General features: G+C 42.2%; 1 protein-coding gene across 4 annotated transcripts; it reads left to right on the top strand.

Annotated features, from left to right (window-relative positions):
* Positions 1-25,069: 25,069 nt before the first annotated feature.
* nmur1a (neuromedin U receptor 1a) lies at positions 25,070-64,063 on the top strand. Of its 4 annotated transcripts, XM_064952591.1 has the most exons (4): positions 25,070-25,242; positions 39,534-39,743; positions 41,139-42,042; positions 59,410-64,063. In XM_064952591.1, the coding sequence occupies exons 3-4, from the start codon at positions 41,157-41,159 to the stop codon at positions 59,769-59,771; spliced, it is 1,248 nt and encodes a 415-aa protein (XP_064808663.1). In that variant the 5' UTR covers positions 25,070-25,242; positions 39,534-39,743; positions 41,139-41,156; the 3' UTR covers positions 59,772-64,063. The 4 variants fall into 4 exon arrangements, 3 of the variants coding, with proteins under 3 accessions (XP_064808663.1, XP_064808662.1, XP_064808664.1); XM_064952590.1 differs by lacking the exon at positions 39,534-39,743 and having other exon boundaries at positions 25,071-25,242; XM_064952592.1 differs by lacking the exons at positions 25,070-25,242; positions 39,534-39,743 and adding an exon at positions 39,795-39,827.
* The last annotated feature ends 8,026 nt before the right edge of the window (positions 64,064-72,089 follow it).

Below are 72,089 nucleotides of genomic sequence, written 5' to 3'. Positions count from 1 at the left end.
TGTAGATGAAGGGGAGCGGAGCGGACAGGTTAAAGATGGATTTTTAAGCCTTGAGACAATTTCTAAGCCATTCAGAGGGTGAATGGGCAAGACCAAAGATTTAAGTGGCTTAGATCGGGGTATGGTTGTAGGTGCCAGGCGCACCAGTTTGAGTGTGTCAAGAACTGAAATGCTGCCAACTTGACACAACTGTTGGAAGCATTGGAGTCCATGCCCCAATGAATTGAGGCTGTTCTGAGGGAAAAAGGTGGTGCAACGCAATATGAGGAAGGTGTTCCTAATGTTTTGTACGCTCAGTGTATGCAGCGTATTGTCATAAAGAGATACATTTTAAGATAACATATTCACTTCGAAAAAGATAACATATTCACTTAAAAACTCACTTGGTGAAGGCCACAGGACTGAAAACCATTCAATGCAACAATAATGTCTCTGTCGCTAACAAGTAACGGGCGGCAGTGTAGCCAAGTGGTTAGAATGTTGGACTAGTAAACAAAAGGTTGCGAGATCGCTTCCCCGAGCTGACAAGGTACAAATCTGTCGTTCTGCCCCACTGTTCCTAGGCCGTCATTGAAAATAAGAATGTGTTCATAACTGATTTGCCTAGTTTAAGATAAAATAAAGAGGTATTCCACTACAATTCACTTGAAAGGCACACTCATCCAAAAATTCAAAGTTGAGTAAACATAAAATTCAACTTGAGAATGTATGTTGGTTCAGCTAAAATGCCAAATGTTGAGCAAACTAGAAATTGTATTGCATCTGGTTTCCTGGATAATGAAAACGTGAAGATTTTCGTAGCTGACCAACAAGATACGATCTCACTAACAGCCTATGTAGGTGTTAATGGTGTGATTCCAACATTTTCAATTCAAAATAAAGTATGTTGTAAATACTTAATTCACCACCAACTGCTGTTTTGTGGAGGAAAACAGAGCGGGTCGAGCGTAACGTCAAATCTGTTACCTCCATAAATAGACAGCCTATAAATGTTTAACCTGCCGTCGTGTTCGTGAAAGTCTCATCTTTCCATAGAGTGGTCATGTCAGTTAGCCCAACCCATTCTTATGCTACAGGCGTTTTCATGAGAAGACCCATTTTGGGGGGTTTGACTACTGGTTTGACAAACACCGCTGTAGCTCTGGCACCTTCCTCATCAGATGAGGATTGAGACAGCAGCCCATGTATAAAAAACAAAAAAGATCTCTAGCTTTAGACAGATTTTTGATAGGGATTTTTATTGATGATCATTTGTTTGACACACAAGTGTGTCAGTTGACTCTAGGGGGTGTCATGGAGTGTCAAGGAGAGAGGCATCAGGTCACATTTTTACAGTCTTTGATATGACTCAACTGGGGATCGAACACCCAACATCCAATCTCACAGCGGACACTCTAACAAGGCCACTGAGTTTGTTTGTAATACTGCTTTCACATAGGATTCATGGCATGTTAGAAAAACAATTGGGCAAAGTTTCTTTCAATATATATATATATATATATAAAAGGCGAATGCTGACAAGAAAGAGGTAAAAATCGGACATGGCTTTTGCTGGGAAGAAGTAAGAGACATTAAACTTTGACCCTGTTGTTGAGACTGTTGTCATGGTAACCCAACAGCTACATATTCGTAATTCCTCAATTTAAATTCAGACCTTCCACTGCTTTAAATTTCTTCACATTCACAACAGTAAGTTAGCAGCTTGCCATAGCCTACTTGTAAATAATTTCCTCAAAACGTTGTCAGATATGTTCTGGTAATTATGAGGTGTCGAGACAAAGACAATTAATTTCTTTATGCAGGTCCTCAGAAACACAAGATGAATAACATGTATTTTCTAAAGAATAGAGTAGCATATGTTGAATGTTACTGGTCTGTGGAGCCAATTAGCTGCAACATGCAATTTAAATCAATAGTTGCTATTTTACTCATTAAACAGACAAGACACAATTAGCCTACATTTCCCTACCCTGATCACAGTCAACACACAAGGCCTATATGTTATAGTAAGATTTAATATAATAGAACATAACAGAATAAAATACAAATAATATTTTTCACATACAAGTTGAACCGCTGTCATATAACCAAAAAGTGGTATTTTGAAAAAGAGCCCATGTCCTCATTTATTTTGCCATTGAAGCTTTATAAATGGCTCTTTCTGGTCACGTAAAAACATAACAAATCTGACCTGGATTAACCTCTGTAGGATTTCAGATAGTTGCTTTAAAAAAAAAATCCATGTTGGATGTGATCACACCATCAAACACCTTCTCTTCTTGACTACAGATAGCCTACTAGTGATTTGTAGGTTAAGTTATAAACATATGCATATGAACTCTTCATTTATCATTTATTAGCTAAATATAAGAGGCTATAAATATTTACCTGTCAAAGTCAAGAAAAAAATATGAAATGGCAGTGTGCATTCTCCCAGGCTAAATTTGACAATATTGTGAGAATAGATAAGAACAGCTCAAGGACAGAACTACATACATTTAAATGGAAAATAATGAATGCGTAAAAAAGCTTTACTGAGAAGCTTTGTGACTGACAAGTATGGACAGCAATAGAATGTTCATGATTTATTGCGAAAACGGCAAGATGAAAGGCAGCATTTATAGTGAGGCGTTGGCGGGACTTTTAAATACATTACCGCAAATCATGACGAGGATCAGTTGGCAGGACTTTTAAATACATTACCGCAATCATGACTATGGTCCGTTGGTGAGACTTTTAAATACAACACCGCAAAACATGACTAGGGTTGGTTGGTGGAAATAAAATAAGCCCTACAGGTTTTGTTGCCAGCCAAGGGGGCAAACAGTTTGGCAGGTAACGTTGGTGTGGAAAAGTTTTGGTTTGAAAGGTATCTAACATCCAAAATCATTATGCAAACAAATGACTTCTTCTTTTTCTCCAACAAGGCAGCAACTACTCTTCATAGGGTCCAGCGAAATGAAGGTGGTTAAAACAATTTTAAAAACATTACAATACATTCACAACAGATTTCACAACACAGGCTTTGTTTGACATACTGATAGGTTTCATACAACCACTTTCAAACACTGCAGCAGACTTCCTTGTTGATTTTGGATCGAGTTCAGGCATAACAGTGACATCTCACAGAAGTCCTCCACCGTCAAATCTCAGAATCTCCTTGCGTCCCCTCTCCTCGTCTCTTTTTCAAAACCCATTGGAGGAGAAGGTTAGTAGCGCGGGACCTCTGGCTTTCTCATCCAATGGGTTTTGAGAAGGAGGCGAGGAGAGCGGACACGAAGACTTGGCAATTGAGATTCTCCTCATGACTGTGCTTCCGTTGTGGGTGTGGTAGCGAAACAACTGTTATTTGTTTGTAATTAACATATATTAATATGCATTTCCATTTCCCCTCTACAGTGGAAGAACTGTTCTGGCACTACTTGAAATAGAAGTGTGCTTCATCACTATCATCAAAAGTCCGCCGAGGCGCATTTAATGGTTTCAGACAGCACTATATCCTCTCTCTTCTGTATTTTTTGTTCGGTGCAGCAATAGAGCAGTGTTTGAACTAGGGCTTATGATACAGGCTGAACATATGATCTAAAGATGCTCAAACCATCAACTATGCAACAACCTTTCAGGGTTATTTAACTTCAGGTTAGATCTACGTGTGGATGAAACATGCAGTCATCAACATTCTACTTTGAACCTCCTGCCATTTTAGATTTACATTTGAAGGTGGAAACGTTGGGGAAAACGTCAACTCAGGAGGGTGTAGCCTGCGGAAGGGGCAGTATCCTGTCAGAAACAATGGATTTCATGTCATCACGACCAGAGCAGGGTGACAGAAGTCACCATCCTGTCATGTCTATGGTGCGGCCAGAGCAGAGACAAGGACACGAGGAAGGACAATTTCACCAGCCCCAATGCCTTTACCAAAATGAAACCAAAACGTTCCGTTTTAGAATACTTCAAAACAAAGGTATTAGACTTTTCCTTATGTATTTGAAATATATCTCAAATACATTGTTTTTGGGGTATACATTTCGCACTTCTTTGTACTATTTGATACATAAGTACATTTTGCATTTTGTTCCACATTTATTTACATAAATGTGGAATATTGTGTCCTTTTGTGTCCTTACATTGCATTATTTTAATAATTAAATTCTCTCACTTACCTGGCAGTATAAAGATTTAACAGTCGCATATTTTTTAAAGAAGTACCAGGGGCCTCATTTATCAATTATGCGTAAATGTTTGACTAAATTCTGGCATACATGGATTTTCAAGAGTTTGCATGCGCCACAAATTATTAGGATTTATCAAACTCAACATATACGCATGTTTTTATTGATAAATCAGAGAACGAACGCTACAACCAGAGAGAATACCATAACGATCGATGTATCAAAATAAACTACAAATACTTGTATTTTGTAATGTATTTAATTTTAAAAAACATGTATTTTTCATTTTAAAATACATTTGCAATTAGCCGACCAAACAGCAACAACACTTGCTTACTTCACTTACTTGCTACGACTGTGATATGTTGTTGTTTATCAAATCAAATTTGTTAATCAAATCAAATTTTATTGGTCACTTACACATGGTTAGCAGATGTTATTGCGAGTGTAGCGAAATGCTTATCTTAGTTGAATGCACTGACTAAGTCACTCTGGATAAAAGTGTCTGCTGAATTACCAGAATGTACAGTGCATTAGGAAAGTATTCAGATCCCTTGATTTCACCCACATTTTGTTCTAAAATGTATTTAATTGTTTTTTTCCCCCTCATCAATCTACACACAATACCCCATTATGACAAAGCAAAAACAGGTTATTAGACATTTTCGCTATCACATTTATCTAAGTATTCAAACCTTCTACTCAGGACTTTGTTGAAGTACCTTTGGCAGCAATTGTAACCTCGAGTCTTCTTGGGTATGACGCTACAAGCTTAGCACACCTTTATTTGGAGAATTTCTTTGATTTTTCTCTGCAGATCCTTTCAAGCTCTGTCAGGTTGGATGGGGAGCGTTGCTGCAGAGCTATTTTCAGGTCTCTCCAGAGATGTTTGTTCGGGTTCAAGTCTGGGCTCTGGCTGGGCCACTCAAGGACATTCAGAGACTTGTCCAGAAGCCACTCCTGCGTTGTCTTGGCTGTGTGCTTTGGGTCATTGTCCTGTTGGAAGGTGAACCGTCGGCCCAGTCTGAGGTCCTGAACCTTCTGGAGAAGGTTTTCATCAAGGATCTGTCTGCACTTTGCTCCGTTCATCTTTGCCTCGATCCTGACTAGTCTTCCAGTCCCTCCGCCTTTTGGCAAACTCCAGGTGGGCTGTCATGTGCCTTTTACTGAGTGGCTTCCGTCTGGCCACTAGTAAAACGGCCTGATTGGTGGAGTGCTGCAAAGATGGTTGTCCTTCTAGAAGATTCTCTCATCTCCACAGGGGAACTGTAGAGCTCTGTCAGAGTGACCATCGGGTTCTTGGTCACCTCCCTTACCAAGGCCGTTTTCCACCGATTGCTTAGTTGGGCCGGGTGGCCAGCACTAGGAAGAGTCTTGGTGGTTCCAAACTTCTTCCATTTAAGAATGATGGAGGTAACTGTGTTCTTGGGGACCATCAATGCTGCAGAAATGTTTTAGTACCCGTCCCCAGATCTGTGCCTCGACACAATCCTGTCTTGGTGCTAAACGGACAATCCCTTCGTCCTCATAGCTTGGTTTTTGCCCTGACATGCACTGTCAACTGTGGGACCTTAATGTGTGTGCCTTTCCAAATCATGTCCAATCAATTGAATTTACCACAGGTGGACTCCAATCAAGTTGTAGAAACATCTCAAAGATGATCAATGGGAACAGGATGCACCTGAGCAGAATTTCGATTCTCATAGCAAAGGGTCTGAATACTTATGTAAATAAGGTGTTACATCGTTGTTTTTGCTTTGTCAGTATGGGGTATTAAATTGCTGAGTATTTTGATTTATTTAACCCAATTTAGAATAAGGCTGTAACGTAACCAAATGAGGAATACTCTCCGAAGGTATAAATGTGTAAATGTAAAATGTAAAAATTAACATAACTACTGTAAATTAACTGCGAAGCACAGTGGATTTTATCATTGGCCTTGTTTCAGGGAAGAGCTCTGTCTTGTCCTTGGCATCATTAAAAGTGAAGACTGTAATTTTATCTAATCAATTCTCTGTAATTATTATTACGTGATTAAACTAATCATGTAAATGTAATTAACTAGGAAGTCGGGGCACCAAGGAAAATCTTCAGATTACAAAGTTATAATTTTCCAAATATAACTCTTCTGATATTTTAATATCTGATCAATTAGTCTTCTTGTTAATGAATTATTCTTTACCTCACATCAGTCTCTTTCCAAAATTGTTGGTTATCTGCACGAACCCATCCTTTAGTATGAATCATCCATACACCAACTGGCTTAATAATTTATTTACTAACTAACTAAATAATCACAGAAATGCATAAACAAAGAACAGGAGATCTGTTACTAACAGTGAATAGGGAAGATTCCCTAGTGGGCTAAGCCGATGTGATGGCTTGGTGGACAAAGGGAAGGGGGTGTGGACTGGGAAGTGGGTGTGGACTGAGAAGGGGGTGTGGACTGGGAAGTGGGTGTGGACAGAGAAAGAGTGGGAAAGACAAAAGGGATCTCTACACACAATTGATAATTACATTAATTGAAATGCTAATCCTTTGCACATGAAAGCTCACTCATTCGGGAAAAATTGCAATCAATATTTATTTACGCCCAATCCGGTCCGTGTCACGACTTCCGCCGAAGTCGGCTCCTCTCTTTGTTCGGGCGGCGTTCAGCGATCGAAGTCACCGGCTTTCTAGCCATCGCCGCTCCATTTTTCATGTATCCATTTGTTTTGTCTTGTTCCATACACACCTGGTTTTCATTCCCCAATCAATCTACATGTATTTAGTCCTCTGTTCCACATCATGTCTTTGTGTGTAATTGTTTATAGTTACGTGGACATTTGTCAGGCGCTGCACTTTTGTTATAGATCGTGTTTTTTGGCATTAGTATGTTTGATGTGCTGTCGTTTGTTGACCGGTATTATACTCCGCTCTCCTGCACTTGACTTCGCCTCCCATATACATGCCTAACAGTCCATCTGCTGGAGAGTTCATCTAAGTCTCTATCTCTCTCTTTCTGTTTATGTGAAGATCAAAGTCTTTCGTGGTTAGAATGGATACTTCAGGGTACCATTCAGAAATGTTTTCATAGGATAGAAGTTTCGGTGGTTGTCGGTAATTGCATCCCAGGTTGACATAATTTCTAGCTGCAGACTAGTAATTAGTATCTAAAATGTACTCTCATTCTGTAGGGATCGAAGGTCTCAGAGTTTAACCATTTCCAGCCGTGTAGCCAACGCGGTACGTGGTATGGTTAGGAATTCAATAACTATTCGCAATCACAGCTGGCGCTGTGGGTTTGCTTAGTCTAAACTCAAACCAGTGCCACCTCAGCTGACACACGAGGTATGTGTGGTCTAAAGAGGATTTCCTCAGGAGGGGGTTTTACATATACTTTTTTAATTTAATTAATTTATTAGACGGCTCTCATTAGATTTTGGTTTCTTAAGAAAAAATGTGGATCAACCAGATAAAATGAGGTCCCCGCTGAAAAAAAGTTTGAATAAAACAGTTTACGGAGAAAAAAAAAAAAAAAAAAACACCCTCATTTGCTGTTTGATTTGGGCCACGTCCTTTTCTACAAGAAAGTGGAACAGCAAATATTCTCACCTTTCTGTAGATGTAGAAGGTTTTAATCTTTCGCATATGCTTTTTTTTTTCAACCAAAAATGCCGCCTACAGCGAATGCCAAACACTGGCCTCGAATTCTGCAAGATTGATTGTCTATTGAACTTTTTAAAAGTAAATGCTGCCTACAGCCCACACTTCTATGCAAAATATTTTGATTGTGTTTCTATCTTCTGGTAAGTTGGCTATTAGGCTATATCACACTACTATCACACAGCGATACTGCAGTAGGCTACCAGTCTATTTACTTGGTTAATGGTTGGCTATTTAATAAGCATTGAATAACTGGTAGCCTAATATTTGTAGTGGATGATAATAAATTGTCATGTTATGAAAGGAGAGACATGTCCTGCAATATGACTATATGCCTATATAATAGAAGTCAAATAAACACACACTACATAACCCAAAAGGATGTGGACACCTGCTCGTCGAACATCTCATTCCAAAACCATGAGCATTAATATGGAGTTGGTCCCCCCCTTTGCTGCTATAACAGCCTCCACTCTTCTGGGAAGGCTTTTCACTAGATGTTGGAACATTGCAGCCGGGACTTGCTTCCATTCAGCCACAAGAGCATTAGTGAGGTCGGGCACTAAGGCTGTTGCCGTGACTGTATTACCGCCACACCGGCGGCCGCGAGTCATGAAGGCAGTCAAATTCCATGTGACCTTTTAGTCATGGTAATTAGGCTTCTCCAAGCTCTGATGCTGCTACTGGCCATTAGTAGCCTACCAAACATGCTAACTGCCTGGTACTCAGCAATCTTTTGTCCCTCTAATCACTCTGACATCAATGCAAATGTATTCAAAATTCTAATCAAACACTTCATAAGCGCCCATGAGCCCATGTTGCGCAACATTTCTATAGGCTATGCAATTGCTTGAGAAAACAGGGGTATGGCCTCTATTAAAAAGAGGAGGAGGAGCCGATCAGTTTTCTATAGGCTAGGCCTACTATATTTATTTAGCAACTTTTTCTAATATTAAGCACATTGCTTATCTTTACAAAAGGAGTATAGTCTACCTGGCTGGCATGAAAATGAAACACGGGAAAATCGTCTTCCATCCACTATGTCAGTGCATAGATGACATGTATTTCCCCCCTTTTGAAACAGGTGATGATAATGGTCCATTCATAATCAAAACAAATTTCACACATATATTATTTAGTGTATGTACAGGGAAAAAAAACAGATTAAATCAAGAATAGTCTGATGGGTGACAATATTAGCCTGTCACTTGTGAATGATATATTATCACTTGTTAATGATCCCAAGCTTAAGGCAAGAAACAATGCATTTTTCTTTTGCGACTGTTTTGAATCAGTCGCACACCTCATGTAGCCTAGCCCATAGGCCTATATGTTTTAATAAGGTTAGTATCACACCTCAGGTAGCCTAGCCCATAGGCCTATATGTTTTAATAAGGTTAGTATCACACCTCATGTGGCCTAGCCCATAGGCCTATATGTTTTGATAAGGTTTGTGTCACAACTAAAGTGGCCAAATAACTTACAATTAAGCACATTAAATCTGCTTTACAAGGGGTGTAGAGTCTAAGTAGCATACATACGTAGCACGTGAGTTTGGGGAAGCTAATTTTCACCATAACAATGCACCTTTATAATAAAAGCATTACATGCATAATTGCATTTACGGCCATTTTTTTCTTCCTCTAATGGAACATTTGCGCTTAAAGCCTACTGCCGTGTGAAGAAATTGCCTAATCGTTTATCAACATTTTAAGATAAATGTTCTGATCTGTTGCGTCAGCCTCATTGCATAAAAACATTTTTATTTATGCTAGTGGTTGTATTAATTTGGGATCTCCTGTCCCAAACTATGTTTGCAATATTTATTTCTGGCTCAGAATAGAATAGGTCAACTTTTGTACTTTAGAGGGTAGTAGATTGACATAGGCTAGTGCTTTTGCTGTTCATCTTGTTGGCTGATGAAATGTAAATGTAACCAGTTAAATCAATATCTTCAATATTCACCTCGGAATTGGATAAGGACACTCGCTGTTGCATCCCAGAAGTGTCTATCTTCAGTTATAGCCTGTGAAAAAGACCTAATCACGTGAAACAGAGCCATGTGAATGAGAGGTGCTTTGGAGCACACTGCATTCATGGAGAAGGGAACAACGGTCGATCTCTGCAAAAGGCATGGATTCTTTAGGGTGCATTACGGCCACAAAGAGCATGGATTCTTTTGGGTGCATTAGGTCCACAAAGAGCATGGATTCTTTAGGGTGTATTACGGCCACAAAGAGCATGGATTCTTTAGGGTGTATTACGGCCACAAAGAGCATGGATTCTTTTGCATTACTGTTCATCTTTTGGGTGCATTAAGCCACAAAGAGCATGGATTCTTTAGGGTTCATTTCACCACAAAGAGCATGGATTCTTTAGGGTGCATTACCCACAAAGAGCATGGATTCTTTAGGGTTATTAGCCGGCCACAAAGAGCATGGATTCTTTAGGGTCACCACAAAGAGCATGGAGGGTGCATTACTGCACAAAGAGCATGGATTCTTTAGGGTGCATTACGGCCACAAAGAGCATGGATTCTTTAGGGTGCATTAGGCCACAAAGAGCATGGATTCATTACAGCCACAAAGAGCATGGATTCTTTAGGGTGGCCACAAAGAGCATGGATTCTTTGGGTGCATTACGGCCACAAAGAGCATGGATTCTTTACGGCCACAAAGAGCATGGCATTACGGCCACAAAGAGCATGGATTCTTTAGGGTGCATTACGGCCACAAAGAGCATGGATTCTTTAGGGTGCATTACGGCCACAAAGAGCATGGATTCTTTAGGGTGCATTACGGCCACAAAGAGCATGGATTCTTTAGGGTTCATTACGGCCACAAAGGTGCATTACGGCCACAAAGAGCATGGATTCTTTAGGGTGCATTACGGCCACAAAGAGCATGGATTCTTTAGGGTGCATTACGGCCACAAAGAGCATGGATTCTTTAGGGTGCATTACGGCCACAAAGAGCATGGATTCTTTAGGGTGCATTACGGCCACAAAGAGCATGGATTCTTTAGGGTGCATTACGGCCACAAAGAGCCGCCAGGAAATTCATGGTATTATCAAGTGTTTGTCAAATTGTGAATGAGAGACTGATGAAGTCAATCAAATTCAAATTCAAATGTATTTATATAGCCCTTCTTACATCAGCTGATATCTCAAAGTGCTGTACAGAAACCCAGCCTAAAAACCCACAAACAGCAGGCAATGCAGATATAGAAGCACAGTGGCTAGGAAAAACTAGTAGGAACCTAGGAAGAAACCTAGAGAGGAACCAGGCTCTGAGGGGTGGTCAGTCCTCTTCTGGCTGGGCCAGCACAAAAAATAAGCTACTTTTTTCAAATCATCTTTAGAGTCGCATGCAATGTATTAAAAATCAAAACGTATAGCCCAACTTTTGTATCACAACTAAAGTTACATAAATAACTCTAAATTAAGCATATAGGAGTACCTAGTACTATGTTAACACTCAACACAGAATAGCCGCATGTGCGAACTCCATCAAATTGTATGGATAAAATATCCTTTCTATTTTCTTAAATGGTATATATTTAATTTAACTCTGCAAGTCAGTTAAGAACAAATTCTTATTTACAATGACGGCCTACCCCGGCCAAACGACACCCTATGGGACTACAGCCTGGAATTGAACCAGGGTCTGTAGTGACACCTCTTGCACAGAGATGCAGTGCCTTAGACTGCTGCACCACTCGGGAACCCACATATATACATAGTATTCTTCATACTATAATATAAAATAATTCCATGGAATTCTAAGCAAATCTTATCTGCTAAATGAACTAGTGTAGCCCACAGCCATATGGCATAGCCCCATCAAGACTATTCTGTTCTTCTGTAATAGACTACATTTTCTTCATATCATCTTTCTTTAGACCGGTCTAAAATAAATAATGGATTTATCGTGAAGGTGTAGGCTACATTACAAGGATTTATTAGACTTTTTAAAATGTAGTTGTTTCCAAAAGTCTGCATCAGTGGCTTGTGGAAGCCAGGAGATGCTAAATGTGTTTATGTTAATTAACGGTCAATTTACCTTCGCTGATATCATGTTACCAAAAGGTGTCCACTCCCCAAAAAAATCCCACTACTAATCGCACGCTCGCATCTAGATCAGTGAAGCTTCTAGTAACCTTGACTGGAGAAAAAAAAGTCTGCAACTCTCTCGGAGGGTTGGCTCTTAATGAATACACAACCATATATATTACAAATGTCAGGAACATGTCAACATACTGTTTCATTCTGTTTCATAGGTTCACCTTACTTGGTTCCAAGTATACGATGTCAGTTGAGACAAATGGAGCCTTAAAGGTCATCGTGACACGTATTAACATTCAGTAGTCCAGGAGGGCTGAGAACACCTGTTGGACATGACCATATTCATCAAGAGGATCTAGACTACAGGACAGCATGCAAGTATCACGAAATGACACCTTCTCCTCTGGCTCCATTGCTACACAAATGAGAGAACTGAGTGGATAAAAGACACCGGCTGCCTTTAAATAACACACAGCGTTTAAACGTTATATAATTGGCATATCCCTGAACAGGTACTCAACATCCCAATTGTCATTTTATGATACAACAATTAGGTGGCTTCTTTGTGGAGCACACTCAGACAGCTGTGAAGGGTGTGATTAGCAACTTATCCATTGTCGTGCTATACCCACATGAAAAAATACTATTGTATACTTCAGGACGCAACACTGAGTGCCAGGACACAGCCATTAGCTGTGGTATATTGACACTATTGTGTGTTATTGTCACTATAAACTGGTTAATTGTATGTAATGTAATTACATACAATTGTAATTAGAAAAGTAAAAAATAAATGTTTTGTCATACCCGTGTCAGCCAATAAGAATTCAGGGCTTGAACCAATCCAGTTTATAATATGGTATGTATACTGTCGTAATACTACTGTATAGGTATATATTATAGTATTCACTGAAGTGTATTTGCTGATTTTTCTGTATTTTCTGTAGTATGTTTGCATGCTGTAGGATTTACAGTTTACTGTAGTAATATTGTGTTTTTGTTCGATTATTTTTTATATAAAAGGGTAGGCTTTCTTCTTGAGTAACCCTACTGGATGCATACCAAAACAGCACATTTTCTATAACCTATAGGGGAGATGGACTGGAGGCTGAACAGTCTGAACAGACCCCACTTGTATAAAATCATTTACAAAAGTTATAACCTTTAGGTTCAGACTTGGCATGTAGGTTTCTCACTCATTGGTGGCACACATTTGGATGTGGGGGAGGGGAATGGGTGGGGTATAGGCAAACTAAATACTGTACTATTACTACACTGTAAACCCCGAGGCATTTTTAACTCAAATACTAATCAAATATTAGTAAATCAAATAGTAAGTTGAACTCAAAGTCAATGAAAAGTCTTTATTACTTAAATATTTATGTGGTACTGACTCAAAACTAAATTAGAAGTCACACCAACTGAAATGTTTTAAGATATGATAGCAAATGCACTTTTTTTCCCAGCATGCTCTACTGCAGGTTGATTTACAAAAATCTGTGTTTTTACATGTACATTGGGTGATTGATTGATTCATCTTATATTACACCAAGATAAATAACATATATTCTTTTCTAAACTAATACAATTATTTAGTTCGATTTTTTTGCACCCGTTATTGAAATGGTTGTTCCGGTTTAAATGGATAAGTAATCCGCCTCACACTCACCCAATCCCGGCAGTTATTATGAATACAGGTTGTGAGTGAATGCAAATTTAAAATGGAGTGTAATTTAACTCTAGTAGGATTCCAACACGACATACACATCACTTTGCAAGCAAGCATTTTATGACTCCACTTGCAGGCCTGAAAGATATGAATAAAACTAGGGATGACAATAAGTCCTTATGCGATATCTAGTGTATTGTCATAAAGACTTTAATTAAAATGACATTTACTCAGGAACTCACTTGATGATGGCCACAGGATTGTAAAGGAAGGAATTCTATTCTGTCTAACAAATACAGCCATGGATGCACAATTCGACAATTCACTCGAAAAGGCAAGACACGCTGGGATATTATATTGGAGGCGTGGCTTAGCGGGGGCATTATTCAAAGCAGTAAAACTGATACAACTCAAATCTGGACCCCCTACATTTCCCAAACCCGGTCCTTGGGACCCCAAAGGGTGCACGTTTTGGTTTTTCCCCTAACACTACGCAGCTATTTCAAATAGTAAATGAATCATTAAGCTGTGTAGTGTTAGGGCAAAAACATGCACCTCTTGGGGTCCCGAGGACTGAATTTGGGGATACCCTGAATGTAAAGATTATCTACACTCAAAAAGCTTATTTCTCTAATATGCACATATTTGTTAATATCCCTGATAGTGAGCATTTATACTTTGCCAAGATAATCCAACCACTTGACAGGTGTGGCAAATCAAGAAGCTGATTTAATAGCATGATTATTACACAGGTGCACCTTCTGCTGGGGACAATAAAAGGCCACTCTAAAATGTGCGGTTTTGTCACACAGCACAATGCCACAAATGTCTCAAGTTTTGAGGGAGCATTAATTCCTCTACCATAAGCCGCCTCCAGTGTTAGTTTAGCTCATTTGGCACTACGTCCAACCTGTCTAAACCGCAGACCACAGGTAACCACGCCAGCCCAGAACCTCCATTTCTGGTCTCTTCACCTCCACTTCATGCCAATATCTAGCAACTTTACAGGATATGTAGGTGTTGCTGTAGGCCCTCCTTGGTTGAGGACAGCATTAACAAAATATCAGGGCAAAATAGTGTTGTGTCTTTGGCTATGCCCAATTAAGTGATATCACATGCTATTCTATAAAATAATTTATCCATAATTAATATTACCTGATCATGTAAATGTAAATAACTAGAGAGTCGGGGCACCACGAAAGAATATTTATAGAGCTGTTATCTTCCGAATAAACTCTTAAAGACCTAGTAATTGTAACGGTTTTCTTCTGGTGAAAGAGAGGCGGACCAAAATGAAGCGTAGTTCGTTTTGTACATCTTTAATAAAGATGAAAATACAACAATCTACAAAACAAGAAACGTGAAAAAAACGAAACAGTCCTATCTGGTGCCACAAACACAAAGACAGGAACAATCACCCACAAAACCCAACACAAAACAGGCTACCTAAATATGGTTCCCAATCAGAGACAATGACTAACACCTGCCTCTGATTGAGAACCATATCAGGCCAAACATAGAAATAGACAAACCAGACACACAACATAGAATGCCCACCCAGCTCACGTCCTGACCAACACTAAAACAAGGAAAACACACACGAACGATGGTCAGAACGTGACAGTAATATTTTACATCAATAGCAGTCAATATTAATCGTCACCTTAATTCAGTCTCATCTGAAAGTTGTAAATTCTTGGTTATCTTCACGAACCCTGGCTAACAAGTTGAATCAGCAATACAAAATTGGGGTAAATTATTTATTTACTAGATACCTAACTAATCACACATAATTACATATACAAAGGTTGAATTATACCTTGATTACAAATTACATCATAAAGGAACATATATGACAGCTGGTTACACAAAAGAAAAGGGCTGGGTTTGAGTGAAAGAGCGGGAAGACTGAGGGACAAAGGAAGAAGCTGTGTTATCGTAAATACAGTATCTTATGCATTCTAAATTACCGCCCATTTGGAAAAGGAAAATGCAATAAATATTTACTCTGAGTCCTTTGACCTTTGAAGAATGTCTCTGGTGGTCAATTTGATATGTTGTAGTAACGTCGTTGTGTGATAGACAGAATACTCTGTCTGCTCCTTCCTCGCCCTCATTTGCAGCTGCTGTTGCTAACTCAACGGCTAGGAGGTATCACTTCTGTAGTGAATAAGAGTTCAAAGTTCATACCTTTCGCAACCAAAGCTCACGCTGATGTTGGCTTCGTTCTGTAGTTATTATCTGAACCGGACCGTCGTCCTCGCATCATCGGAACAGGAGGTTATATTGTCATCAAGGCTTTATATAGTGGAGCGAGAAGGGTGTGTCTGAAACGTTTTATAGCCCATGTCTCTTCACAGGGGCCACTGATTGTGCAGAGCCCTAACCTTATGAAAACCCAAATCTCTCATTAACTTCTTGCGTCGCGCAATCCCGGATCCGGGATTCTATTTATAGCCTCAAGCTCATTAGCATAACGCAACGTTAACTATTCATGAAAATCGCAAATGAAATGAAATAAATATATTTGCTCTCAAGCTTAGACTTTTGTTAACAACACTGTCATCTCAGATTTTCAAAATATGCTTTTCAACCATAGCTAAACAAGCATTTGTGTAAGAGTATTGAGCGCTAACATAGCTATAAGCCTAGAATTCAGCCAGCAACATTTTCACAAAAACAAGAAAATCATTCAAATAAAATCATTTACCTTTGAAGAACTTCAGATGTTTTCAATGAGGAGACTCTCAGTTAGATAGCAAATGTTCAGTTTTTCAAAAAAATATTATTTGTGTAGGACAAATCGCTCCGTTTTGTTCACGTTTGGCTATGAAAAAAACCTGTATCCAGTTATAGCCTCAAGCTCATAACGTCACGTTAACAATTTCTGAAAATCGCAAATAAAATGAAAATAATGCGCCTGCTCTCAAGCTTAGCCTTTTCTTAACAACACTGTCATCTCAGATTTTCAAAATATGCTTTTGAACCATAGCAAATCACTAATTTGTGTAAGAGTATGCTAAGCTAGCTTAGCATTTTGAGTAGCATTTAGCACGCAACATTTTCACAAAAACCAGATAACCAAATAAATAAAATCATTTACCTTTGAAGAGCTTCGGATGTTTTCAATGAGGAGACTCTCAGTTACATAGCAAATGTTCAGTTTTTCCTGAAAGAATCTTTGTGTAGGAGAAATCGCTCCGTTTTGTACATCACATTTGGCTACCGAAACGAACCGAAAATTCAGTCACCAAAACGTCAAACTTTTTCCGAATTAACTCCATAATATCGACCGAAACATGGCAAACATTGTTTAGAATCAATCCTCAAGGTGTTTTTTCACATATCTCTTCATTGATATGCAGTTCGTGGAAGCCTGCTTTCCCCTCAGAATCGCATGGAAAAATACCAGCAGCTGAAAATGACGCACCAATTTCGACGAAGGACACCGGGCGGACACCTGGAAAATGTAGTCTCTTATGGTCAATCTTCCAATGATATGCCTACAAATACGTCACAATGCTGCAGACACCTTGGGGAAATGACAGAAAGGGCAGGCTCATTCCTCTCGCATTCACAGCCATATAAGGAGACAATGGAAAACGGAGCCTCAAAAATCCTGCTGATTTCCTGGTTGCCGTTTCATCTTGGTTTTGCCTGTAGCTCCCGTTCTAGGGCACCCTACAGACAATATTTTGCAGTTCTGGAAAATTCAGAGTGTTTTCTTTCCAACGCTATCAATTATATGCATAGTCGAGCATCTTTCTGTGACAAAATATATTGTTTAAAACGTGAACGTTTTTCATCCAAAAATGAAATAGCGCCCCCAGAGTTTCAAGAGTTAATAAACAGATCGCTGACCATTTCGAATCCCACCGTACCTCTCCGCTGTGCAATCCGGTTTCCGAGCCTGTCACGGGTGCACCACAGCCACTCTCAAGGTACTAAATGATATCATAACCGCCATCGATAAACGACAGTACTGTGCAGCCGTATCCATCGACCTGGCCAAGGCTTTCGACTCTGTCAATCACCGTATTCTTATCGGCAGACTCAATAGCCTTGGTTTTTCTAATGACTGCCTCAACTGGTGCCCCAAGTACTTTGCAGACAGAGTTCAGTGTGTCAAATCGGAGGGCATGTTGCCCGGACCTCTGGCAGTCTCTATGGGGGTACCACAGGGTTCAATTCTTGGGCCGACTCTTTTCTCTGTATATATCAATGAGGTCATTCTTGCTGCGGGCGATTCTCTGATCCACCTCTACGCAGACAACACCATTCTGTATACTTCTGGCCCTTCCTTGGACACTGTGCTAACTAACCTCCAATTGAGCTTCAATACCATACAACACTCCTTCTGTGGCCTTTAACTGCTCTTAAACGCCTGTAAAACCAAATGCATGCTTTTCAACCGTTCGCTGCCCGCGAATATACCTAGATGTCTGATTAGACTGTAAACTCTCCTTCCAGACTCATATTAATAAATCCTCTTAGAGCAAGGTGAGACGTTAGCGTCTCACTTAGCCAACAGGAAATGCAAATGCGCAACACCAAAAGCTAATAGCACTAGATAAAACTCAAACTTTCATTAAAACACACATGCAGGGTACTCAATTAAAGCTACACTCGTTGTGAATCTAGCCAACAAGTCAGATTTTTAAAATGCTTTTTGGCGAAAGCATGAGAAGCTATTATCTGATAGCATGCAACCCCCCAAAATACCTGAAGGGGACGTAAACAAAATAATTAGAGTAGCCGGCGCTACACAAAACGCAGAAATAAAATCTAAATCATTCATTACCTTTGACGAGCTTCTTTGTTTGTCACTCCTATATGTCCCATAAACATCACAATTGGGTCTTTTTTTCGATTAAATCGCTCCATGTATACCCAAAATATCCATTTATGAAGCCCGTCTGATCCAGGAAAAAACACAGTTTCAAAACATAATGTCATTTTTTTAAATTAAAAAAGTTGCCTATAAACTTTGACAAAACACTTCAAATTACTTTTGTAATCCAACTTTAGGTATTAGTAAACGTTAATAATCGATCGAATTGATCACGGGGCGATCTGTATTCAATAGCAGCAGGTCTTGAAATGATGGTCGATATTCTCTCTACCAAAACTTCCTTTGCCTATTCTTCATTTCACCAAGGAATAACCAATTGCCAAGACTGGCGACATCGTGTGGAAGCTGTAGGAATTGTCATCTGGGAGCTATCTATTTTCTCTTGCCATAGACAATACAGGCAACTGGCGTGATATATATATATTTTTTTGTGATCAGTTTTCCTTGGGGTTTTGCCCGCAACACACGTTCTGCTATAGTCACAGCCATGATTTAACCAGTTTTAGAAACTTCAGAGTGTTTTCTATCCACACATACTAATCATTTGCAGATGCTATATTCCTGGCATGAGTAGCAGGACGATGAACTTTTGCACGATTTTTAACAAAAAGTTGAAAAAAGTAACCCGCTGCCCGCGCCCGGTTCCGACCTAGAATATGTGGACAACTATAAATACCTAGATGTCTGATTAGACTGTAAACTCTCCTTCCAGACTCATATTAAACATCTCCAATCCAAAATCAAATCTAGAATCGGCTTTCTATTTCGCAACCAAACCTCCTTCACTCACGCCGCCAAACTTACCCTAGTAAAACTGACTATCCTACCGATCCTCGACATCGGCGATGTCATCTACAAAACAGCTTCCAATACTCTACTCAGCAAAATGGATGTAGTCTATCACAGTGCCATCCGTTTTGTTACCAAATCACCTTATACCACCCACCACTGCGACCTGTATGCTCTAGTCGGCTGGCCCTCGCTACATATTCGTCGCCAGACCCACCAGCTCCAGGTCATCTATAAGTCTATGCTAGGTAAAGCTCCGCCTTACCACAGTTCACTGGTTACGATAACAACACCCATCCGTAGCGCGATCTCCAGCAGGTATATCTCACTGGTCATCCCCAAAGCCAACACCTCTTTGGCTGTCACGCCCTGGCCTTAGAATTCTGTGTTTTCGTTAGTATTTTGGTGAGGCCAGGGTGTGACATGGGGATTTATGTGGTTTGTTTTGTCTGGGGTTGTTTGTAGTTATGGGATTGTGGTTAGAGTAGTACTCCAGGTAAGTCTATGGTTGCCTAGAGTGGTTCTCAATCAGAGGCAGGTGTTTATCGTTGTCTCTGATTGGGAACTATATTTAGGAAGCCACATTCTTTGGGTCTCTTGTGGGTGATTGTTCCTGTCTCTGTGTTTGTTGCACCAGATAGGGCTGTTTCGGTATTTTCACATTTCTTGTTTTGTAGATTGTTCATTGTTCATCTTTATTAAAGATGTTTACAAGTAACCACGCTGCGTTTTGGTCCGCCTCTCTTTCCCCAGAAGAAAACCATTACATTGGCCGCCTTTCCTTCCAGTTCTCTGCTGCCAGTGACTGGAACGAATTGCAAAAATCTGTCACGCCCTGGTCGAAATATATTATGTTTATTCTTCATTTATTCGATCAGGCCAGGGTGTGACATGGGTTATTGTGGTGTGTTTTTGTCTTGGGGTTTTGTGGGATGTCTAGCGTTAGTCTATGGCTGCCTGAGGCGGTTCTCAATCAGAGTGAGGTGATTATCGTTGTCTCTGATTGGGAACCAAATTTAGGCAGCCATATTCTTTGTGTGTTTCGTGGGTGATTGTCCTTAGTGTCCTTGTTCCTGTCTTTGTGTTTGTGGCACCAGATAGGACTGTTTTGGTTTTTGCACGTTTCTTGTTTTGTAGATTGTCGTACTTTCATCTTCATTAAAGATGCACAAAGAAAACAAGAACAAGAAAACCATTACAAAATCGCTGAAGTTGGAGACTTTTATTTCTCTCACCAACTTTAAAAATCAGTTATCTGAGCAGCTAACCGATCGCTGCAGCTGTACATAGGCCATCTGTAAATAGCCCACCTAATCTACCTACCTCATCCCCATACTGTTTTTATTTTATTTACTCTTCTGCTCTTTTACACACCAGTATCTCTACTTGCACATCATCATCTGCTCATTTATCACTCCAGTGTTAATCTCCTATGCAACCCACTGGGGCGGCAGTGTAGCCTAGTGGTTAGCATTGGACTAGTAACCGAAAGGTTGCAAGTTCAAATCCCCAAGCTGACAAGGTACAAAATCTGTCATTCTGCCCCTGAACAGGCAGTTAACCCACTGTTCCTAGGCCATCATTGAAAATAAGAATTTGTTCTTAACTGACTTGCCTAGTAAAATAAAGGTTAAATAAAATGGCATTTCAAATTGCCTACCTCCTCATACCTTTTGCACACACTGTGTATAGACTTTATTTTTTTCTACTGTGTCATTGACTTGTTTATTGTGTTATTGGCTTGTTTGTTGTTTACTCCATGTGTAACTCTGTGTTGTCTGTGTCACACTGCTTTGCTTTATCTTGGCCAGATCGCAGTTGTAAATGAGAATTTGTTCTCAACTTGCCTACCTGGTTAAATAAAGGTGAAATCAAAAATGATAAAATAAAACTGGCTGACATCGTTCTTTTGATGGAAAGTTTTTTCAGGAGAAGAAACTTTTCCCTAGCTCTGTGGAACACTGGGTCTGTACATAGTCAATGGTAGGCTGAGAGGGGACTCTTTAGGTCGGTACACCTACAGCTCTGTGGAACACTGGGTCTGTACATAGTCAATGGTAGGCTGAGAGGGGACTCTTTAGGTCGGTACACCTACAGCTCTGTGGAACACTGGGTCTGTACATAGTCAATGGTAGGCTGAGAGGGGACTCTTTAGGTCGGTACACCTACAGCTCTGTGGAACACTGGGTCTGTACATAGTCAATGGTAGGCTGAGAGGGGACTCTTTTGGTAGGTACACCTACAGCTCATTCCTTGGCAGCAGCACTGTAGACTACTTCCTCACCGACCTAAACCCAGAGTCTCTCAGAGCCTTCACAGTCAGCCCACTAACACCTCTCTCAGAGCCTTCACAGTCAGCCCACTAACACCTCTCTCAGAGCCTTCACAGTCAGCCCACTAACACCTCTCTCAGAGCCTTCACAGTCAGCCCACTAACACCTCTCTCAGAGCCTTCACAGTCAGCCCACTAACACCTCTCTCAGAGCCTTCACAGTCAGCCCACTAACACCTCTCTCAGAGCCTTCACAGTGAGCCCACTAACACCTCTCTCTGAGCCTTCACTGTCAGCCCACTAACACCTCTCTCAGAGCCTTCACAGTCAGCCCACTAACACCTCTCTCAGAGCCTTCACAGTCAGCCCAATAACACCTCTCTCAGACCACAGTAAAATCACAGTGTATCTGAGAAGAGCAGAGCCCAACCATGAAGCATCACGGCCCAATAAATGACATGGTACTAAACAGGCCTATAGATGGAGCGCAAACAGTACAGACATTCATAGCCAAAAAAATACAATCTCTCCTGGACAACTTTTTAGCCTTAACATTCTCCTTCAGCAAAGAAGGTGTGCATTTGGCCGTTTGGAACAGAAACGTTATATTTGACAAATTAGCCTCCTTGGCTAATCTAAAAAAACACAAGAGCAAACCAAAAACAATAGATAATGAAAAATGGTTTGATAGTAATTGAAGAAATCTAAGAAAGTAATTGAGAATATATATCTCATCAAAAACACAGAGAACCAGACAACAAAAAATATAGGCCTTCAATATGGGGAAACACTGAATCAATACAAACACACCCTAAGAACAAAAAGGAAAAGCACATTAGAAATCGGCTGGATGTAATTGAGGAATACATAGAATCAAACCACTTCTGGGAGAATTGGAATAAATTAAACAAACCTCATCAGGAGGAACTGGCTTTCCAAAATGGGGATAGTTGTCACACCCTGACCATAGTTTGCTTTGTATGTTTCTACGTTTTGGTTGGTCAGGGTGTGATCTGAGTGGGCATTCTATGTTGGATGTCTTGTTTGTCTTGTTAGCATCAGATGACCTGATGCTACTGTCTCCCACTAAAGAGGGTCTGCTGTAGACAGATGAGGGATTACAGCAGCAGCAGGGGTTACAGCAGTACCTAAATAATCTGTACAGGTTCTGTCAGACCTGGGCTCTGACCGTTAACCTACAAAAAAAATATATATAATGATATTAAAAAAAAAGGCCCGGAAATCAAGATGACAAATATAAATTCTATTTGGACACAGTTCTATCAGAACACACCAACAACTACACATATCTGGGACTAAATATCAGCAACACAGGTAGCTTTCACATGGCTGTGAAGGAACTGAGAGACAAAGCAAGAAGAGCATTCTATGCCATTAAAAGGAACATTAAAATTGAAATTCCAATTAGAATCTGGCTCAAAATGTTGGTTATAGAATCAGTTGCTCTATATGGTATAGAAGTATGGGGTCCACTCTCTAACAGTGAATTTACCAAATGGGACAAACATCCAAATACTGCATGCAGAGTTTTGCAAGACTGGATTGCAAGTGCAAAGAAAAACTCTAAATAACGCATGTAGAGCAGAATTGGGCCAATACCCCCTCCTCATTCAAATAGAAAAAGAGCCATCAAATTGTACAACCATCTAAAAACAAGTGACCCCAAAACATTCCATCACACAGCTCTACAACGTGAAGAGATGAAACAAGAGAAGAGTCCCCTCAGCCAGCTGGTTCTGAGGCTCAGTTCACCAACCCCATAGAGCCTCAGGACAGCACTCAGATAATCTGGCCCAACCAAATCATCACAAAGTAAAAATTACAATATTTCACCTTTTGGAAAGACCACAAAAATCGAAGTAAACTTCAATGCTATTTGTCTCTAAACAGACTGTGGCAGACTATCTGACCACTGTGACTGATAGAAAACTGAGGATAACACTGACTAGGTACAGACTCAGTGAGCACAGTCTGGCTATAGAGACCGGTCGTCACAGACAAACCTGACTGCCCAGAGAGGACAGGCTGTGCTCACTCTGCTCCAGGGGAGAGGTAGAGACAGAGCTGCATTTCCTATTACACTGTGATAAATACTCAGACCTAAGATAATATTTATTCCCCAAAATTATAATTCAATACAATGAATTTGAAACTATAAAAGATGAAGAAAAAATGTGCAGTTTTGGCAGCCAAATATGTGTCCTCCTGCCACAACCTGAGGGACAGCCAGTGAAAAATGCAACATAATGTCAATAATATTTCCCATTTAGCTTTGTCAGTCATGTTGAGACTGGTCTACTACTATATTATTGATATACTATTGTTAGACTATTATACTATTGTATTGTTATACTCATTAATATTGTTGTTGTAGTTGCTGTTTTTGTAGTTGCTGTTAATTGTTATTACTACTATATATATACATATATATATACATACATATATTTTTTTTTTGTATACTTTGACAATGAAAGTAATGAACTTGCCATGTCAATAAAGCCAATTGAATTGAATTGAAAGGAGAGAAAGAGGAAAGGAGAGGGAGAGGAAGGAGAGAGAGGAGAGAGAGTGGAAGGAGAGAGAGAGAGGAAGGAGCGAGAGGGAGAGATAAAGGAGAGAGGAGAGATAGAGAGGAAGGATGAGGAGAAAAAGAGAGAGAGGAGAAAGGAGAGAGAGGGAGAGGAAGCAGAGTGAGAGAGAGAGAGAGAGAGAGGAAGGAGAGAGAGAGAGAAAGGAGAAAGAGAGAGAGAGGGGAAGGAGATAGAGAGGGAGGTGGTGTGGAAGGAGAGAGGAGAAAGAGAGAGTGGAAGGAGGAAGGAGAGAAGAGAAAGAGAACGAGGAAGGAGAGAGAGATGGAGGGGAAGGAGAGAATGTAAGGAGAGAGAGACCGAGAGAGAGAAAGGACAGAGAGAATAATAGAGAGGAGAAAGGAGAGAGAGAGAGAGAGAGAGAGGAAGGAGAGAGAGAAAGGAGAAAGAGAGAGAGGGGAAGGAGATAGAGAGAGAGGATGGAGAGGGAGAGAGGAAGGAGAGAGGAGAGGGAGATGGTGTTGAAGGAGAGAGGAAAAAGAGAGAGTGGAAGGAGGAAGGAGAGAGAAGAAAGAGGAAGGAGAGAGAGATCGAGGGGAAGGAGAGAGAGTAAGGAGAGAGAGAGAGAACGAGAGAGAGAGGAAAGACAAAGAGGAAGGTGAGAGAGGGAGAGAGGAAGGAGAGAGGAGAACGAGAAAGAGGAAGGAGAGAGAGATAGAGTGCAAGGAGAGAGAGAGAACGAGAGAGAGAGGAAGGACAGAGAGGAAGGAGAGAGAGATGGAGGGGAAGGAGAGAGAGTAAGGAGAGAGAGAGAACAAGAGAGAGAGGAAGGACAGAGAGAAAGGAGAGAGATGGAGGGGAAGGAGAGAAAGTAAGGAGAGAGAGAGAACAAGAGAGAGAGAGAAGGAGAGAGAGAGAACGAGAGAGAGAGGAAGGAGAGAGAGAGAAGGAGAGAGAGAGAGAAGGAGAGAGAGGAAGGACAGAGAGGAAGGAGAGGGAGAGAGGATGGACAGAGAGAGAGAGCGCACAGGGGGAGTATATTCACCGCGTGACCGACTGAAAGAACAGTTACTGAAAGAACGCTCACAAACATGGACTTAAAACCAACTGACCAGCGAGATTTCACTCTGTAGGAAATGACTGAATAAGAGCTGTAGAGCCATTACTTAAGAAGATACTTGTGTGACATCATAGGAATATAAGGTGGGAAAAGCAGAAAAATTAGGAGGTAAGACTATTCTTGCTGAGAAACTTACATAGATGTATTTTCTTAGATTTTTTTCAAATGTATTTAAGAGTTTTTACAGTATGATGTCGGCATGATAACATTTGTAGAGATTTTTTTGTGTGTCAAAAGTATGGTACATTAATACAGTATAAATCGTACATTAATTCAGTATAAATATATCAATGTTTACTGTGATACAAACAATCTATTTCATACATTGTTCATAGCTTTAATTGTATACCACATTATTCATTACATGACACATTCATTACGTTATTTTATCAGAGCTTTAATAAAAACCAGTCATGGCATTACAATTAATACACGATGACATCATATCGAGATCTCATGCCCTTTACAAACTGACAACAGTTTCTTCAAGGATAAAAAATAAAATAAAAAAAACATTGCCTTGCCTTGATTTGAACTCGGAAGCTGAAAGGTTTTGCTGATTTGGTTTGTGAGTGCTCTATCGCCTTCAATTAGTCAACCGTTCACCCCAGGGTACAGTACAGTTAAGTCAAGCTCACTATGACAACTACTCGTTTTATTACTGGTAAATGTGAAATGCTGTTTTCCCAAGCCAAGTCAGCAGTCTGTGAATTCACTTGATCTTTGGCACTCACACAAAGTCTTGAAACGCAATCCAGAATTTGTACTAATGTTACCATGTCACATTTCCCAGCAGCTATTTTAGTCCCGGGATTCAGGGTTTTACTACTCTTAGATAGGGCTGGATTTTCAGCCAAGTTCAATGGTTCTGATGATCAAACCTTTTCAGTGACGTCTCAACTATTCTGTTGGTTTAGGAGCCAAATGTACCTATAGTCCCTCTGAACACTGCACTTTGTAGCACTTGTTGACTATAGTGCTATTTATTGAACTGCATTGTTGGTTTTCAGGGCTTGTAACCAAAGCATTACACGATAAGGTCTACACTTGTTGTATTCGGCACATGTGACAAATAACATTTGATTTGATTTGATTTTTTTTTTTTTTGATTTTTGATTTTGACAGAGATGGCAGAGCTATTCCTATGTTTAAATAGCAGAACAATGTGACGGGGCTGTCACATGAAGTGGCATATGAAAGATTGTCTTCGAATCTCTTTCCTATTGACCCGTAAATAGAAGTGACAGATACAGTAAATAAAAGAGAACATAGTTATGTCCACAAATGCTCTTATTTCACAGGCGTTCCTGATATTGTGGAGTTGATTCCTTGGGCAGTTGTCTCATATCGTGGAGTGGATTCCTTTGGCAGCTGTCTCATATCGTGGAGTGGATTCCTTGGGCAGTTGTCTCATATTGTGGAGAGGATTCTATGGCAGTTGTCTCATATTGTGGAGTGGATTCTATGGCAGTTGTCTCATATTTTGGAGTGGATTCTATGGCAGTTGTCTCATATCGTGGAGAGGATTCTATGGCAGTTGTCTCATATCGTGGAGTGCATTCCTTGGGCAGTTGGCTGATATTTTGGAGAGGATTCATTGGGCAGTTGGCTGATATTTTGGAGAGGATTCATTGGGCAGTTGGCTGATATTTTGGAGAGGATTCATTGGGCAGTTGGCTGATATTTTGGAGAGGATTCCTTTGGCAGTTGTCTGATATTGTGGAGAGGATTCCTTGGGCAGACAATAATATCAGACAACTGCCTAAAATCACATTTCATCCCATCACAAATAATTTCATATTCAAACATTTAAATTGAACAACAATTCCAGGTGAATCCGATAACTCTGATATGTAGTCTTTCCACTGTAGTTTATGTCATCTTATCATTGGTGAGAATGTCTCAGATGACAACCGAACTGACATCATATTCAATAAGAACCATCACATATGTTAAATTGTTCGGATTACCAGAATATAGTTCATTTCCCCGCAACTTCTGATGTTCCCAAAATCTCTATGTTAAAACCAAGGGTTTTGCAAATGTAACATCAGTAGGGTAGAGAGAGGAAAAGGGGGGGAAGAGGTATTTATGACTGTCATAAACCTACCCCCCAGGCCAACATCATGACAGTTTATATTTAAGTCAGAAGTGGTAATATCTTGACCTATTGATGTAAAGTCTAAGAACTCTCATGAATGAAACTAGATTAAAGTAACTGTTCAGTGTTTCCATGTCTATGAAATATGACCTCCAACTCATTACAATATGAGGGAAATAGTTGTCCTTCGAAAAAATGCTTTGACTTTAAAAAGCAGCTTTTCTGTGTTGGAATCAGAGGATGTGAGCAGAGTGGGTTTTAGTGAAAATGTGGAGTGGATTTGGAGAGGGTCATTTTGGGGGGGGGGTTCAGCTTTCTCTCCTGCTCCAACTTCGCTGGCAATGCTCTGCCCACCATCACTGCTCTTTTAATTAGGCCTATTTGCACGTACAGTGCATTCGGGAAAGTATCCAGACCACTTGAATTTTTGTTACAGATTAAATAACAAAAATTCCTCATCAATCTACACACAATACCCCATAATGGCAAAGCAAAAAAAAAAAGGTTTTAGACATTTTTGCAGATTTATGAAAAAAAACAAAAACGGAATACCTTATTTGTTTAAATATTCAGACCCTTTGCTATGAGACACACAATTGAGCTTATGTGCATCCTGTTTCCATTGATCATACTTGAGATGTTTCTACAACTTGATTGGAGTCCATCTGTTGTAAATTCAATTAATTGGATGTGATTTGGAAAAGCACACACCTGTCTATATAAGGTCCCACAGTTGACAGTGCATGTCAGAGCAAAAACCAAGCCATGAGGTCGAAGGGATCGTCCGTATAGCACAAAGACAGGATTGTGTTGAGGCACAGATCTGGGGAAGGGTACCAAAAAATATCTGCAGAATTGATTGTCCCCAAGAACGCAGTTGCCTCCATCATTCTTAAATAGAAGAATTTGGAGGAGTTTGGAATCACCAAGACTTTTCCTAAGGATGGCCGCTAGGCTAAACTGAGCAATCGGGGGAGAACGGCCTTGGTAAGGGAGGTGACCAAGAACCCGATGGTCACACTGAAGGAGCTCCAGAGTTCCTTTGTGGAGATGGGAGAGCCTTCCAGAAGGACAACTATTTCTGCAGCACTCCACCAATCAGGCCTTTATAGTTGAGTGACCGGACAGAAGCTACTCCTCGGTAAAAGGCTCATGACAGCCCACTTGGAGTTTGCCAAAGGCACCTAAAAGATTATCTTTTTACCTCTATTTAACTAGGCAAGTCAGTTAAGAACAAATACTTATTTTCAATGACGGCCTAGGAACAATGGGTTAACTGACTTGTTCATGGGCAGAACAACAGATGCTCACCTTGTCAGCTCAGGGATTCATTCTTGCAACCTTTCGGTTAGTAGTCCAATGCTCTAACCACTAGGCTACCTACAAGACTCTCTGGTCTGATGAAACCAAGATGGAACTCTTTGTCCTGAATGCTCAGTATCACATCTGGAGGAAACCAGGACAATGACCCTAAGCACACAGCCAAGAAAACGCAGGAGTGGCTTCGAGATTTGAACCCGATCTAACATCTCCGGAGAGACCTGAAAATAGCTTGAGAGGATCTGCAGAGAATAATGGGAGAAACTCCCTAAATACAGGTGTGCCAAGCTTGTAGCGTCATACCCAAGAAGAGTTGAGGCTGTAATCGCTGACAAAGTACTGAGGAAAGGGACCAAATACTTCTGTAAATATACTTTAGTAGTTTTTGTTTATAAATTAGAAAAAATTGCTAAACCTGTTTTTGCTTTGTCATTATGCGGTATTGTGTGTAGATGGATGAGAAAAAAATAATTGAATCAATTTTAGAATAATTCTGTAACGTAACAAAATGTGGAAAAAGTGAAGGGGTCTGAATACTTTCTGAATGCACCGTAGATTCCTCTCTGATTGGCTCACTGTATTTAGATTATCCCACCCCTAATGTGCAGAGGTGTTGGTATGTGTCGACCAAGTAATAGGTGACAAAGTCTATGTAATCGATGGCAAGACAACAAATCAAATATAGTTTATTCGCCATTAGTCAGCACCTCTATATAAAATAATTTTCTCTGGGTGTGCGACAGCTCATGTGTTTCGGCTATTTCAGCCACACCCATTTATGACAGGTGTGTAAAGTCTAGCACACAGCCATGCAATCTCCATAGACTAAAACATTGGCAGTAGGCACCGTCATAGGATGCCACCTTTCCAACGAGTCAGTTCGTCAAATGTCTGCCCTGCTAAAGCTGCCCCGGGCAACTAAAAGTGCTGCTATTTTGAAGTGGAAACATCTTGGAGCAACAACGGCTCAGCTGCGAAGTGGTAGGACACAGAAGCTCACAGAACGGAACCGCCGAGTGCTGAAGCACGTAGCATGTAAAAATCATCTGTCCCTGGTTGCAACACTCACTACCGAGTTCCAAACTGTCTCTGGAAGCAAAGTCACTACAAGAACTGTTCGTGCAATGCCAAGCGTCGGCTGGAGTGGTGTAAAGCTCGCCGCCATTGGACTGTGGAGCAGTGGAAACTGGAGTGATTTATAAAACTTGACCATCTGGCAGGCCGACAGACGAATCTGGGTTTGGTGGATGCCAGGAGAATGCTACCTGCCCCAATGCATAGTGCCAACTGTAAAGTTTGGTGGAGGAGGAATATTGGTCTGAGGCTGTTTTTCATGGTTTGGGCTAGGCCACTTAGTTCCAGTGAAGGGAAATCTTAACGCTACAGCAGACAATGACATTCTAGACAAATCTTTGCTTCCAACTTTGTGGCAGACGTTTGGGGAAGGCCCTTTCCTGTTTCAGCATGATAATTTCCCCGTGCACAAAGCGAGGTCCATATGAAAAGGGTTTGTCGAGATCGGTGTGGAAGAACTTGACTGGCCTGCACAGAGCCCTGACCTCAACCCCATCAACAACCTTTGGGATGAATTGAAACTCTGACTGCAAGCCAGGCCTAATCACCCAACATCAGTAACCGACCTCACTAATGCTCTTGTGGCTGAATGGAAGCAAGTCCCCTGCAACCATGTTCCAACGTCGAGTGGAAAGCCTTCCCAGAAGAGTGGATGCTGTTATAGCAGCAAAGGAGGAACCAACTCTGTACTAATGCCCATGATTTTGGAATGAGATGTTTGACGACCAGGTGTCCGCCTACTTTTGGTCATGATTTGTAGGTAGATATTAAAGTGAATGAAAGGCACGAGAAACTTGAATGCAATAATTCATGCGACAGTGTTGGTCAGATTTGTCTTCTCTTATCATCAAAAGCCTATAGGATACAACCCACAGAACATAATGTACATTTTCATGAAAACATGTTATTGCTCAGAATCTTGTTTGCGCTGGAGTTTCGAACGGCTTTGTGTCTGTCCTGAGCTGTTGGAGCCTGCCTCTCTTCTGAGCTTTTTATCTACTAAAGACAGTAATGTCAACGGATTTACAGTATAAAATATGAAACATGAAGATATCACTCTTTTATGATGCAGGATTCTCCGGACACTAAGTGAAACATCTGGTAGCCTGATGGACACTGCTCTGTTGTCTCCTCTGTAGCGCCCAGGCAATCTTGTGTCTGTCAACAGCAGCAGCAAGCAATAAGGGCTTGTTAGAGGCATGATGGAAATGCTGTAATATAATTGAAATGCCAAGGACAATTGACATGGCCATGGTTTGGCTTGATTTGGCAGCCAGCTAAATTTCTTTCTCCAGCCTGGTTCCACACAATGTGCTGCTGATAGAATGCATATGATTCCCTGCAAGAGAGGGGGAAACTCATTAAACTGGCTAATGTATATGTATAGCCTATTACAGTCATCAGACGTTGTCTGTAATAGGCTATAGGAGTCTGTTTTTTTTAAGTAGTTTTCTATTTTCTTCATTTTCTTGCAGATTAAAGAACAGAAACTCATTAATATTAACATAAATTCTGTTCACCTGACTTAGAATTCCTCACAATCAAATGTCGACCGCATTATCGAACAAGAGAATTCTCTTCGATTAGAATCACAGCCGCATATATCCCTCCCATGCAGACACATCGATGGCCCTGAACGAACTTCATTTGTCTCTATGTAAACTGGAAACTCCCTAAATTCTATCAGCATATCGATTGTGCCACCAAGGCTGGTAAAATCCTGGATCATTGTTATTCTAACTTCCACGACACATATAAGTCCCTCCCTCACCCTCCCTTCGGAAAAGCTGACCACGACTCCATTTTGTTGCTTCCAGCCTATAGACAGAAACTAAAAGAGGAAGCTCCTGCGCTCAGGTCTGTTCAACGCTGGTCCGACCAATCTGATTCCATGCTTCAAGATGGCTTCGATCACGTGGCCTGGGATATGTGTCAAACAACAACATTTATGAATACGCTGATTCGGTGAGCGAATTTATTAGCAAGTGCATCGGCGATGTCGTACCCACAGCAACTATTAAAACGTTACCAAACCATGACCGAATACAAACAGTGTATCTATTCCCTCCGCAAGGTAATCAAACAAGCTAAGCATCAGTATAGAGACAAAGTAGAGTCGGAATTCAACGGCTCAGACACAAGCGGTATGTGGCAGGGTCTACAGTCAATCACGGATCCAGGAGGTCTTGCTCCCAGACAGATTAAACAACTTCTTTGCTCGCTTTGAGGACAATACAGTGCCACTGACATGGCCCGCTACCAAAACCTGCGGACTCTCCTTCACTGCAGCCGATGTGAGTAAAACTTTAAACGTGTTAACCCTCGCATGGCTGCAGGCCCAGATGGCATCCCCAGCCGCGCCCTCAGAGCATGCGCAGACCAGCTGGCTGGTGTGTTTACGGAAATATTCAATCAATCCTTATCCCAGTCTGCTGTCCCTACATGCTTCAAGAGGGCCACCATTGTTCCTGTTCACAAGAAAGCTAAGGTAACTGAGCTAAACAACTACCGCCCCTTAGCACTTACTTCCGTCATCATGAAGTGCTTTGAGAGACTAGTCAAGGACCATATCACCTCCACCCTACCTGACACCCTAGACCCACTCCAATTTGCTTACCACACCAATAATTCCACAGATGAAGCAATCGCAGCCACTCTGCACACTGCCCTAACCCATCTGGACAAGAGGAATACCTATGTGAGAATGCTGTTCATCGACTACAGCTCAGCATTTAACACCATAGTACCCTCCAAACTCATCATCAAGCTCGAGACCCAGGGTCTCGACCCCACCCTGTGCAACTAGGTACTGCACTTCCTGACGGGCCGCCCCCAGGTGGTGAGGGTAGGTAACAACATCTCCACTCTGCTGATCCTCAATACTGGGGCCCCACAAGGGTGCGTTCTGAGCCCTCTCCTGTACTCCCTGTTCACCCAAGAGTGCTTGGCCATGCACGCCTCCAACTCAATCATCAAGTTTGCAGACGACACTACAGTGGTAGGCTTGATTACCAACAATGACGAGACGGCCTACAGGGAGGAGGTGAGGGCCCTAGGAGTGTGGTGTAGGGATAATAACCTCACACTCAAAGTGTACAAAACAAAGGAGATGATCATGGACTTCAGGAAACAGTAGAGGGAGCACCCCCCCCTATCCACATCGACGGGACAGGAGTGGAGAGGGTGGAGAGTTCCTCGGCATACACATCGCGGACAAACTGAATTGGTCCACCCACACAGACAGTGTGGCTCAGTCGGTAGAGCATGGCGCTTGCAACGCCATGCGTCGTGGGTTCGATTCCCGCTGGGGCCACCCATATGTAAAAGTAGTGGCCCCAGCCGACTTGTAAGTCGCTTTGGACAAAAGCGTCTGCTAAATGGGATATATTTAAGGCGCAGCACCGCCTCTTCAACCTCAGGAGGCTGAAGAAATTTGGCTTGGCACCAAGAGCACTCACAAACTTTTACACATCCACAATCAAGAGCATCCTGTCCACAACCGTAAGGCTCTCCAGAGGGTAGTGAGGTCTGCACAGCGCATCACCGGGGGCAAACTACCTGCCCTCCAGGATACCTACACTACCCGATGTCACAGGAAGGCCATAAAGATCATCAAGGACAACAACCACCCGAGACACTGCCTGTTCACCCCGCTATCATCCAGAAGGCGAGGTCAGTAGAGGTGCATCAAAGCAGGGACCGAGAGACTGAAAAACAGCTTCTATCTCAAGGCCATCAGACTGTTAAACAGCCACCACTAACATTGAGTGGCTGCTGCCAACATACTGACTCAACTCCAGCCACTTCAACAATGGAAAAATGTATGGAAAAATGTATCACTAGCCACTTTAAACAATGCCACTTCATATAATGTTTACATACCCTACATTACTCATCTCATATGTATATACTGTACTCGATACCATCTACTGCATCTTGCCTATGCCGTTCTGTTCCATCACTCATTCATATATCTTTATGTACATATTCTTCATTCCTTTACACTTGTGTGTGTATAAGGTAGTTGTTGTGGAATTGTTAGGTTAGATTACTCGCTGGTTATTACTGCATTGTCGGAACTAGAGGCACAAGCATTTCGCGACACTTGCATTAACATCTGCTAACCATGTGTATGTGACAAATAACATTTGATTTGATTTGATTTTCATGTTTTGTTTTCAAACACCTAAAACCAAATCATTCATGTCTAATCGGATGTTAATTGATTATTTAATGGGATCGTGGACATGTGGACTCTCTCTTCGACGTCTATTCACCATGTCCTTATCTTCCTCTGTTTATACCCATCTGCTCCCTCTCTTTGATGTCGTCCTCAAACACATTGGATTAACTTCCTTTGGGTTGTCATTTCAAAGGGGCTTGATGATGGACTTTCCTTGATCAGATATGAGTCACTGCAGGGGTATGTTTGTTTTGCTCCTGGCTCTGACTTGTCAATATAGAGCCAACTCCAAACCCCCCCCGCCCCCAGCTATTTACAAGTGCATTATATTGTATTGTATACATTATATACTGTAGATTGGCCGGCTCCTAGATGGAGCAAGTCTCTATGATCCTCTCTAGAATGTTATATGACATCTATTACCTGGCGCTGACCTCAGATGACATTCAGAGACACCCCTGAGTGACGTTAACTTTGGTGGTTTGTGCTCATCTGGCAAGCCATTCAAAACCAATATACCAAGGAAGAGTCGTGGAAAAACCTGGGGTGAGTGTCAGGTGCATGGTGCAGGGATCACAGTCACGCTCCGTTGGGCTTTCATCAAACCCACATGTATTGACACAGATGAGACTTGGATAGCTGTTGTTGTCCAAGCAGTTGATTGTGAGTAGTTGGCCCGACCACCTGAACACTTACAGCTCATTTGTATTCAATGAACTCACATGTAGTAATGTAGTGCAATTACTGACTAATATACTTTAATGCCAGGCCTGGTTTGGATCAAAGCACCCTGTTATCCTTGCAATCTGAAAACATCATGGGTTAAAAACAACCCAGAACTGGGTAAATAGTGGACAGAACAAACGTTGGGTTATATTTGACCCAGCCAGTTGGGTCACTAAGTTGGGTTATTGTGCTATGATCCGTCGGGTCAGATCAGAAGACTAGTGTGGCTTAGTACGGCCGTGGCTTTCAGATAGTTATTTTTGGCCACCCGTGAGAGTTCAATGTGCAGTGTACAAACATAACATGAACAGGAAAGACATTTACTCTCACGGGTGGACAAACATACCTATCTGAAAGCCAAACCCCACATTTTAATAAAAACTTATAATTAAAAAAAAATATTATAACAAAGTGGTTACTATCCCAACATTGTGATATGCATATGCACTTAAGGAACTCATACATGTCAGGATTTGGCCAGGGTTGTTCCGGGTTTTGGTCACTAGATGCCCCCATTGTGCTTTTTGACCTTATGTTTTTTCCCTTCTTCCCCATTATTATTTGCACCTGTGCCTCGTTTGCCCTGATTGTATTTAAACCCTTAGTTTCCCTCAGTTCTGTGCTCTGTGTTTGTATGTTAGCACCCAGCCCTAGTGTTCTGTGTATTCTTGTCGATTCCGGTGGATGCTCTTGTGGAATTCTGTTTTTGTTTTTGAGTATCTCTTGAGGCTTTTTTGTGCTATTCCTACCACCTTTTGGATTTGCCATTTTTGTATTTAAGGACTTCTCCTTTTTACTTTATTAAATACACCGTCTTAAGTACTGCTGTGTCTGCCTCATCTTCTGGGTTCTGCTGACTATTCGTGGCTCAGTTGGTTAAGTGACTGTTTCTCACTCCGGAGACCCAGGTTCGTAACCGGGTCCTGACAGAAACACAGAGCCAAAAATGAACCGAGAAGCAGCCAGTTCCCAGGACCTTTTTGCCATGCTGTCCCACCACCAGGAGACTGTCCAACGCCACGAAGCCGCCCTGGTTCAGCAAGAGGCCTTAATGGCTAGACATTGTCATCTTCTGTCGGAGATGCTGACTTCCATTAAGCAAATATCTGATCGTCTTACCCCGGCAACAGTTCCCGTCCCAGTACCTCAGATTCACGTACCCATGGCAGTTAACCCCCTGGCTGAACCTCGTCTTCCACCTCCCCAACGGTTCTCAGGTGATCCAAGTGCTTGTAAAGGGTTTCTCACCCAATGTTCTCTCTCCTTTGAGCTACAACCCTCGTCGTTTCCCACCGACCGGTCTAAGATCGCTTATATCATCACCCTGCTGTCGGAAAAAGCCCTGGCCTGGGCTACTGCTGTGTGGGATGCCCATAGTTCCTGCTGTGCCAGCTACTCTGCCTTTACTGAGGAATTCAAACGAGTGTTTCAAGGCCCAAGCAGTGGTTCTGACTCAGCCAAACAGCTCCTGACTCTCCACCAAGGTTGGCGCAGCGTGACGGACTATGCCATCCAGTTCCGCACGGTGGCAGCAGCAAGTGGCTGGAACAACGAGGCGCTCACGGTGTGCTTTCTGAAATGCCTTTCCGACACTATCCAAGATGAACTGGCCACTCGGGAACCACCGGACAATCTCGAGTCCCTGATCAAGTTGGCCTCACGCATTGACCAGCGTCTGAGAGAGAGAGAACTCAACCGTAGACCTCTAGCCCCTATCAGTCCCAGCTCCGAGTCCCCACCTTTATCCTCGCTGGCTCCATCGGAACCCATGCAGATTGGACGCATCTCCCAGGCTGAGAGAGACCGCCGGATGAGGGAGCGACGCTGTCTATATTGCGGCAAACCGGGCCATTTCCGTTCCACGTGTCCCGGGCTCCAGGGAAACGCTCTGTCCCGTACAGACCGGGGGGAACTGTAACGGGAAACACAACCTCCTCCCATCCGTCCAACTCCCGTCTGCTCATTCCAGTCACCCTCTCCTGGGACAACCACAAGCTTCACCTTCAAGCCTTGGTAGACTCTGGAGCCGCAGGTAACTTCATGGATGGTGTCTGGGCGAATTAGAATGGCGTTCCCTCTGAACCTCTAAGTGAACCCATGAGGGTCACTACATTGGATGGAAGCCCTTTGGGATCTGGACTCTCACTCTGGACTCTCACTCATGTCACTACCTCCTTGCGACTTTCAGTTTCACAACACCAGGAATTGATGAACTTTCATTTGATCTCCTGTTCCGAGTTCCCTCTCGTCCTTGGATACCCCTGGCTTCACAGCCATAACCCTCACATCGACTGGTCTGTGGGCACTATCAAGCAGTGGGGTCCTACGTGCCAAGCTACTTGTATTTTACAGAATTCCCCGAGTTCTACTCCCGAGTCTTTAGAATCCATCGACCTGACCCGAGTTCCCGAGTGTTACCATGACCTCAAACTGGTGTTTAGCAAACAGAGGGCCACCATGCTACCACCCCATAGACCTTACGATCGCCCCATCGACCTGTTTCCGGGCACTTGCCCCCAGGGGTCGGATCTTTTCCCTATCTCCACCCGAACGAGCTGCTATGGATACCTACATCAAGGACGCTCTGGAAGCAGGCCTCATGCGTCCATCCACCTCCCGGCGGGAGCAGGGTTTTTCTTTGTGGCCAAGAAAGACGGTGGATTACGTCCTTGCATCGACTACCGGGGACTCAATGCCATAACCGTCCGTAACCGTTACCCGCTACCCCTTATGGCCACAGCCTTCGAGCTGCTCCAGGAAGCAGTTGTTTTCACTAAGCTTGACCTGCGGAACGCATACCATCTTGTGCGGATCAGACCTGGTGACGAGTGGAAGACCGCTTTCAACTCGCCTACTGGTCACTATGAATACTTGGTGATGCCCTTCGGCCTGACCAACGCCCCAGCGGTGTTCCAAGCGCTCATAAATTATGTGCTTAGGGATATGCTTAACATATTTGTGTTCGTTTACTTGGATGACATCCTCATCTTTTCGAGCTCCCTTCAAGAACACACTAAGCATGTCAGACAAGTACTCAAACGCCTCCTGGACAGCCATCTGTACGTTAAGCCGGAAAAATGTGAATTCCATTCATCCCGAGTACAATTCCTGGGATTTGTAGTGGAACCCGGTCGAGTCCAAATGGACCCCAGGAATGTAGGGGCGGTAGCGGATTGGCCCACCCCAAAATCCGTTAAGGAAGTTCAGCATTTCCTGGGCTTCACAAACTTCTACTGCAAGTTCATCAAGAACTTCAGCTCGGTGGCAGCCCTCTCTCAGCTTTAACCAAGGGTGGCAATGCAAGGTTTTTGTGGGGAAGAGAAGCTGAGACGGCCTTCCAAGGACTCAAGCAGCGCGTTCTCTCTGCTCCCATCCTGATACTACCGACTACGGATGAACCATTTGTGGTGGAGGTAGACGCATCAGAGGTTGGTGTTGGAGCTGTCCTGTCTCAGAGGGGTGAAGACAAGAAGCTTCATCCGTGCGCTTTCTTCTCACACCGGCTTACCCCGACTGAGAGGAACTACGATGTGGGGGATCGTGAACTCCTAGCGGTTAAGATGGCATTGAAGGAATGGAGACACTGGCTCGAGGGGGCTTCTCACCCGTTTCAAGTGCTTACGGACCACAAAAATCTGGAGTATATCCAGCAGGCGAAGCGGTTGAACTCTAGACAAGCTAGATGGTCTCTTTTCTTCAATCGATTCCAGTTTATCCTCACCTATCGGCCCGGGTCGAAGAATCTCAAACCGGATGCCCTGTCCCGAGTCTACGCTCCTGCCATTCGAGATGACACGGACATGCCTGTCCTTCCTGCTGCTAAGATTGTGGCTCCGATCTCGTTGCAAGTTGAGGATACCGTGAGACGTGCTCAAGCTAGCGAACCGGACCCGAAAGAAGGTCCTGCCAATCGGTTGTTTGTCCCCAAGGCAGTGAGGACTCAGGTCCTTCTGTGGGGGCACTCCTCTCGCCTCACCTGTCATCCGGGCGTAGGTCGCACCTTGGAGTTCATCCAGCGTAAGTTCTGGTGGCCTACTATAAGAGAAGACGTTGCCACTTTCGTCAATGCCTGTCCCGTGTGCTTCCAGGGCAAATCTTCTCACCTCCGCCCTCAAGGACTCCTTCACCCTTTACCTGTTCCCCACAGACCCTGGTCCCATATCTCATTGGACTTTATTACTGGACTTCCTCCATCCCATGGCAATACTACTATCCTAGTCATAATCGACAGGTTTTCAAAGGCGGCCAGGTTCGTCCCTCTGACTAAGTTACCTTCTGCCAAGGAAACGGCTGAGTTGGTAATTAATCATGTGTTCCGAGTCTTCGGCATTCCTCAAGATATGGTTTCTGACAGAGGTCCCCAGTTCGCCTCAAGGTTTTGGAAGGCCTTCTGCCAACTCATGGGGGCTTCTGCCAGTCAATCTTCAGGGTACCATCCGGAGTCCAACGGCCAAACAGAGAGGATGAATCAAGAGCTGGAAACCACCCTCCGATGTATGACTCGTGACAACCCGTCCACATGGTCATCCTTTATTGTTTGGGCCGAATACGCGCACAACACCTTGCGTTCCTCCTCCACTGGTATGTCCCCGCACGGGTGTCAGTTTGGCTATGCTCCTCCATTGTTCCCGGACCAGGAGGCAGAAGTCAGAGTGCCTTCAGCCTTGAAGTTCGTCAGACGCTGTCGGCTTATGTGGAGGAAGACCCGTCTTAATCTTATGCGTTCCTCACAGAGGTACCAACAACAAGCCAACAGACGTCGCCGTCCCGGGCCTACCCTGCGCCCCGGCCAGAGAGTCTGGCTCTCCACAAGAGACTTACCTCTACGGGTGGAGTCTCGCAAGCTGTCCCAAAAATACATCGGTCCCTTCAAGGTTGCCAGGAGAGTTAACCCAGTTTCTTATCGCCTACACTTACCCAGATCCCTTAAGATTAATCCCACATTTCACATTTCATTGTTAAAACCTGTTGTTTTTTCTCCCCTTGTCCCGGCAGACAGACCTCCCCCTCCGCCTCGTGTCATTGGAGGCCAGCCGGCTTATACCGTCCATCGGATACTGGATTCCCGCCGGGTGCAGCGGTCCTGGCAGTATCTGGTGGACTGGGAAGGCTACGGTCCCGAGGAGCGCTCCTGGGTTCCTGCCAAAGACATCCTGGACCCTGACCTCATTCGTCAGTTCAGGGCCCTCCACCCTGAGAGAGCTGGTAGGAACGTCAGGAGCCGTTCCTAGGGGGGGGATTCTGTCAGGATTTGGCCAGGGTTGTTCCGGGTCCTGACAATACACTTGTGTAAGCCTTATTAAAGCTACAAAAGTGTCAGTGCTCAACCTTAAAATGTTTTGACAATACAACAGAACAGATTAATAGGAATTACCTTCACGGGGTGCCAAAAATTATTATCTGAAAGCCACTTCCCCACTAAGCCACATCTCCAGTGTTCTGATCTGACCGGTTGGATCATTACTCAATGAACCAGCATAAACAACCCAACTTAAAGAAAACAGTGGGTTGTTTGTGACCCAAATGGCTGAGATCAAATATCTCAACATGTGTTCTGTCACATATTTTCCCAATTTGGGTTGTTTCTAGGATTTTTTGGAGTGTGGACAAGTCCTGATGGCAAACACATAATCAAACAAGTGAAAACAAAATAAATGTGTTTTCATGGTTCCTGCTTAATAAAGTAAATTAATTTCCATGTGTCCTGTATGTGCTTAGAGTAAAAAAAGGAGACATTAAGCTAGTATTGTTATTAAAAGTCTTATTGAAAGTTTTAAGGAAACGTTCAAATAACCAAGAATTTCTGTTCTCAGTGCATTAAATGAAAAAATTCAAGTAACCAGAGTAAAACGTTCTCAGAACATCACTCCAACCTAAAAATAAACGTCCCCAGAACAGGGAAACTTACGTTCAGGACGTGTATGGCTTCGTTCCCACAACCAATGTGAAACCAAAAACATACGTTCCCACAACTGCCAAGGAACCAAATGTGCTAGCTGTGTCTTTTTTTAAATTTAAGATCAACAAAAAAATTATAATTCAGTGTAATTTATGTTCATTGGGGCATGGTTTCCCAAACTCGGTCCTGGGGGCCACATGGGTGCACATCGATTTTTTTGCCCTGATTCAATTAACCAGTTCACAAGTTTTGCTTGATGGAAACCAAAACGTGCACCCATAGGGGGCCCAGGACTGAGTTTGGGAAACCCTGCAATACAGGGTCAAGTTTCTCAGAAACTTTAAATCGCCCCCACTGAGCTTTAAACAGCCGGTAATTAGCATTAAGCCACTCTCAGTTTTCACCCTGTCTGTTTCGGGAAAATCCTTATAGCAAAATGCTGGGAACATTATTCTTTTCAACATTAATAATCACACATTCAGACACTATCAACAGAGGGCAGACATTTACGTCCACATATACTACCAACATATTCATTTTGATTTTATATCCTTTTATGATCCTACACTTTATATTTTACTAAATAACTTTTTGCTTAGTGCAGGGACTCTAACTTGTATTATCACTACAAGAGCATGTTACAGAAATTAATAAATAAATAAAATAATATAATATAAAATATTAATGTCTTGCCTCTGCAGGCTTCGTATCTCAACAGGATGACATCCAGGTACAACTGCTCCTCCGCTCACAGCTGGGACTGCCCACAGGAAGGGATGTGTGGCAACCTGACCTCTGACCTGAACGGCAGCGCGGGGCTGGTAGATGCATGCCTGACACAGGAAGAGTATCTAGAGAAGTACCTGGGCCCTCTGCGCTCCTCTGTCTTTCTCCCCATCTGCCTCACCTACCTGCTCATCTTCCTGGTGGGTGCGTTTGGCAACTTGCTAACCTGCATCGTCATCGCTCGCAACAAGGTTATGCGCACGCCCACCAACTACTACCTGTTCAGCCTCGCAGTGTCTGACCTGCTGGTGCTGCTGCTAGGCATGCCACTGGAGCTCTACGAGATGTGGCAGAACTACCCATTCCTCCTGGGCAAGGGCGGCTGCTACTTTAAGACTTTCCTGTTCGAGGCGGTCTGCTTCGCCTCCATCCTCAATGTGACGGCGCTCAGCGTGGAGCGCTACATCGCTGTGGTGCACCCTCTGCGCGCCAAGTACGTGGTGACGCACACACATGCCAAACGGGTCATTATGACCGTGTGGGGGATCTCAGTGCTATGTGCTGTGCCCAACACCAGCCTGCACGGCATCTTTACCCTGCAGTCGGCAGACGGGGGCACCACCAGGAAGGAAATCCCAGAGTCAGCCATCTGTACGTTGGTTAAGCCCCGCTGGATGTACAACTTGACCATCCAAGTGACCACCCTGCTTTTCTTCATGCTTCCCATGCTGACCATCAGCGCTCTCTACCTGCTCATCGGTCTGCAGCTCAAACGTGAGAAGATGCTCCAGGTGATGGAGGCTGAGACAAGCCACAGCTACTGCAACGTCCGCAGCCAGCAGCAGAAAGCCAGGCGACGCCAGGTCACCAAGATGCTGTGTGAGTATTGCCGCTAACTCCTCCACTCCCTCTCCTGACATCCACGTAAACGTATTTCATTTACGCTCATCCACGATAGCAAAGGCCATGTAATCTTGAATTCATTGACCCTTGACCCATCCCAGTAGACTGTCAAGTTCAAAGGGTGACTTCTGGGTTTCTTGGGATGTTATTTATTACACACTTGTGTTTTTGTGATATATTTGTAAACCCGTGAAAAAGCGACAAGTAGGGATGAATTGGGACCAAGACTGAGTTAAGTTGCTTGAGGAACTTGAACGTAAACGCAACAAGTTTTTTGTTTTTTTTTGAGACTGAAGTGAACGTACAACTAAGTTAGTGAATAAAATAGTAGAGTAACTGTTCAAAGCAACTGCTCAAACATTCCCTATTGTACCTTGTTTGATAACTCCAGGTTTTGCAATTGAAAACCTCAAGAGCATTTTATAAGATAAAAAAAGAAATTGTCGAAAGACAGTGACCATATCCTTCGTCAATATATTTGTGATTGTGTCTCTCTGGCATTGTAAAGAACAGCAAAAAAACAATGGTTGTGAAATGATCAAAGATAAAGACTCAAGCAAGACGGTGATAGATAAGACTAAAGACCTGACTAATATGCCCTGTGTAAATCTATTTGCTGAGCTCTATTAAGCATCTTTATAGCTGTTCATTGAAAATACCCATCATATCCAGTACTATTCCTTATCATTTCCAGTATTTAAAGTAAAGAACCAATATCCAATATATGCTCTTCAAACAGACTAATCTATTGAAGATGAGATGGGGGGGAAACCACTGCTCTGATAGATTAATTCATTCATTTAACACGGTAGTATCATTATGACAGTACGTTTGTCATTCAAAGTAATGTTAAGAAGGTTCTCCAACAACATTTTTACGTGCAAATTTAGTCGAATCATGACATACATTAAACAACAAAAAATAAACGCAACATGTAAAGTGTTGGACCCATGTTTCATGAGCTGAAATAACAGATCCCAGAAATGTTCCATATACACAAAAAGCATATTTCTCTCAATTTCTTGGAACAAATGTGTTTACATCCTTGTTCGTGAGCATTTGTCCCTTGCCATACTACCTCAATTGGCCCGACCAACCAGTGCTCCCTCACATTGGCTAACCGGGCTATCTGCATTGTGTCCCGCCACCCGCCAACCCCTCTTTTACGCACTGCTACTCTCTGTTCATCATATATGCAAAGTCTCTTTAACCATATCTACATATACAAAAAATTTCAGTCTCTCGATGTGCAAAACTGATAGAGACATACCCCAAGCGACTTACAGCTGTAATCGAAGCAAAAGGTGGCGCTACAAAGTATTAACTTAAGGGGGCTGAATAATTTTGCACGCCCAATTTTTCAGTTTTTGATTTGTTAAAAAAGTTTGAAATATTCAATAAATGTCGTTCCACTTCATGATTGTGTCCCACTTGTTGTTGATTCTTCTACAGTTTTATATCTTTATGTTTGAAGCCTGAAATGTGGCAAAAGGTCGCAAAGTTCAAGGGGGCCGAATACTTTCGCAAGGCACTGTACATACTACCTCAATCAGCCTGACTAACCGATGTCTGTATATAGACTTGCTACTCTTAGTTTCAAATGTCTTTTTACTGTTGTTTTATTTCTACACACACACACACACACACACACACACACACACACACACACACACACACACACACACACACACACACACACACACACACACAAACCTTTTTTTCGCACTATTGGTTAGAGCCTGTAAGTAAGCATTTCACTGTAAGGTTATGTGGGCGAGCAGTTTGCTGATGTCAACGTTGTGAACAGAGTGCCCCATGGTGACGGTGAGGTTACGGTAGGGGGCTACAGACAATGAACACAATAGAATTTGTTGTATTCGGCGCACGTGACAAAGATAATCCATCCACCTGACAGGTGTGACATTATCAAAAAGCTGATTAAACAGCATGATCATTACACAGGTGCACCTTGTGCTGGGGACAATGAAAGGCCACTCTAAAATGTGCAGTTTTGTCCCAGTACAATGCAACAAATGCAATTGGCATGCTGACTGCATGCTGACTGCAATGTCCTCCAGAGCTGTGGCCAGATAATTGAATGTTCAATTATCTACCATAAGTTGCCTCCAATGTCGTTTCAGAGAATTTGGCAGTACGTCCAACCTGCCTCACAACCGCAGACCATGTGTATGGCGTTATGTGGGCGAGCAGTTTGCTGATGTCAACGTTTTGAACAGAGTGCCCCATGGTGATGGTGGGGTTATGGTATAGGGAAGGCATAAGCGACAGACAATGAACACAATAGAATTTTATTGATACGCAGTTTAGATGCACAAAAATACTGTGACGAGATCCTGAGGCCCATTGTGAGGCCCATTTTTTAAGGTATCTGTGACCAACAGATGCATATCTGTATTCCCAGTCATGTGAAATCCATAGATTAGGGCCTAATGAATATATTTCAATTGACTGATTTCCTCAAAATGAACTGTAACTCCGTAACATCTTTGAAATTGTTGCATGTTGCATTTAGATTTTTGTTCAGTGTACTTTACAGCTGTGTTTATATTACAAAAATGTGATAATGAAGATGATGATGATAAAGACGGGGGATGATGAGGAGGAAGATGATGATGACATGGAGGAGGATGAGGAGGATGATGAGGATGATGACGACAAGGAGGAGGAGGAGGATGATGAGGATGAAGATGATACGGGAGGTGATGAAGAGGAAGATGACGATGACATGGAGAAGGATGATGAGGATGATGATGACAAGGAGGAGGATGAGGATGATGAGGAGGAAGATGATGATGACATGGAGAAGGATGAGGATGATGAGTATGGTGAACAGTTAATGCACGCCATTAAAGCTCTAAACTTTGTCCCTTTCAGCCAATTTATGTGATCTCAGTGTGGTTTGCTGAGTTTTTGTGTGCAGTGTGAACACTCCAAAGGAACTCAGACCCATCCAAAGAGCCCCCTGAAGTGAACCGAACTGAGACCATCTCCAGAGGTGGTGTGAGTTTGGTTCGCTTGAATTCCGCAGTTTTGTTCCCTTTTGTAGGACAATGTGAACGCAAAGCGGCTATTTAATTTTAATTTAATTTATTTCACCTTCATTTAACCAGGTAGGCCAGTTGAGAACAAGTTCTCATTTACAACTGCGACCTGGCCAAGATAAAGCAAAGCAGTGCGACAAAAACAACAACACAGAGTTACACATAAACAAACGTATAGTCAATAACACAATAGAAAAAAATCAATGTACAGTGCGTGCAAATGTAGAAGAGTAGGGAGGTAGGCAATAAATAGGCCCTAGAGGAGAAAATAATGACAATTTAGCATTAATACTGGAATGATAGATGTGCAGATGATGATGTGCAAGTAGAAATACTGGGATGCAAAAGAGCAAGAGGGTAAGTAATAATATGGGGATGAGGTAGTTGGGTGTGCTATTTACAGATTGGCTATGTACAGGTACAGTGATCGGTAAGGTGCTCTGACAGCTGATGCTTAAAGTTATAGAGGTAGATATAAAAGACTCCAGGTTCAGCGATTTTTGCAATTCGTTACAGTCATTGGCAGCAGAGAACTGGAAGGAAAGGCGGCCAAAGGAGGAGTTGGCTTTGGGGGTGACCAGAGCAATATACCTGCTGGAGTGCGTGCTACGGGTGGGTGCTGCTATAGTGACCAGTGAGCTGAGATAAGGCTGGGCTTTAACCAGCAAAGACTTATAGATGACCTGGAACGAATGGCACTGTGATAGACTACGTCCAGTTTGCTGAGTAGAGTGTTGGGGGCTATTTTGTAAATGACATTGCCGAAGTCAAGGATCGGTAGGATAGTCAGTTTTACAAGGGTATGTTTGGCGGCATGAGTGAAGGAAGCTTTGTTGCGAAATAGGAAGCCGATTCTAGATTTAATTTTGGATTGGAAATGCTTAATGTGAGTCTGGAATGAGAGTTTACAGTCTAACCAGACACCTAAGTATTTGTATTGGTCCACATATTCTAGGTCAGAACCGTCCAGAGTAGTGATGCTAGTCGGTCGGTCGCTCGGGTGCAGGCAGCAATCAGTTGAAGAGCATGCACTTAGTTTTACTAGCATTTAAAAGCAGTTGGAGGCCACGGAAGGAGTGTTGTATGACGTTGAAGCTTGTTTGGAGGTTTGTTAACACAGTGTCCAAAGAAGGGCCAGATTATTCCAGAATGGTGTCAACTGCGTAGAGGTGGATCACCCAGACTACTGTAACACTGTTTCCCCTGACATAACCCCTCACACTAGACTACTGACATAACCCCTCACACCAGACTACTGCAACACTGTTTCCCCTGACATAACCCCTCACACTAAATCAAATCAAATCAAATTTTATTTGTCACATACACATGGTTAGCAGATGTTAATGCGAGTGTAGCGAAATGCTTGTGCTTCCAGTTCCGACATGCAGTAATAACCAACAAGTAATCTAACTAACAATTCCTAAACTACTGTCTTATACACAGTGTAAGGGGATAAAGAATATGTACATAAGAATATATGAATGAGTGATGGTACAGAGCAGCATAGGCAAGATACAGTAGATGGTATCGAGTACAGTACATACATATGAGATGAGTATGTAAACAAAGTGGCATAGTTAAAGTGGCTAGTGATACATGTATTACATAAGGATGCAGTCGATGATAGAGTACAGTATATACGTATACATATGAGATGAATAATGTAGGGTATGTAAACATTATATTAGGTAGCATTGTTTAAAGTGGTTAGTGATATATTTTACATCCTTTCCCATCAATTCCCATTATTGAAGTGGCTGGAGTTGAGTCAGTGTGTTGGCAGCAGCCACTCAATGTTAGTGGTTGCTGTTTGACAGTCTGATGGCCTTGAGATAGAAGCTGTTTTTCAGTCTCTCGGTCCCAGCTTTGATGCACCTGTACTGGCCTCGCCTTCTGGATGATAGCGGGGAGAACAGGCAGTGGCTCGGGTGGGTGTTGTCCTTGATGATCTTTATGGCCTTCCTGTAACATCGGGTGGTGTAGGTGTCCTGGAGGGCAGGTAGTTTGCCCCCGGTGATACGTTGTGCAGACCTCACTACCCTCTGGAGAGCCTTACGGTTGTGGGCGGAGCAGTTGCCATACCAGGCGGTGATACAGCCCGCCAGGATGCTTTCGATTGTGCATCTGTAGAAGTTTGTGAGTGTTTTTGGTGACAAGCCGAATTTCTTCAGCCTCCTGAGGTTGAAGAGGCGCTGCAACACCTTCTTCACGATGCTGTCTGTGTGGGTGGACCAATTTAGTTTGTCTGTGATGTGTATGCCGAGGAACTTAAAACTTACTACCCTCTCCACTACTGTTCAATCGATGTGGATAGGGGGTGTTCCCTCTGCTGTTTCCTGAAGTCCACAATCATCTCCTTAGTTTTGTTGACGTTGAGTGTGAGGTTATTGTCCTGACACCACAAAGTCATCATCCTCCCTTGGTCGTCGTTGTTGGTAATGACTGTTGTGTCGCTGATCTTGATATTGAGTTGGAGGCGTTCTTCTCGCACTGTGAACAGGGAGTACAGTAAGGGCTGAAACCTATGGGGCCCCAGTGTTGAGGATCAGCGGGGTGGAGATGTTGTTGCCTACCCTCACCAGCCCGTCAGGAAGTCCAGTACCCAGTTGCACAGGGCGGGGTCGAGACCCACTTGTGAAAGCTTGGAGGGTACTATGGTGTTAAAAGCTGTAATGAACAGCATTCTCACATAGGTATTCCTCTTGTCCAGATGGGTTCAGTGTGGTTGAGATTGCGTCGTCTGTGGACCTATTTGGGCGGTAAGCAAATTAGAGTGGGTCTAGGGTGTCAGTTAAGGTGGAGGTGATATGGTCCTTGACTGGTCTCTCAAAGCACTTCATGATGACGGAAGTGAGTGCTATGGGGCGGTAGTCGTTTAGCTCAGTTACCTTGCTTTCTTGGGAACAGGAACAATGTTGGCCCTCTTAACATGTGGCAACAGCAGACTGGTACAGGGATTGATTGAATATGTCCGTAAACACACCAGCACAGCTGGTCTGCGCATGCTCTGACGCGGCTGGGATGCCGTCACGGACCTGCAGCCTGTTTGCGAGGGTTAACACGTTTAAATGTTTTACTAACACCTCGGCTGCAGTGAAGGAGAGACCGCATGTTTCTGTTGCAGGCCGTGTCAGTGGCACTGTATTGCCCTCAAAGCGGGCAAAAAAGTTATTTAGTCTGCCTGGGAGCAAGACATCCTGGTCCGTGACTGAGCTGGATTTCATCTTGTATTCCCATAGACCCTGCCACATACCTCTTGTGTCTGAGCCGTTGAATAGAGATTCTACTTTGTAACTGACTTAGTTTGTTTGATCCTTACGGAGGGAATAGCTGCACTGTTTGTATTCGGTCATGTTACCAGTCACCTTGCCCTGATTAAAAGCAATGGTTCACTGTTTCACGCGAATGCTGCCATCAATCCACGGTTTCAGGTTAGGGAATGTTTTAATCCTATCGACATCTTCAACGCACGTTCCTAATGAACCGCACACCGAATCAATACTGTTTGTCCTGTTGTAACCCCTCACACTGAAACATGTCCCAGTCCACGTGATGGAAGCAGTCTTGCAGTGTGGAATCAGCTTGGTCGGACCAGCGTTGGACAGACCTCACACCAGGAGCTTCTTGTTTTAGATTCTGTCTGTAGGCAGGGATCAGCAAAATGGAGTCGTGGTCATAACCCCTCACACTAGGACTACTGCAACACAGTGATCCAAGGTTTGCCAGCCCTGGTGGCGCAATCGATATGCTGATACATTTTAGGGAGTCTTGTTGTCAGATTAGCCTTGTTAAAATCCCCAGCAACAATGAATGCACTCAGGATGTATGGATTCCAGTTTGCAAAGAGTCAAATAAAGTTTGTTTTCGATGACATAACGGCTGTGATTATAATCGAAGAGAATTATCTTGGTAGATAATGCAGTAGACTACATTTGATTGTGAGGAACTAAATCAGTTGAACAGAAGGATTTGAGTTCCTGTATGACATCACACCACATCTCGTTACCATAGACTACTGCAACAGAAAGGTGTATGTTTCTGTCGGCCTGACATAACCCCTGGCTGCACCGCATCCGAGAGCGTCTCTCCAGTGAGCCATGTTTGTGAACACTGTTACAGTCTCTGATGTCCCTCTGGAATGCTACCCCGGATTTCATCAACCTTGTTGTAGACTGGACATTGGCGAGAAGAATGCTAGGAAGTGGGGCACGATGTGTCCGTCACGTAGTCTGACCAGAATAACTCGGTTCCCTCTTTTACGAAGTCTAGACTACTGGGACATTGTTTGTGGTTGAAAGGCAGAACATAATCCCTCGAAAGTCATATTCTTGGTCGTACTGATGGTGAGTTGACGCTGATCTTAAATTCAGTAGTTTTGTCGACTGAATGTAATGAAACCTAAGATGACCTGGGGTACTAATGTAAGAAATAACACGTGAAAAAAACAAAAAACTGCATAGTTTCCTGAATAAGGCGGCCATCTCTGTCGGCACGGAACTTGCTACTGTAACACTGTTTGTCCTGACATAACCTCTCACACTAGACTACTGCAACACTGTTTCCCCTGACATAACCCCTCACACTAGACTACTGCAACACTGTTTCCCCTGACATAACCCCTCACACTAGACTACTGTAACACTGTTTGTCCTGACATAACCCCTCACACTAGACTACTGTAACACTGTTTGTCCTGACATAACCCCTCACACTAGACTACTGTAACACTGTTTCCCCTGACATAACCCCTCACACTAGACTACTGCAACACTGTTTCCCCTGACATAACCCCTCACACTAGACTACTGCAACACTGTTTCCCCTGACATAACCCCTCACAACAGACTACTACAACACTGTTTTGTCCTGACATAACCCCTCACACTAGACTACTGCAACACTGTTTCCCCTGACATAACCCCTCACACTAGACTACTGTAACACTGTTTCCCCTGACATAACCCCTCACACTAGACTACTGTAACACTGTTTGTCCTGCCATAACCCCTCACACTAGACTACTGTAACACTGTTTGTCCTGACATAACCCCTCACACTAGACTACTGTAACACTGTTTGTCCTGACATAACCCCTCACACTAGACTACTGTAACACTGTTTGTCCTGACATAACCCCTCACACTAGACTACTGCAACACTGTTTCCCCTGACATAACCCCTCACACTAGACTACTGCAACACTGTTTGTCCTGACATAACCCCTCACACTAGACTACTGCAACACTGTTTCCCCTGACATAACCCTCTCACACTAGACTACTGTAACACTGTTTGCCCTGACATAACCCCTCACACTAGACTACTGCAACACTGTTTCCCCTGACATAACCTCTCACACTAGACTACTGTAACACTGTTTGTCCTGCCATAACCCCTCACACTAGACTACTGTAACACTGTTTGTCCTGCCATAACCCTTCGCATTGGATATTGATTAGTGATTGTCAAGGACACACAGAAATTCCAAAATGTGTGGAGTTTTTTTGTTGTTCAGATTATTTGTTTCCAATATGTGAACTATAGGCTAAGAGAGCTTCTTCAGCTGTGTATTGATTGTGGGGGTTGGATAGTGTGAGAAGACAACATCACAACATGGGGTACAAAATCTATTCTAGCTCTTAAAGGGACAGTAACCTATATTGGGTGGACAATTTTCAATTACAGCATTATTTAATCTGCAGTTATTCTATTGCTATTTATTATGTTAATCAAATAGTTAATTGTTAATAGTATCTTCTGATTACAATTATTTATGTCTCATAATTTAACTAAATGCAATCTATTAGCTTCTAAAATGGATGTAGGTATATCTACAGGAGCTGTCCGGTTCTGTATTTGGTTCTGTATTTGTATTTATTATGGATCCCCATTAGCTGCTGCCAAAGCAGAATTAAGGCAGTTTATACCATTTTGAAAGATTACAATACATTCACAGATTTCACAACACACTGTGTGCCCTCAGCCCCCGACTGGCTTGTCCTGCACTTTTTAAAAACCCAGAATGCATGTCGGAAAAAGATCTTGGTTCCTTTTTAAACATAGCCATGCGAATGCAAAGAGGACCCGGACCACAAACTATGTCAAGTGAACTGGCAAAAGAGAGTTGAGTCCTCATTCAAAAGCAGTATGAATGTAAAGACAACTGAGATTTTACGCTCTTTTTTTACACCAAATTTCACGTTAAATAGGACTGAGATCGTTTCATTTAAAGAGGACTATATGTGAAAACACCTCAAACACGGGGAATCTTTTCAACCATTATCTGCTCTGTTTACGATAAAAAACACGGAGCAGAGATTTCAGTGGCACCAGAGGTGCTGTATATTTGTGTGTGTAATGTGGATTAAATTCAATTAGGTGGGGGGGGGGGTTATGGTGCTCCTGGGAATGTTCCAGAAAGAACTCTGAACAAATAGGGATTTTTTTTAAACAAATCTAATGGAAAATGTTGTTAGTGAATGATGTCTTAAACGCAAGTTTGGACGAAATCTCACAGCCAATTTACATCTTTGCGTACGCACAGTACAAAACAGCTACAGACTCCTCATCTTAAACAGTGCATTGTTATCACCCGATGAGCTACCAGCGGATCTAGAAAACCTCTGTTTACGACCGATATCGGATCTTTCAGTCACACTCACAACCCTGGAAAAAGATGCTGTGGACGCGGCCTTGTCTCCCATCGTTACCACCCTGGCCGGAATGCAAACTACAATATAGGAGCAAGGTACGAAAGTAACAGAGTTGGAGATTGGCTTGTCTGGTTGCAGTGACCGAATTGTTAGAAAAAGGCTATGAAACTCTAAAAACAGAAAATAAAGTATTGAGAGTGGACATGGTGGAGAATTATTCTCACCTCTCAAACATAAGGATTATAGCAAATATACCAGAATGATCCAGTTAAGTTTATCACCCGTTTTGCGAGGAGGTCCTGGGTAAAAAAAATATTCGTCACTCCTTTGGCCTTGGAACGGGGTCACTGTCTAGGCTGTGAATTCACTGGAATAGGCAGAGAGATCTCCAAATCACGACCCTTCGTTGTACGTTCTGATGACTTTTAAGATAAGGAGCGCTTCATGCAGAAAGGCAGAGAACATACAGTGCCTACAGAAAGTATTCAGACCCCTTGACTATTTCCACACTTTGTTACATTACAGCCGACATTAAGCTGACTGCGAACCAGGCCTAATCGCCAAACATCAGTGTCCGACCTCACTAATGCTCGTGGCTGAATGGAAGCAAGTCTCCCTGCAGCAATGTTCCAACATCTTGTGGAAAGTCTTCCCAGAAGTCTGTTATAGCAGCAAAGGGTGGACCAACTCTATATTAATGCCCATGATTTTGGAATGAGATGTTTGATGAGCAGGTGTGGTCACAATGAGAAGGCGTTGTCACGATGGGCAGGTGTAGTCATGTAGTGTCGTTAAAAAACCCGACCTACTGGCTGCTCTTACCCTAGCCGAAAAACCCTATAGGATTCCAATAATTTAAAATCCTATTGAAAAAAAATTGGAACCTATCCTATAGGACAGGCCTGGGTAACTCCAGTCCTCGGGGGCTTGATTGGTGTCACAGTTTTGTCCCAGCCCCAGCGAACACACCTGACTTCAATAGTCAACTAATCATGATCTTCATTTTAAAATGCAATTACTTTAAATCAGGTGTGTTTAGTAGGGAAGGAGAAAAAGTGTGACACCAATCAGGTTGGAGTTTCCCAGGCTTAATACGACAATAGCACTGGTTCCAAAATCTGATAGGATTTTTCTATTGTATTCTTATTTTGGAATCCTATAGGATTCTATAAAACGAAAACCTATTGGATATAATTCCATAGGAGTCCAATAGGACTGGTTCCAAAATTAACTTGCATCCTTGAATCGATCTCATATTTTGATGGTGAGTTGAAGAAGTTGAGAACCTCGGGGAATTATGTGGTAGCTTTTCCAGTCATCTGGTAATTCTCAGTAACTATACTGTTCTCTTTGAAGTAGAAAGAATAATCAATACAAGGTTAAATATTAGACATGTGTAAGCCGAATGAAGGCTGAAGCCCATGTGAGTGTACAAAGCTAGATCAACATCGAATTGACCATTGGACCAAACAGAACGTAAGCAGAATCTGTGTAGATGAGGCAAGGTAAACTAACAAGATGTGACTGCACTGGGCCATATCGGCGGCAGGATAGCCTAGTGGTTAGAGTGTTGGACTAGTAACCGGAAGGTTGCAAGTTCAAACCCCCAAGCTGACAAGGTACAAAATCTGTTGTTCTGCCCCTGAACAGGCAGTTAACCCACTGTTCCTAGGCCGTCATTGAAAATAATGATTTGTTCTTAACTGACTTGACTAAGTTAAATAAAAGTAAAATAAATATCTGATCTTGTGAAGGCTACTTGGACACGCATATGAGTAATCATACATAGACAACATCTGTCTGAACTTGTAAAGACCTTTGGACAGGGACATTTGCATGTCGTGCCACCAATAGAATCTATGCCCCAATGTCTGAGCCAATAAGAGAATGGAAACTAAGTAAGACAACATGATTTGTAAAATGGAGTGAGGTGATTCTGTATAAAAGGAGGAGGAGCAGGCAGTTTTTCCATGGAAAGGCTCAGCCGGTGTTTTTCTGGATCAAACGCGCCAAATAAATTGACGGAATTAATTGAACAAAAGTGCCAATAAAAGAAGCTCGTCAAAGGTAAGGCATGAATTATATTTAAATTTCTGTGTTTTGTGTCGCGCCTGCTGGGTTGAAATATGCTTATCCCTCTTTGTTTATGGAGGTGCTATCCTCAGATAATAGCATCGTTTGCTTTTTCCGAAAAGCCTTTTTGAAATCTGACATGTTGGCTGGATTCACAAGTGTAGCTTTAATTTGCTATCTTGCATGTGTGATTTAATGAAAGTTTGATTTTTATAGTAATTTATTTGAATTTGGCGCTCTGCATTTTCCCTGGCTTTTGGCCAGGTGGGACGTTAGCGTCCCACATATCCCAGAGTTCATCTTGATTGCAGTTTAACGTACATGTTCTGGTTTCTGTGTGTTATTTAGCTGAGAGATTGTCCAATGAAGATGTATTTATCCAATTTTAAATGTAGGAGTGCTCTCTGTATAGAAGTTGCTGGCCTCACACCTAAATATGGATTTGAGTCAAACTATCACTTAAAAAACAGCCAACCCTTGTCACTGTTGATATCTTATGGCGGGTTGTGATTCGTCAAAGTTAAATAACAATGCAAATGATTTGTTCCCTTTTACGTTTCGCCTCACGAAACTTCCACCCGACGTTCCAGAAGTTCAGATGACCGTCTTCAGCAAATCCTCTTCTAATCACTGATATGAAAATGATTATCAGATTCAGTGTGTTATTTTATCCAGCGCAGACACCCCAGACGTCTGTCCCCCGCTCAATTGATTTCAAATTGATATTGATATGAGTGATTAACAAAATAGTGTTGCGTTGAACCTTTTTTCGTTTTGACCCTCCCTAAACACTTGAAATAAATAAATAAATAAATAATAAATAAAAACAAGTGACCCTCCCCTATAGCCAAAATAATTATTAAAACAAAGTGGATAGCAGAGAACATGTCTACCATTTACCCTCACTCTTAGGACAGACCGTTTTAGAAATTGTTCTCCATTTTTGTAGCCTAACCACAGCCAGAAGGTTGTGGATTCCCAAACCAGTGTGGACAAGGGTGAATAGATCTCCATTATAATAAAATAACTGCATGAATCTAACATCTTAATTCCGGGTTAGAGAATTTTTATTTTATTTTTATATAATCGCTTTTCATTCAATTCTACGTCATTTTAACCTGACTAGAGACAAGCAGAATATTTTATAATAGCACAACAGAGTATGACAATGAATGAGCTGCATGCTGCAGCACCAGAGACTTTTTGATTTCTATACAGGCTATTGTTAAAAAAAGAGGATAGTCTAAGTTTGGAACCGTGGTAGATATGTGGTAGTGGTGTATGGGCCTGAGCGTGTGTTGTGAATTCTGTAATGAATGTATTGTAATGTTTTTAAAATTGTATAACTGCCTTAATTTTGCAGAAGAGTAGCTTCTGCCTTGGCAGGAACTAATGGAGATCCATAATAAACCCCAGGAAGAATAGCTGCTGCCTTGGCAGGAACTAATGGAGATCCATAATAAAACCCAGGAAGAATAGCTGCTGCCTTGGCAGGAACTAATGGAGATCCATAATAAAACCCAGGAAGAATAGCTGCTGCCTTGGCAGGAACTAATGGAGATCCATAATAAAACCCAGGAAGAATAGCTGCTGCCTTGGCAGGAACTAATGGAGATCCATAATAAAACCCAGGAAGAATAGCTGCTGCCTTGGCAGGAACTAATGGAGATCCATAATAAAACCCAGGAAGAATAGCTGCTGCCTTGGCAGGAACTAATGGAGATCCATAATAAAACCCAGGAAGAATAGCTGCTGCCTTGGCAGGAACTAATGGAGATCCATAATAAAACCCAAGAAGAATAGCTGCTGCCTTGGCAGGAACTAATGGAGATCCATAATAAAACCCATTAAGAATAGCTGCTGCCTTGGCAGGAACTAATGGAGATACATAATAAAACCCAGGAAGAATAGCTGCTGCCTTGGCAGGAACTTTTTATTTGATTTTTTATTTCACCTTTATTTAAACAGGTAGCGACCTGAGCAAGATAAAGCAAAGCAGTTCGACACATAAAACAACACATAGTTACACATGGAGTAAAACAAACATACAGTCAATAATACAGTAGAAAAATCTGTCTATATATAATGTGAGCAAATGAGGTGAGATAAGTGAGGTAAAGGCAAAAAAGGCCATGGTGGCAAAGTAAATACAATATAGCAAGTAAAACACTGGAATGGTAGATTTGCAATGGAAGAATGTGCAAAGTAGAAATAAAAATAATGGGGTGCAAAGGAGCAAAATAAATGAATAAATAAACACAGTAGGGGGAGAGGTAGTTGTTTGGGCTAAATTATAAATGGGCTATGTACAGGTGCAGTAATCTGTGAGCTGCTCTGACAGCTGGTGCTTAAAGCTAGTGAGGGATAAGTGTTTCCAGTTTCAGAGATTTTTGTAGTTCATTCCAGTCATTGGCAGTAGAGAACTGGAAGGAGAGGCAGCAAAAGAAATAATTGGTTTTGAGGGTGACCAGAGAGATATACCTGCTGGAGCGTGTGCTACAGGTGGATGATGCTATGGTGACCAGCGAGCTTAGATAAGGGAGGACTTTACCTATCAGGGTCTTGTAGATGTCATGGAGCCAGTGGGTTTGGCGATGAGTATGAAGCAAGGGCCAGCTAACAAGAGCATACAGGTCACAGTGGTGGGTAGTATATGGGGCTTTGGTGACAAAATGGATGGCACTGTGATAGACTGCATCCAATTTAATGAGTAAGGTATTGGAGGCTATTTTGTAAATGACATCGTCGAAGTCGAGGACCGGTAGGATGGTCAGTTTTACAAGGGTATGTTTGGCAGCATGAGTGAAGGATGCTTTGTTGCGAAATAGGAAGCCGATTCTACATTTAACTTTGGATTGGAGATGTTTTATGTGAGTCTGGGAGGAGTGTTTACATTCTAACCAGACATCTAGGTATTTGTAGTTGTCCACATATTCTAAGTCAGAGCCGTCCAGAGTAGTGATATTGAACGGGCGGGCAGGTGCAGGCAGCGATCGGTTGAAGAGCATGCATTTAGTTTTACTTGTATTTAAGAGCGATTGGAGTCCACGGAAGGAAAGTTGTATGGCATTGAAGCTCGTCCGGAGGGTTGTTAACACAGTGTCCAAAGAAGGGCCAGAAGTATACAGAATGGTGTCGTCTGCGTAGAGGTGGATCAGAGACTTCACCAGCAGCAAGAGCGACATCATTGATGTATACAGAAGAGAGTCTGTCCAAGAATTGAACCCTGTGGCACCCCCAAAGAGACTGCCAGAGGCCCGGACAACAGGCCCTCCGATTTGACACACTGAACTCTATCAGAGAAGTAGTTGGTCCAGAGAAGTAGTCCCATCCTGTACTCCCTATTCACCCACGACTGCATCCTCAGGCACGACTCCAACACCATCATTAAGTTTGCAGATGACACAACGGTGGTAGGCCTGATCACTGACAACGACGAGACAGCATATAGGGAGGAGGTAAGAGACCTGGCCGGGTACCAGAATAAGAACCTATTCCTCAACGTAATCGAGACAAAGGAGATGATTGTGGACTACAGGAAAAGGATGAACGAGCATGCCCCCATTCTCATCGATGGGGCTGTAGTGGAGCAGGTTGAGAGCTTCAAGTTCCTTGGTGTCCACATCACCAACAAACTAGAATGGTCTAAACACACCAAGACAGCCGTGAAGAGGGAACGACAAAGCCTATTCCTCCTCAGGAAACTAAAAAGATTTGGCATGGGTCCTCAGATCCTCAAAAGGTTCTACAGCTGCACCATCGAGAGCATCCTGACTGTTTGCATCACTGCCTGGTACGGAAACTGCTCAGCCTCCGACCACAAGGCACTACAGAGGGTAATGCGTACGGCCCAGTACATTATTGCGGCCGAGATCCCTACCTTCCAGGACCTCTATATTAGGCGGTGTGAATAGAAGGCCCAGAAAATCGTCAAAGACCCCAACCACCATTGGCTATTTGCTCTGCTGCCGCACGGCAAGAGGTGCCGGTGTATCAAGTCTGACACCAACAGGCTCTTGAACAGCTTCTATTTTCAAGTAATATGACTGATAAATAGCTACACAGACCGACCTTACCTTGTATCTCTATTTACCTTTTATTTTCCTACACACACTGTCCCTCCAACACACACACAAACACTTACTGCATAATCTGCTCACTTATACATAATATGCACATACATTTATACTGACTCTACACAGCCACACAGCCACACACCCAATCACATACATCTATACTGACTCTACACAGCCACACACCCAATCGCATACATGTATACTGACTCTACACAGCCACACACCCAATCACATACATTTATACTGACTCTACACAGCCACACACCCAATCACATACATTTATACTGACTCTACACAGCCACACACCCAATCACATACATTTATACTGACTCTACACAGCCACACAACCAATCACATACATGTATACTGACTCTACACAGCCACACACCCAATCACATACATCTATACTGACTCTACACAGCCACACACCCAATCACATACATTTATACTGACTCTACACAGCCACACACCCAATCACATACATCTATACTGACTCTACACAGCCACACACCCAATCACATACATTTATACTGACTCTACACAGCCACACACCCAATCACATACATTTATACTGACTCTACACAGCCACACACCCAATCACATACATTTATACTGACTCTACACAGCCACACACCCAATCACATACATTTATACTGACTCTACACAGCCACACAACCAATCACATACATGTATACTGACTCTACACAGCCACACACCCAATCACATACATTTACAGTGGGGCAAAAAAGTATTTAGTCAGCCACCAATTAGGCAAGTTCTCCCACTTAAAAAGATGAGAGAGGCCTGTAATTTTCATCATAGGTACACTTCAACTATGACAGACAAAATGAGAAGAAAATAAATCCTGAAAATCACATTGTAGGATTTTTTAATGAATTTATTTGCAAATTATGGTGGAAAATAAGTATTTGGTCACCTACAAACAAGCAAGATTTCTGGCTCTCACAGACCTGTAACTTCTTCTTTAAGAAGGAAAGAAATTCCACAAGGAACTTTTAACAGGCACACCTGCTAATTGAAATGCATTCCAGGTGACTACCTCATGAAGCTGGTTTAGATAATGGCAAGAGCGTGCGAAGCTGTCATCAAGACAAAGGGTGGCTACTTTGAAGAATATAAAATATAAAAACGATTTTGATTTGTTTAACACTTGCTTGGTTACTACATGATTCCATATATGTTATTTCATACTTTTGATGTCAACAGAATATGAAAATACTAAGTATCTCTCTCTCTCTCTCTCTCTCTCTCTCTCTCTCTCTCTCTCTCTCTCTCTCTATCTCTCTCTTCTCTCTCTCTCTCTCTCTCTCTCTCTCTCTCTCTCTCTCTCTCTCTCTCTCTCTCTCTCTCTTTCTCTCTTTCTCTCTCTCTCTCTCTCTCTCTCTCTCTCTCTCTCTCTCTCTCTCTCTCTCTCTCTCTCTCTCTCTCTCTCTCTCTTTCTCTCTCTCTCTCTAGTTGTTCTGGTGGTGGTTTTTGGAATCTGTTGGGCTCCGTTCCACACCGACAGACTTATGTGGAGCTTCATCGACGAGTGGACCAGCATCCAGCTGGAGGTGTACAAGTATGTCCACGTGGTCTCTGGCGTCTTCTTCTACCTCAGCTCGGCCGTCAACCCGATCCTCTACAACCTCATGTCCACCCGCTTCCGAGAGATGTTCAAGGAAGTGATGTGTCATCGGCCACGGCACCCCGTGCCCAGGAAGCAGTCACTCAGTGTTACCCGGGTAACACTCCGCAGCATTCTCAGTGAGGCCACGCCCATTAATGGCATTGCGGGCCTACACGAAGACAAGGAGCATGAGACCACCTTTCCTTGAAAGGACTTCCTAGCAGAGGAGAATTAATACACTAAACTGATCAGATGGACGATGATTCTGGGATGATTGAGATGTATTGTTATAAGGGATTTTAAGGATCGAAGGATGTGCTTATCCAATCTATGTTATTGCAAGCTTTGGTCACCATACCACAGTAGACTTCTCCTGTCACTAAACTCCCTAAACACAAGAAAACAAAACAAATTAAAACCTGATGCTTTGACGTATTATTTGAGCAATTCTATGAAAAGAAATATCTCAGGAGATACAGACAAATCGATAATTCTCATCTAGAAGACCTGGTAGATTCTGCATCACTGCTTCTGCACTACTCCTTTTTAGCATTTCATGTTCAACAGCACAAAACCTTTGAACATCCAGTCTCAAGAGATGGCTTAAAGTTGATTTTCCTTACAGCTCAGATTGAAAACAGGCCGACATGCCCTGTCAAAGCTCCTTCAAAGATGATGTCCAACGTGGTTGTTTGACGAATGTATATAGTTCTCAAATCACTGAGTGATTTACAATGGTGGAAAGGTTTTGCAGTGTGTACTAAATAGAACTTGAGATGAGCAGCTTCAAATCAAATGCCATTTATCACATGCGTCTAATACAACCTTATAGTGAAATGTAACATGTAACACCTGCTTTCTGAGCATAATAATACATATCTGGGGCGGCAGGGTAGCCTAGTGGTTAGAGCGTTGGACTAGAAATCGAAAGGTTTCAAGTTCAAATCCCCGAGCTGACAAGGTACAAATCTGTCCTTCTGCCCCTGAACAGGCAGTTAACCCACTGTTCCTAGGCCGTCATTGAAAATAAGAATTTGTTCTTAACTGACTTGCCTAGTAAAATAAAGGGAAAATAAATAAAGAAAAAATAATTATCTGGGTATTAAAAAAAGTTAACCTCTACCGGACTACAGTAAAAAAAAAAAAAAAAAGCTTCAAAATAGATGTAGCTGCACCGTCAACTGCATATTTTCAGAAATGTATGTCATTGCATGAGTCGTTGGATATTGCTAATGAACTTGACGCCTCCATTCAGGAGAGTTTGCACATTATTAACAGAGGGAGGTATCCTGCTGCAGATTGGCATTTTTAAAAAAAATAGCTTTTAAAATTCGCCAGACACTGTATGTCTCCATCAACAATCTGGTGAATGATCTCTGATGATCTGTTTCACTAATGTAAAACGTACAAACATGAGCGTGACTATGTACAAAAACAATGTATAGATTCACAGTAGATAAACACATATTTAACAATTCGATGTATTCATAAAAAATAAAAAAAATGGGTAAAAACACCAGGAGCATTTGAATCTGAATCTCTGATCAAGGACTGATTTAGACCTGGGACACCAGGTGGGTGCAATTGATAATAAGTAAGCAATAGCCTTGCACGAGCCTTGGCTTGTGAGACCCGGAACGGTTCATAATTACCAGGTAGAACAGAAAACCAGCAGAACTTCGCACCTCCTGGATCGGATCTAAACACCACTGGTCTAAACTGATGAAAAAGAGACACTGTTTGGAACCTCCAAAACGATGGAGAATCATTAGGAAGTAAGAGCACTGACATAATGTGAATGGGGAAAGGTAATCTTTAAAGCCGAGGGTATTTGGCTTCATGAAATAAAGGACCTCGTGCTAATTCCAAAATCAAACTTAATTGTTTTAACTTTTTTTTACCATCATAATTATTTCATTGTATTATTTTGGCCTTTACATTTTGGACATTTAAGCAGACACTCTTATCCAGAGTGACTTAGTCAGTGCATTGATTTATGACTTTGATTTGCCTTTATCTGAAACTATTAAATCCAAGTCATAACTCTTAAAGGTATTTTGTTAAGGAAGTCCTTTATCTACTTTCCCAGAGACGAACTCATGGATACAATGTTTATGTCTCTCCAGTTAGAGGCAGCTTTGCAAGCTAACTAGCATTAGCACAATGAGAGGAAGTCTATGGTACAGCAAGCTAGCAGTTACCATAGACTTCCAGTCATTGCTCCAACACTAGTTAGCAGTTGCGCTAATGCTAGTTAGCAATTTCCTTCAAACTGCACGCAGATATATATATAAAAAAAAAAGGTATCTACAAGTTCATGACTCTGGGGAAATAGATAAAGGGCTTCGTTGCCAAAATCCTGAAGTATCCCTTTAAGAGTTTAAGCTTCAGATTAATATGAAGCTTCTTTCCAGTCAAGTCAGTGTGTTGTTGTGATTCTGGATGGCCAGATGACAAGAAAGTGGGGAAACGTAGGTAGGTCGTTTCAGCTAGTTTTATCTTGTTCTTGATACAATGTCTTGTTTTGACCTGTTTTGACTGTCACTTCTATGCTAATGTTCCAAAAAATGTGCTAGCTAGCTTACCAACAACTGTAACAGTGTATTTCAGAGACAACAAGTGCTCATTGTGCAACTTAAATATTGGAGACAAAATATAGTTTACACGTTGTCAACAATCTAAGCCAACCCTGTCTGTTTTGCACCATCGTTGCACACATGTCGTTTTTTGTTACTAAACAATTAATCTTTCTATTAAGGAGTAGACTACTCCACTAAAGTCATGTATTAATTTACCTTTATTTAACTGGGCAACTTAGTTAAGAGCAAATTCTTATTTACAATGACAGCCTAGGAACAGTGGGTTAACTGCCTTGTTCAGGTGCAGAACGATAGACTTTTACCTTGTCAGCTTGGGGATTCGATCTTGCAACCCATCAGCTACTAGTCCAAGGCTCTAACCACTACCTGCCACCCCTGAATGTATACATTTTTACAGTATAAGATGTACAGGATAGCAAATGACAAGAAACGGGTATTGATTTTCTGAGAGTGTACACTGCCGAATGGGTGCTTCAGCAGAGCTGTGAAAATAACTGGCCTTCTGAAGATGTGCACTGAAGTCCTGTGAGCAAACATCAAATCTTCTGAACGCCATTTCACCAAACAAATCTTTTATCGAGGTTGGCCTCATTGAACTGCCATCCCAGCAGCTGCTAGTTTCCATCTACTCTTGGAGGTGGTGTGTGAGCCAGGAAATGTGTCAATCTGTCAGTCCTTCTGCAAGGAGCTGTCGTACCACCTCATGTTCTCATCCATCATCGCCCGAGCGACAACACCTGTGTCAGGCACAGTAAATGACCATTTCGCTGCTTTGACAAAACATGGAATGTACATCCAAACAGGCAGTTACAGCTAACAAACTGATTCATCCCTCTGACCACACTATCTGATTTGGGGGGGGGCACATTTTCACATTTTCACAAACCAAAGGAGAGGGACCATCTGGTCAACAGTGGGTACGGACTGATCAACAATCTTGTACAGACTCTCACTGTTTGAGATTTTGACTGAATGCAACTGCAGGATTCTATCTCTTTGCTTCTTTTTCTTGTATTTCTTGTAAATGTATACCTGTGTGATAGTTTCAGTGCAGAAGTGTTTCCGGGGGGGGGGGGGGGGTTGTGCTGTAGTGCCACTACTGTATAAAGCTGCAAGAGAGGAATATTGTACATTGGAAACCAATGGGTGAATAAAAAATGTTTTTTTTTAAATTAAAAAATGCTTGAATTTTTACCGGTACCTAAAATATTCTACTGCTTGAGCATCTGTTCCTCTTATAAAATATTAGCTCAGAGCGCCTGCACCTAAATATAAACAGTTCCGGCTTCCAAAATCAGTACCGGAATCTGTTTCAGTCCAAGTCATGCACTGTACTGAGTTATTGTGTTCGACAGGGTATTTAATAAGGACAAAAAGGAATTGATTTATTTTTGCTTGAAATATGCATTGTGATTCTGTTTTGCTTATTAAATATGTAACGGAAAACTGTAACATGTCGTGGAAAAGCTTTACCAAGATGCAAAGCTTTACCAAGATGCAAAGCTTTACCAAAACAGGTTATGCCAAATATTATCTAAACTCATACAATATAATGTCACATTTGTAAGATGAGTTCTGTGTTGGAATGCATTATATATACATTATATAAGTGATGTTGATCTAGTGGTAACGTCAGCAATTTCTGAGAACAAATCCACTCAAACAACAATCATTACATTTAACTGTCATTAAAATTGATACCTGCATTGACACAGTTTTGTTAAATTGTTTTTTTGGTTGTGTCGAAACTAGTCTACAAATAATGTGTGGTTTGATTTGAACTGGATTTTAGTGTGCAAATTGACAGAGGTTATTACCAACCATAAAGCAAGAAAACTTTCTTTGAAGTATTATAAGTATAGTATTTTTCTGTCTGGGAAATAAAATGAATACACCTAAATGTTCCTCTAATTACTTTGTTTAAAAGACATTTTAATTGTACCTGACAAACTGTAAAAAGAGGGCTTTGACCCACACACCATTATTTTACTGATGACTAAATATTCTCCATATTTCTAAATTACAGACAATTAAATATGCATCTCTGCTGTAAGGCCTTTTTTGTTGTTGTCTCAGCAGTGATAGTTCAGCTTTTTTTATGACCCAAACTCAAACCCAAAAGGGGAATTTGTAAATCTATGTTAAAGGGTACAAAGAAAGGGTGCCTCTTTTCTTCAGACAAATGGTGCTTTTTTGTTGTTGTTGTTGTTGTTTTTTGGGGGGGGGGGGGCAATGACTCAAGCTTCCACCATGTTTCTATTTTAGGTGGACTGATGAGGTCAAGGCAATGGTATACTAACCACTGGGACTTCATACTGAGGTATATGTAATAGTTCACTAACAACATTTTATCTATAGTGGGTTTGACCATCTCATCTTCTACTCTCCCGTTGGACAAAGTTGACTCAGGCCCACTGGAATGAAACCAACGCAGATTCTTGCAAGGCGTTATTAAAAAAAAAATCTTCAGAGACTGAGAAGTACTTACTCTTTTAATACATTTTATTGAAAAATAAGCCTTTACATTATGTGGAGCCACATGTGGAGGCGATTTGCGCACAGTGGGCCGTGTTCTGAAAAGGTACAGTATTTCAACAAACAACTTTAGACTGCTGAACATTGGCAGTCACGTAGACCCGATCCAAATGAAGGTCTGTCCTTGGGGGTTCTTCCTGTTTTCTATTCGGATATAAAAACTGCCAAATCCCTGTTATCCCGGGTTTCCTTTCAGGAACAAATCAGTTAGTCATTCAGTGGTGATAACTATGAAAAAACATTTGTGCAACATGTCCATTCAATATCCCGTGGCACATATACAACATTCTCGATAGTGGCAACTGCTACAAGCCTCGTACCAGAATATTAGCCAGAGTACACAAGTGGCAACAATAACCTTTACTTGATTCTCACCACGTCAGAGCAAGGTACATAGTTTATCCCCCTGGCTACCCTTTTTGCCCTACAGCCTGTCCTCTTCTTGTTCCCCCTGAGAACCATCTCTCGGAACTGTATCCTACTGATAACTGCCCTTGTAAAGGTCAGAGTGCAAATTTCAGTTCACACCAGCAGAAATTCAACGAGTAATTTACTTTTCAAACTTTGCCTAAAGCTTCTTTTACATTACACCATTTTCTAAATCCGTCTTATCATATTTCACACTATGCCAATCTTACAGTGTTCTAATACCAAATTCCAAAGATGGAGGTCTTTCACATTTAAGGACTTTCCAGAAGAACATATCATGGGAGCTTCGGGAATCCATAGACAGTGCTTTTAAAACCTTTCATATTTCACACATCTTTCCCCGACAGTCCTATAGGGGGATGTCCCAAACTTCCTTGGTATATCAGGATGTCGTGGTGAATATTGTGTGAAGGCAGCACAGAGAACAGACGGCTTGTTTGTTTGTTTGTTTGTTTGTTTGTTTGTTTGTTTTGCAATATGGGATGTTTGCCAAGTCAAACTGTGGAGTGTGGAATGCAAATTAAGTTCAATTCGATCATCACTAATGAAAATAAACGCTAACTAATGACGTTTCCATCCACAGATTTTATTAGAGTAAAGTCATACCGTATAATAAAAATATATATATAAAGACAGCTGTTATGGAAAGAGGAAGTTTCAGCACAAAATGTATTAGAGAAATGGTGATGGAAACACCTTTATGTGCAAATATTGATATAATAGTTATAGGCTACAGATAAAATAAGTTAACATTAACTTCACAGGGGGGTGAAAGTGCACAATATTTTATGTTATTTAACCCTTATTCTATCAGGTAAATTGACTGAGAACACATTGTAATTTACAGCAACGACCTGGGGAATAGTTACAGGGGAGAGGAGGGGAGATATGAGCTTGATGCTCCTTTCCAATAAATGTTGAGGGTCTTCTTTCTGGTGACGTGATGATGATCGATGCTTGACAAATACACATATTCTCGCTCTTTTCCATAATAATCTCATCATGTATTGTAGACTAGCCTACCCGCACTGTAGCCTATTTGCAATCCGTTGGCTAGAGAGCACGTGCTGAGACCAGACGAGGCACATTTGTTAATTAATGCAACAGTTTTCGTGACAAAATGATTGGTAGAGTTGAAAATGCAATAGAAATACATTGAACATTAGATTTTAATTTGGTTTAAGTTTTTTTTTTAGAAGAACATTTTGTGTACACTACTTCATCACGCACTGATTTTATCCGCAACAATTCAGTTTGGCGAAAACACATCACTGGATGGAAAATGTGCATATTTTCTGTCAGCAGTTGGATGGAAACCTAGCTAATGACATTAATATTTGCAGTTACGAATAACCTTTTCTCTTGTGTCTAATTACAATTCCACTTCTAATTTGATAAACAATGCAGATACAGATTTAGTCTCAGAGTAGTCCTTTGTAAGCTCAGTTGGTAGAGCAAGGCGCTTGTAGCATGGCTACTTGTAAACGCCAGGCTAGTGAATTCAATTCCCGGGACCCACCCATATGTAATACGTATGCACACCTGACTAAGTGACTTTAGATAGAAGCACCTGATAAATGGCATATATATATATATGTTTTACAATAATCATCTACAGTATTTAGATAATCTGATTTCTATTTGAGAAAGTATTCATGGAGGATGCATCACGTTGTCACTGTGATAGATACTGGATATTGTAAACTGTTAAAGATTAAGGGGTCAGTCAAGTGCTTTGCCAACATTTTCTGTGATATTTGCGGCATATGAGTGAAGATTAGTCCACCATTGATAGCCCCCCCCCCCTCCTGGCTAAACCATTAAAAACAACCTCTTGTGATGGACAACAAAAACACATGGGTTGCATGCAGTGTGTGAAGTGAATTAATGATGTGTGCTAAGGACCACTCGTTGTTTCCTAATTTTCCATAACACGTTTTATAATGGTACATTGTACATAATTACCTTAGTGACTTGATATTCTAGGGATAAATAATACTTCATTCCATATGAGAAGTGAACACAGTAACACGTTTTATAATGGTACATTGTACATAATTACCTTAGTGACTTGATATTCTAGGGATAAATAATACTTGATTCCATATGAGAAGTGAACACAGTATGCCATTAATTGATCTGCTTTTTCACGCAACGATTCTTCCCAGACCAAACTAATGGAGCTTTTTTTCTCCCTTTGTTTAACATCAATGGTAATGGCAATGTGTGAGAGGGCAGGCCGATGCCCTTCACATTAAGGGATTTACTAAAACAATTGGACCAGTTTCTTCCAAATTTATAAATGTATTTAATTCAATAATATTGAAATACAAAAACAGGTTTCGGAATGGCAAGAAGTTAAAAACAAGACCAAGAATCATTTTTGCCGGTGTATCCCTGCTTAGCTCTCTTCCCACTGGCACTCTCCCACAAACACAAGTGTAGCTCATTATCTCATTTACAGTAGGGAGAGGGGCCTACAATTACCTCTTTAGCCAATACCAATTCAGACACAAACACTCAATTACTAGACACATAACTGGTTCAGGTGAAATGTGAACACAACTATGGCATGATAGGAATAACGTACGTTAAACAGGAACCTGGAATACAATACAAACACAAATACAATATAAATAAGTAGCAACGTTCAAAGGATTGTGTTGGCATCACACATCATTCCCTTCTTCCTCGCTAGACAAAAGTGATGTGGACCTACTCTTAGCCTGTAACAAACAGGCCACACAATTACAACTCTTGCCTTTTGATGGTATGGTGGTGATGACATGCACCTCTCGCGAGGCACGTTGAGCAAAACAACTACATTGTCCCGCGGCAGACAGCTCCTCAAGCCAGACGACGAGTGTCAGCCCCATTAACTGGGGTTCCCCAAGCTGGGCCTCCAGACTAGACCATTAGGCTGCCTCCCTCTGGAGCCCCGGGAAACTGCCCCCATGGACCTTTGAGCGTCACCTGATGAAGCCGCGGAAGTAGCTCTCCTCCCAGCTCGCTTTAGCACCAGTGGACTCATGAACGGCTCACCCCTTGGGCACTGGCCACACTCCATCCTCCAGACAAACCAGTCCTCAGGTCCAGCAACCTCCTGAATGAAGTCCTGTCACCCACCATATTGCTTTACACCGTCGAATAGCACACTGTTCCTTACAAACCTTTTCTTCTAAATCTTGGGCCTTGCCGTTGGGTAATAGTGAACCTATCTCACCACTGCCACCACGTGTGAGAGAGCTGGCCAATGCCATTCACATAAAAATGGTTGAAATTATGAGATATATTTTTCTGTATATAATGTACCAGTCAAAAGTTTGGACACACCTACTCATTCAAGGGTTTTTCTTTATTTTTCCTATTTTCTACATTGCAGAATATTAGTGAAGACATTGAAACTATGAAATAACACATATGGAATCAAAAAAAAGTGTTAAACAAATCAAAATATATTTTAGATTTTAGATTCTTAATTCGGACCGCAGAGTGAAGGAAAAGCAGCCAACAAGTACTTAGCATGTGTGGGTACTCCTTCAAGACTTCTGTAAAAGCATTCCAGGTGAAGCTGGTTGAGAGAATGTCAAGAGTGTGCAAAGCTGTCATCAAGACAAAGGGTGGCTACTTTGAAGAATATAAAATATATTTTGATTTGTTTAACACTGTTTTGGTTACTACATGTGTTATTTCATAGTTTTGATGTCTTCACTATTATTCTACGATGTAGAAAATAGTAAAAAAATAAAGAAAAACCCTTGAATGATTAGGTGTTCTAAAACTTTTGACCAGTAGTGTATATAAATAAAAACAGGTTTCAAAATGGCAAAGAGTTAAAATGGTCAAAACAAGGACTAAAAGATGAAGACCAAGAATAAAATAATAATCTTCGCTGTTTTTTTTATGTGCAGGCACCAATACATCTTCTCCTTGACATAGTCACATTTATAATAACAGCAGTCTTCTGCCGGGTGCTTAAAATACAGATTATTCTTCAAATTCTCATCATTACTATGAGTTGTGTTAATGATTAGTGTTAATGAGTCGTGATAATGAGTCGTGTACTGTTTTATTGTATTTAACTGCCTTGGCAGCAGTTAATGGGGATCCATAATAAAATACAAATTACAATGACATCCTTCCCCATGTGAGAGTTGTCTTAATTGCGCTGCCCTTCAATCAAATAACTGTCCTTATGCAGTTCCTGGCGTACAGATCTACTACCTTAATTTGATAACTGCAGTGTATTCTGGGTTTAAAAAGGCTTGCACTTTAATATTTCAGACATTATTTTTCCTAATGAAAAATCTATCTAAAATATCCATTAATTACGATCCACATAATAATTCACATTTCCTGTTGCTGCAGACTCATTTTCGGGCTGTGAGAAACTGCTCTAATTAAGATATGATATTGGTAGGATTGTCCGAGCAGAATTGAGGCTCTAATCTGGAGGACTACTTCAGATTACTTGAATTCTTTATCGAGCCGCCCCAACCTTCACCCCCCCCCCCCCCAAAAAAAAACATGTCAACCATGTCAACTGTTCGTGCCTCAGTGAGGGATTAGATACAAAGTTGGCATCTACACTTTCTCCAAGGACCGAGACTGTCATTAAGGGGCCTTTCTCACCCCGTGACAACATATCGTTCACTCATGACTGCAAGGCCAGGCTAGACTCAAACGCCATCATTAAATTTGCTGATGACACAACAGTGGTAGGCCTGATCACCAACAACGACGAGACATCCTATAGGGAGGAAGTCAGATACCTGGCCGTGTGAAAAACAGGACAACAACCTCTCCCTCAAAGTGATCAAGACAAAGGAGATGATTGTGCACTACAGGAAAAGGAGGACTGAGCACGCTCCCATTCTCATCGACGAGGCTGTAGTGGAGCAGTTTGAGAGCTTCAAGTTCCTTGGTTTCCACATCACCAACAAACTAACATGGTCCAAGCACACCAGACAGTCATAAAGAGGGCATGACAAAACCTATTCCCCCTCAGGAGACTGAAAAGATTTGGTATTTGGTCCTCAGATCCTCAAAAGGTTTTACAGCTGTGATCATCCTGACTTGTTGCATCACTGCCTGGTATGACAACTGCTCGGCCTCCGACCGCAAGGCACTACAGAGGGTAGTGCGTACGGCCCAGTACATCACCGGGGACAAGCTTGGTGCCACCCAGGACCTCTATACCAGGTGGTGTCAAAGGAAGGCCCTAAAAATCGTCAGACTCCAGCCACCTTAGTCATACACTGTTCTGTCTGCTACCACACGGCAAGCTGTACCGGAGCGCCAAGTCTATGTCAAGATGCTCCTAAACAGCTTCTACCCCCAAGCCATAAGACTCCTGAACAGCTAATCAAATGGCTATCCAAACTATTTGCTTTGCACCCCCCCCAGGAACACTGCTGCTACTCTCTGTTATTATCTATAATTTGTATATTTAATAACTCTACCTAGATGAACATATTACCTCAATTACCTCGACTAACCGGTGCCCCCACACATTGACTCTGTACCGGTACCCCCTGTATATAGCCTCCACATTGACTCTGTACCGTAATACCCTGTATATAGCCTCCACATTGACTCTGTACCGGTACCCTCTGTATATAGCCTCCACTTTGACTCTGTACCGGTACCCCTGTATATAGCCTCCACATTGACTCTGTACCGGTACCCTCTGTATATAGCCTCCACATTGACTCTGTACCGGTACCCCTTGTATATAGCCTCCACATTGACTCTGTACGGTACCCTCTGTATATAGCCTCCACATTGACTCTGTACCGGTATCCCCTGTATATAGCCTCCACATTGACTCTGTACGGTACCCTCTGTATATAGCCTCCACATTGACTCTGTACCGGTACCCCCTGTATATAGCCTCCACATTGACTCTGTACCGGTACCCCCTGTAAATAGCCTCCACATTGACTCTGTACGGTACCCTCTGTATATAGCCTCCACATTGACTCTGTACGGTACCCTCTGTATATAGCCTCCACATTGACTCTGTACCGGTACCCTCTGTATATAGCCTCCACATTGACTCTGTACCGGTACCCTCTGTATATAGCCTCCACATTGACTCTGTACCGGTACCCCTGTATATAGCCTCCACATTGACTCTGTACCGGTACCCCCTGTATATAGCCTCCACATTGACTCTGTACCGGTATCCCCTGTATATAGCCTCCACATTGACTCTGTACCGGTATCCCTTGTATATAACCTCCACATTGACTCTGTACCGGTACCCCCTGTATATAGCCTCCACATTGACTCTGTACCGGTACCCTCTGTATATAGCCTCCACATTGACTCTGTACCGGTACCCCCTGTATATAGCCTCCACATTGACTCTGTACCAGTACCCCCTGTACATAGCCTCCACATAGACTCTGTACCAGTACTCCCTGTATATAGCCTCCACATTGACTCTGTACCGGTACCCCCTGTATATAGCCTCCACATTGACTCTGTACCAGTACCCCCTGTACATAGCCTCCACATTGACTCTGTAACGGTACTCCCTGTATATAGCCTCCACATTGACTCTGTACCGTAACAACCTGTATATAGCCTCCACATTGACTCTGTACCGTAACACCCTGTATATAGCCTCCACATTGACTCTGTACCGGTACCCCCTGTATATAGCCTCCACATTGACTCTGTACCGTAACACCCTGTATATAGCCTCCACATTGACTCTGTACCGTAACACCCTGTATATAGCCTCCACATTGACTCTGTACCGTAATACCCTGTATATAGCCTCCACATTGACTCTGTCCCGTAACACCCTGTATATAGCCTCCACATTGACTCTGTACCGTAATACCCTGTATATAGCCTCCACATTGACTCTGTACCGTAGTACCCTGTATATAGCCTCCACATTGACTCTGTACCGTAACACCCTGTATATAGCCTCGACATTGACTCTGTAC

This window comes from Oncorhynchus masou, chromosome 31 (assembly GCF_036934945.1).
Source record: "Oncorhynchus masou masou isolate Uvic2021 chromosome 31, UVic_Omas_1.1, whole genome shotgun sequence".
NCBI lineage: Eukaryota > Metazoa > Chordata > Actinopteri > Salmoniformes > Salmonidae > Oncorhynchus > Oncorhynchus masou.
This window is presented reverse-complemented; position numbering and strand designations above follow the sequence as displayed.

Coding starts and splice junctions, on each gene's coding strand:
- nmur1a (XM_064952591.1), top strand. CDS start 41,157: ATGACATCCAGGTACAACTGCTCCTCCGCTCACAGCTGGGACTGCCCA. Junction 42,043..59,409: donor CCAGGTCACCAAGATGCTGT/GTGAGTATTGCC, acceptor CTCTCTCTCTAG/TTGTTCTGGTGGTGGTTTTT.